Source organism: Salvelinus namaycush, unplaced genomic scaffold (genome assembly GCF_016432855.1).
Source record: "Salvelinus namaycush isolate Seneca unplaced genomic scaffold, SaNama_1.0 Scaffold169, whole genome shotgun sequence".
NCBI classification, from domain to species: Eukaryota; Metazoa; Chordata; class Actinopteri; order Salmoniformes; family Salmonidae; genus Salvelinus; species Salvelinus namaycush.
The window spans coordinates 77,012-149,100 of NW_024058441.1; positions in this window are offsets into that span (position 1 = coordinate 77,012).

The following is a 72,089-nucleotide window of genomic DNA, read 5'->3' on the forward strand; positions in this document are numbered from 1 at the left end:
GAGACCTGAATGAAACCTCCACAACTCTCTTGCTAGGAGGTTGAATCTAAATCAGATCCCTCAATAACCTGAGGCCAGTTTACAAAAAATGTCTAATTTAAAAGAATCTTGGTGAAATTTGAAAAACAAGAGATGTAGAGTTCCAACTACAATCTTGCTCTCATGGAATGTTATGTTGAGGCTGAGCAGAGCTCTATAATAATAGATAATGTCATGTTTTTAGGCTGAGCAGAGCTCTATAATAATAATGTCATGTTTTTAGGCTGAACAGAGCTCTATCATAATAGATAATGTCATGTTTATAGGCTGAGCAGAGCTCTATAATAATATATAATGTCATGTTTATAGGCTGAGCAGAGCTCTATAATAATAGATAATGTCATGTTTTTAGGCTGAGCAGAGCTCTATAATAATAATGTCATGTTTTTAGGCTGAACAGAGCTCTATCATAATAGATAATGTCATGTTTATAGGCTGAGCAGAGCTCTATAATAATATATAATGTCATGTTTATAGGCTGAGCAGAGCTCTATAATAATAGATAATGTCATGTTTTTAGGCTGAGCAGAGCTCTATAATAATAGATGATGTCATGTTTTTAGGCTGAGCAGAGCTCTATAATAATAGATGATGTCATGTTTTTAGGCTGAACAGAGCTCTATAATAATATATAATGTCAAGGTTATAGGCTGAACAGAACTCTATAATAATATACACTGCTCAAAAAAATAAAGGGAACACTTAAACAACACAATGTAACTCCAAGTCAATCACACTTCTGTGAAATCAAACTGTCCACTTAGGAAGTGACACTGATTGACAATAAATTTCACATGCTGTTGTGCAAATGGAATAGACAAAAGGTGGAAATTATAGGCAATTAGCAAGACACCCCCAATAAAGGAGTGATTCTGCAGGTGGTGACCACAGACCACTTCTCAGTTCCTATGCTTCCTGGCTGATGTTTTGGTCACTTTTGAATGCTGGCTGGCGGTGCTTTCACTCTAGTGGTAGCATGAGACGGAGTCTACAACCCACACAAGTGGCTCAGGTAGTGCAGCTCATCCAGGATGGCACATCAATGCGAGCTGTGGCAAGAAGGTTTGCTGTGTCTGTCAGCGTAGTGTCCAGAGCATGGAGGCGCTACCAGGAGACAGGCCAGTACATCAGGAGACGTGGAGGAGGCCGTAGGAGGGCAACAACCCAGCAGCAGGACCGCTACCACCGCCTTTGTGCAAGGAGGAGCAGGAGGAGCACTGCCAGAGCCCTGCAAAATGACCTCCAGCAGGCCACAAATGTGCATGTGTCTGCTCAAACGGTCAGAAACAGACTCCATGAGGGTGGTATGAGGGCCCGACGTCCACAGGTGGGGGTTGTGCTTACAGCCCAACACCGTGCAGGACGTTTGGGATTTGCCAGAGAACACCAAGATTGGCAAATTCGCCACTGGCGCCCTGTGCTCTTCACAGATGAAAGCAGGTTCACACTGAGCACATGTGACAGACGTGACAGAGTCTGGAGACGCCGTGGAGAACGTTCTGCTGCCTGCAACATCCTCCAGCATGACCGGTTTGGCGGTGGGTCAGTCATGGTGTGGGGTGGCATTTCTTTGGGGGGCCGCACAGCCCTCCATGTGCTCGCCAGAGGTAGCCTGACTGCCATTAGGTACCGAGATGAGATCTTCAGACCCCTTGTGAGACCATATGCTGGTGCGGTTGGCCCTGGGTTCCTCCTAATGCAAGACAATGCTAGACCTCATGTGGCTGGAGTGTGTCAGCAGTTCCTGCAAGAGGAAGGCATTGATGCTATGGACTGGCCCGCCCGTTCCCCAGACCTGAATCCAATTGAGCACATCTGGGACATCATGTCTCGCTCCATCCACCAACGCCACATTGCACCACAGACTGTCCAGGAGTTGGCGGATAGTCCAGGTCTGGGAGGAGATCCCTCAGGAGACCATCCGCCACCTCATCAGGAGCATGCCCAGGCGTTGTAGGGAGGTCATACAGGCACGTGGAGGCCACACACACTACTGAGCCTCATTTTGACTTGTTTTAAGGACATTGCATCAAAGTTGGATCAGCCTGTAGTGTGGTTTTCCACTTTAATTTTGAGTGTGACTCCAAATCCAGACCTCCATGGGTTGATAAATTTGATTTCCATTGATAATTTTTGTGTGATTTTGTTGTCAGCACATTCAACTATGTAAAGAAAAAAGTATTTAATAAGAATATTTCATTCATTCAGATCTAGGATGTGTTATTTTAGTGTTCCCTTTATTTTTTTGAGCAGTGTATAATGTCATGTTTTTAGGCTGAACAGAGCTCTATAATAATAGATCATGTGGACTACAGTATTTCAATCCATGTCATAGGCTGTATTTGATCCGTTGTTATTAATGTTTTGTTGGTGGCCCACTCTTTGATGGTAAACACCTTACAGATACGGTGACATTCTGGTACCTACTGTTAGCACAAAGACTAGAAGTCTATAAGTAACACTAGCATAGACTACCTGTAGACTTCCAGTCATTTCACCAATGCTAGTTAGCGCTGGCTCGCGAAACATCTAACTTTATTCATGCTACACACAGAGACATAAAAATGGTTTCCACGATGTTAATCGGACTCTGTACAAATTGCCAGAATCTCACAGTATCCCTTTAACAATTCCTACATTAAAAACAACATATTCAATGTAAAACTTGAGTAGAATGTCCGTAAAGGGTGATTTTAACTAAATGTAATCCATAGAAGAAGTGTCCTTTAGGGGAAGGACTGTTGACATGTAATTCAGGTCCATAATGATCCATGGGGCCTCCCGAGTGGCACAGCGGTCTAAGGCACTGCAGTGCTTGAGGCATCACTACAGAGCCAGGTTCGATCCTGGGCTGTGTATAAATGATCCATGGGGCCTCCCGAGTGGCACAGCGGTCTAAGGCACTGTAGTGCTTGAGGCATCACTACAGAGCCAGGTTCGATCTTGCGCTGTGTCCGGGTAGAAAAATTGGCTGACAATAAAGGAAACCAACAAAGTGTCGTAACTGCCAATATAAAGGAGCGTTGGTCCCCCACAACAGCTTCAGTGTGTCTTGAGCGTTGGGTCCCCACAACAGCTTCAGTGTGTCTTGGGCCCCCACAACAGCTTCAGTGTGTCTTGGGTCCCCACAAGAGCTTCAGTGTGTCTTGAGCGTTGGGTCCCCACAACAGCTTCAGTGTGTCTTGAGCGTTGGTCCCCCACAACAGCTTCAGTGTGTCTTGGGTCCCCACAACAGCTTCAGTGTGTCTTGGGTCCCCACAACAGCTTCAGTGTGTCTTGGGTCCCCACAACAGCTTCAGTGTGTCTTGGGTCCCCACAACAGCTTCAGTGTGTCTTGAACATTGGGCCCCCACAACAGCTTCAGTGTGTCTTGGGTCCCCACAAGAGCTTCAGTGTGTCTTGAGCGTTGGGCCCCCACAACAGCTTCAGTGTGTCTTGGGCCCCCACAAGAGCTTCAGTGTGTCTTGAACATTGGGCCCCCACAACAGCTTCAGTGTGTCTTGAGCGTTGGGCCCCCACAACAGTTTCAGTGTGCCTTGAGCGTTGGGTCCCCCACAACAGTTTCAGTGTGCCTTGAGCGTTGGGCCCCCACAACAGTTTCAGTGTGTCTTGAGCGTTGGGTCCCCACAACAGTTTCAGTGTGTCTTGAGCGTTGGGTCCCCACAACAGCTTCAGTGTGTCTTGAGCGTTGGGCCCCCACAACAGCTTCAGTGTGTCTTGAGCGTTGGGCCCCCACAACAGCTTCAGTGTGTCTTGAGCGTTGGGTCCCCACAACAGCTTCAGTGTGTCTTGAGCGTTGGGCCCCCACAACAGCTTCAGTGTGTCTTGGGTCCCCACAACAGCTTCAGTGTGTCTTGGGTCCCCACAACAGCTTCAGTGTGTCTTGGGTCCCCACAACAGCTTCAGTGTGTCTTGAGCGTTGGGCCCCCACAACAGCTTCAGTGTGTCTTGAACATTGGGCCCCCACAACAGCTTCAGTGTGTCTTGGGTCCCCACAAGAGCTTCAGTGTGTCTTGAGCGTTGGGTCTCACAACAGCTTCAGTGTGTCTTGAACATTGGGCCCCCACAACAGCTTCAGTGTGTCTTGAACATTGGGCCCCCACAACAGCTTCAGTGTGTCTTGGGTCCCCACAACAGCTTCAGTGTGTCTTGAGCGTTGGGCCCCACAACAGCTTCAGTGTGTCTTGAGCGTTGGGTCCCCACAACAGCTTCAGTGTGTCTTGAGCGTTGGGTCCCACAACAGTTTCAGTGTGTCTTGGGTCCCCACAACAGCTTCAGTGTGTCTTGAGCGTTGGGCCCCCACAACAGCTTCAGTGTGTCTTGGGTCCCCACAACAGCTTCAGTGTGTCTTGGGTCCCCACAACAGCTTCAGTGTGTCTTGGGTCCCCACAACAGCTTCAGTGTGTCTTGGGTCCCCACAACAGCTTCAGTGTGTCTTGGGTCCCCACAACAGCTTCAGTGTGTCTTGAACATTGGGCCCCCACAACAGCTTCAGTGTGTCTTGGGTCCCCACAACAGCTTCAGTGTGTCTTGAGCGTTGGGCCCCCACAACAGCTTCAGTGTGTCTTGGGTCCCCACAACAGCTTCAGTGTGTCTTGGGTCCCCACAACAGTTTCAGTGTGTCTTGGGTCCCCACAACAGCTTCAGTGTGTCTTGAGCATTGGGTCCCCACAACAGCTTCAGTGTGTCTTGAGCGTTGGGCCCCCACAACAGCTTCAGTGTGTCTTGGGTCCCCACAACAGCTTCAGTGTGTCTTGAGCGTTGGGTCCCACAACAGCCTCAGTGTGTCTTGAGCGTTGGGTCCCCCACAACAGCCTCAGTGTGTCTTGAGCGTTGGGTCCCCACAACAGCTTCAGTGTGTCTTGAGCGTTGGGTCCCCACAACAGTTTCAGTGTGTCTTGAGCGTTGGGTCCCACAACAGCTTCAGTGTGTCTTGAGCATTGGGTCCCCACAACAGCTTCAGTGTGTCTTGGGCCCCCACAACAGCTTCAGTGTGTCTTGAGCGTTGGGTCCCCACAACAGTTTCAGTGTGTCTTGAGCGTTGGGTCCCACAACAGCTTCAGTGTGTCTTGAGCGTTGGGCCCCCACAACAGCTTCAGTGTGTCTTGAGCGTTGGGCCCCCACAACAGCTTCAGTGTGTCTTGTGTCCCCACAACAGCTTCAGTGTGTCTTGGGTCCCCACAACAGCTTCAGTGTGTCTTGAGCGTTGGGTCCCACAACAGTTTCAGTGTGTCTTGAGCGTTGGGTCCCCACAACAGCTTCAGTGTGTCTTGAGCGTTGGGTCCCCACAACAGCTTCAGTGTGTCTTGAGCGTTGGGTCCCCACAACAGCTTCAGTGTGTCTTGGGTCCCCACAACAGCTTCAGTGTGTCTTGAGCGTTGGGCCCCCACAACAGCTTCAGTGTGTCTTGGGTCCCCACAACAGCTTCAGTGTGTCTTGAGCGTTGGGCCCCCACAACAGCTTCAGTGTGTCTTGGGTCCCCACAACAGCTTCAGTGTGTCTTGAGCGTTGGGTCCCCACAACAGCTTCAGTGTGTCTTGAGCGTTGGGTCCCCACAACAGCTTCAGTGTGTCTTGAGCGTTGGGCCCCCACAACAGCTTCAGTGTGTCTTGGGTCCCCACAACAGCTTCAGTGTGTCTTGAGCGTTGGGCCCCCACAACAGCTTCAGTGTGTCTTGGGTCCCCACAACAGCTTCAGTGTGTCTTGAGCGTTGGGTCCCCACAACAGCTTCAGTGTGTCTTGAGCGTTGGTCCCCACAACAGCTTCAGTGTGTCTTGAACATTGGGCCCCACAACAGCTTCAGTGTGTCTTGAGCGTTGGGCCCCCACAACAGCTTCAGTGTGTCTTGAGCGTTGGGCCCCCACAACAGCTTCAGTGTGTCTTGTCCTTTAGGACATTAAGACATTAACCACTTCATTAGAATTGTTTGGAAAATACTCTTCATGACTTGAATTTGTCTTAATGCTTTCATGATCTTTAAATTAGTAGGATTAGGCTTTTGGTTCCAAGGAGGCAAGGAGGGATTTTTCTGATGGGCCTTGTATGCATCATTTCTGTCTTTATTTTTTATTTATTTTACCTTTATTTAACTAGGCAAGTCAGTTAAGAACACATTCTTATTTTCAATGACGGCCTAGGAACAGTGCCTGTTCAGGGGCAGAACGACAGATTTGTACCTTGTCAGCTCGGGGATTTGAACTTGCAACCTTTCGGATACTAGTCCAACGCTCTAACCACTAGGCTACCTGCCGCCCCAATAATATAATGCTTTGCTCAACTGTAAGGTTTGTTCCAATTTCTCATGTGATTTTTATACATTGCTATTGTTCCTTCTCTCTCTCATTATTACTTGAGGGTTCCCATGTTTTAGGTTATTCAGAAACAACTTTTAACTTTCTGATAAAGCCTAGAACTCAGCAAAGTACAGAGTAAAGGGTCTGAATACTTTGCGAATGTACAGTAAACTAGTGTTTTTCCAATGTTGTAGCTGTCATATGGGCATGTTATACATTACAATGTTAATGACAATGGATTCGGTATGTACTGGTGGTAGACGTGACAAATTGTTTATCATCCAATTTTACTTCAAAGTTACCTGTAATATAGAATTAGCAATTATGTTAACCCATATTTTAAGATGGCAGAATATGGTCATCACACTGGATTAATGATATACTGAAAACAATATCAAGCTCATTGAGATCGTCCTGTGTGTCATGACATCATAAACACATCTTGCTTTGATAATTGAACATTTCCTAGACAGCGCCAACGTTCGGCTACTGCAGCCTCACTCTACCCGTGATGGCAAAGCAATTTATGATAAGGTACGAAAATGAACTAAACGATTTGGTATCACTTTGATTACGGAAGATTGAATAAGTATGCGTGAAACTGTTTGCTTGGAATAATTTGTAGCTGTCGTTTCTATCGGAGCATTAGAGAACATCCGACTCACAGAGTTTCCCCTCACAGAAAACACGAGCTAACGTAAAGTGTTGTCACTTCGCGTAAGAAAATTCACGCGGAATTTCTGCGAATGACGGCTCACTTGACCACAGTCTTTAACATGACACATTAGTTCAACAACTACAGAGTTTGTCCCACTGTTTTTTAAAATAGTACTTACTGGTGTTAATCATATCTACAGTCTCCTCCAATGTGCCAGTCATCTCTCCCTCCTCCTTCATTCCAAAAACTGCATCCTCCTCTTTCACTCTTAAAGATTCTTCCTCTTCTTTCACTGTAACTTCTTCCTCTTTCACTGTAACAGCCTCACCCTCTACCTCTTGTTTAACTGTGACAGCCTCCTCTTCCTTCTCCTCTTTCACGAGAACTTCTGTCTCTGTCCAGCAGACCTTCTCTTCTTTAGCACGGGGGAAGTAGCTTGAACTCATGGTCGAGGATGTTAGCAAGTAAGCTAGTTAGCATTGGCCTAGTGTTACTTAGCTAAACACGTAAATACTCAATTAAATAGAGTAACTAGTAAATACGCATTAAGTGTGTTTAAAAACCGAGGTTAATATTAATAAAAATGGCATAAAGAGCTTCAACGTTGTGGTTTCATTTTAGCTAGAACTCTACCGAGGTGGCTGAAGTGTTGTTGTAGAAAAAGCGTCCCGTCCACTACATTATACGTCACGCAAGAAGCATCACCTGAAAGACTCACATGGCCTCCTGCTGACTGGAGTGGGTAACACAGTTGAACCAAAACATTCAAAAACATAAAACAAACCAAAACATATTCTGGCAAATGTAACCAGTTCTCTTACTTCTTACAGATAATAATTTCCTCTACGCAGATGTAGAAGCTGAATAGAGATTTGTACATTATGATAAACCCTGCTACAAATAAACCCTGTTATGGTAAACCCTCTTATGGTAAACCCTCTTATGGTAAACCCTGTTATAATAAACCCTGTTATAATAAACCCTGTTATGGTAAACCCTCTTATAAGAAACCCTGTTATGGTAAATCCTGTTATAGTAAACCCTGTTATAATAAACCCTGTTATGGTAAACCCTCTTATAAGAAACCCTCTTATAAGAAATCCTGTTATAATAAACCCTGTTATAGTAAACCCTGTTATAGTAAACCCTGTTATGGTAAACCCTGTTATAGTAAACCCTGTTATAATAAACCCTGTTATAGTAAACCCTGTTATAATAAACCCTGTTATAGTAAACCCTGTTATGGTAAACCCTGTTATAGTAAACCCTGTTATAGTAAACCCTGTTATAATAAACCCTGTTATAGTAAACCCTGTTATAATAAACCCTGTTATAGTAAACCCTGTTATGGTAAACCCTGTTATGGTAAACCCTGTTATAGTAAACCCTGTTATGGTAAACCCTGTTATAGTAAACCCTGTTATAGTAAACCCTGTTATGATAAACCCTGTTATAATAAACCCTGTTATAGTAAACCCTGTTATAGTAAACCCTGTTATAATAAACCCTGTTATAGTAAACCCTGTTATGGTAAACCCTGTTATAATAAACCCTGTTATAGTAAACCCTGTTATAATAAACCCTGTTATAGTAAACCCTGGTAAACCCTGTTATAGTAAACCCTGTTATAGTAAACCCTGTTATAATAAACCCTGTTATAGTAAACCCTGTTATGGTAAACCCTGTTATAGTAAACCCTGTTATGGTAAACCCTGTTATGGTAAACCCTGTTATAGTAAACCCTGTTATAGTAAACCCTGGTAAACCCTGTTATAGTAAACCCTGTTATAGTAAACCCTGTTATAGTAAACCCTGTTATAGTAAACCCTGGTAAACCCTGTTATAGTAAACCCTGTTATAGTAAACCCTGTTATAGTAAACCCTGGTAAACCCTGTTATAATAAACCCTGTTATAATAAACCCTGTTATAATAAACCCTGTTATAGTAAACCATGTTATAGTAAACCCTGTTATAGTAAACCCTGTTATAGTAAACCCTGTTATAATAAATCCTGTTATAATAAACCCTGTTATAATAAACCCTGTTATAGTAAACCCTGTTATAGTAAACCCTGTTATAATAAACCCTGTTATAATAAACCCTGTTATAATAAACCCTGTTATAGTAAACCCTGTTATAGTAAACCCTGTTATAATAAACCCTGTTATAATAAACCCTGTTATAATAAACCCTGTTATAGTAAACCCTGTTATAGTAAACCCTGTTATAGTAAACCCTGTTATAGTAACCCCCCCACCCCAAGTTCCCAGTTTACCACAAGTTTACCTGCTTAACAGACACAATCACTGGCACCATGCACTCCTCAGGCTATATGCTATCAATTTCTGTGGAGGGCTTGATGTGTTATGGTTAAAAGCATAGGCCTATGAAAAACATTGCATTTAAAATATAAAATAAAATATCGTTATCCCATTATACCGTTATCCCATTGGAAATATGGTTGTTTGTAAACGCTCCGGAAGTGAGAATATTAATGGTAGGCTATGCCTGTAGCAAAAGACCACTGAAACGGTATGTGTCTATCCATACACCAAACAGGTTAACAGAGAAACACATGTTTGATGTTGAGCGGGGGGGAGGGGGGAGTTGTATTGAATCAGGCTCTTCATTTCAGTGCAGTTGCGTTCTTCCGTATAACCTATAGCCTAAACGGAACCCTGACAACAAAAGATTGCCGTTTTGAAACTGCAGCTAAAGTGCACTAACTGCAGTCGACTGCGGTATTTTTGGAACGCAGTAGTTACACTTAATGACATTTACTGTCTTCTGCTTTTTATGAATAAACATGAATCGGTAAAAAATAATAATTGGTTGAAATATTCGGGTCCTTTGAATGTTCCTTTGTTTTCCATAAATGACTTACTGCTTTATACCTGAACACGTTTTTAACGGTGACATCAGAAATGGCAAGAGAGAGAAAAAATAAGAAACTCCCACACTGCTCCTGAAAGTGTCACCGCTCTTAATGAAACGTATCGGCCTCAAGGCCTTGGTCAGAGCTTTTGTGAGTTTTTATAAATTAGCACCCGTATGTAGACATAGCTCCACCCACATCCGTTCCACGCATCAAATGGGGTCGAGGGAAAAGAAGCATCATTAAAGAAGTGCTACCAAATATAACAATGTGCATTTCATAAGTATTCTATTAAAGTGTGTACATAAAAACCTATTAAACACGTCTGTAAAACCACAACGAGGACATCGACCTATCAAGGATGTTTTCATAAATCATTGGGTACAGTGCAGGAAAATACGTCAGAGTTGAAGTGGCGGCGGCATTAGTTCATGTTCACATTTACAACATAACATGGGCATTTCATCATTAAGACCTTTAGGGAATAATGTCTGGAGGGTGAAAATACCAAAACATTCTCTTATACTCAGTGTTATTTATATCACCTCCCTTGTCTGAAATCTAGACTTTCTCTACGCCACAAAATCTAAAAAGGCAGAAATGTTTTTGGTCATTAAATTGTTCTGCGACTGGATACTCCCTGTATTTTCTTCTAGTTGAACTTTTAAGGTCACTAATTCTGTTTGAGAGACAGAGGTTTTGCCAACATAACACAGCCCACAACATAACACAACCCACAACATAACACAGCCCACAACATAACACAGCCCACAACATAACACAACCCACAACATAACACAGCCCACAACATGACACAGCCCACAACATAACACAGCCCACAACATAACACAACCCACAACATAACACAGCCCACAACATAACACAGCCCACAACATAACACAGCCCTCCACATAACACAGCCCTCAACATAACACAGCCCACCACATAACACAGCCCACAACACAACACAGCCCACAACATAACACAACCCACAACATAACACAGCCCACAACATAACACAGCCCACAACATAACACAGCCCACAACATAACACAGCCCACAGCATAACACAGCCCACAACATAACACAGCCCACAACATAACACAGCCCACAACATAACACAACTCCTCCACATAACACAGCCCACAACACGACACAGCCCACAACATAACACAGCCCACAACATAACACAGCCCACAACATAACACAACTCCTCCACATAACACAGCCCACAACATAACACAGCCCACAACATAACACAGCCCACAACATAACACAACTCCTCAACATAACACAGCCCACAACATAACACAGCCCACAACACAACACAGCCCACAACATAACACAGCCCACAACATAACACAGCCCACAACATAACACAGCCCACAACACAACTCCTCCACATGACACAGCCCACAACACGACACAGCCCACAACACGACACAGCCCACAACACGACACAGCCCACAACACAACACAGCCCACAACACGACACAGCCCACAACATAACACAGCCCACAACACAGCCCACAACATAACACAACCCACAACACAACACAGCCCACAACATAACACAACTCCTCCACATAACACAGCCCACAACATAACACAGCCCACAACATAACACAGCCCACAACACAACACAGCCCACAACACAACACAGCCCACAACATAACACAGCCCACAACATAACACAACTCCTCCACATAACACAGCCCACAACATAACACAACCCACAACACGACACAGCCCACAACATAACACAGCCCACAACACAGCCCACAACATAACACAGCCCACAACATAACACAGCCCACAACATAACACAGCCCACAACATAACACAGCCCACAACATAACACAGCCCACAACATAACACAGCCCACAACACAACACAGCCCACAACATAACACAACTCCTCCACATAACACAGCCCACAACACAACACAGCCCACAACACGACACAGCCCACAACATGACACAGCCCACAACATGACACAGCCCACAACATAACACAACTCCTCCACATAACACAACTCCTCCACATAACACAGCCCACCACATAACACAGCCCACAACATAACACAACTCCTCCACATAACACAGCCCACAACATAACACAGCCCACAACACAGCCCACAACATAACACAACCCACAACACAACTCCTCCACATAACACAACTCCTCCACATAACACAGCCCACAACACGACACAGCCCACAACATAACACAGCCCACAACACAACACAGCCCACAACATGACACAACCCACAACATAACACAGCCCACAACATAACACAGCCCACAACATAACACAGCCCACAACATAACACAGCCCACAACACAACACAGCCCACAACATAACACAGCCCACAACATGACACAGCCCACAACATAACACAACTCCTCCACATAACACAACTCCTCCACATAACACAACTCCTCCACATAACACAACTCCTCCACATAACACAACTCCTCCACATAACACAGCCCTCAACATAACACAGCCCACAACATAACACAGCCCTCAACATGACACAGCCCACAACATGACACAGCCCACAACATAACACAGCCCACAACACAACACAGCCCTCAACATGACACAGCCCACAACATAACACAGCCCTCAACATAACACAGCCCACAACATAACACAGCCCACAACACAACACAGCCCTCAACATGACACAGCCCACAACATAACACAGCCCACAACACAACACAGCCCACAACACAACACAGCCCACAACATAACACAGCCCACAACACGACACAGCCCACAACATAACACAGCCCACAACACAACACAGCCCACAACATGACACAGCCCACAACATAACACAGCCAACAACACGACACAGCCCACAACATAACACAGCCCACAACATAACACAGCCCACAACATAACACAGCCCACAACATAACACAGCCCACAACACAACTCCTCCACATGACACAGCCCACAACACGACACAGCCCACAACACGACACAGCCCACAACACGACACAGCCCACAACACAACACAGCCCACAACACGACACAGCCCACAACATAACACAGCCCACAACATAACACAGCCCACAACACAGCCCACAACATAACACAACCCACAACATAACACAGCCCACAACATAACACAACTCCTCCACATAACACAGCCCACAACATAACACAGCCCACAACATAACACAGCCCACAACACAACACAGCCCACAACACAACACAGCCCACAACATAACACAGCCCACAACATAACACAACCCACAACACGACACAGCCCACAACATAACACAGCCCACAACACAGCCCACAACATAACACAGCCCACAACATAACACAGCCCACAACATAACACAGCCCACAACATAACACAGCCCACAACATAACACAGCCCACAACATAACACAGCCCACAACATAACACAGCCCACAACATAACACAGCCCACAACACAACACAGCCCACAACATAACACAGCCCACAACATAACACAGCCCACAACATAACACAGCCCACAACATAACACAGCCCACAACATAACACAGCCCACAACATAACACAGCCCACAACATAACACAGCCCACAACATAACACAGCCCACAACATAACACAACTCCTCCACATAACACAGCCCACAACACAACACAGCCCACAACACGACACAGCCCACAACATGACACAGCCCACAACATGACACAGCCCACAACATAACACAACTCCTCCACATAACACAACTCCTCCACATAACACAGCCCACCACATAACACAGCCCACAACATAACACAACTCCTCCACATAACACAGCCCACAACATAACACAGCCCACAACACAGCCCACAACATAACACAACCCACAACACAACTCCTCCACATAACACAACTCCTCCACATAACACAGCCCACAACACGACACAGCCCACAACATAACACAGCCCACAACACAACACAGCCCACAACATAACACAGCCCACAACATAACACAGCCCACAACATAACACAGCCCACAACATAACACAGCCCACAACACAACACAGCCCACAACACAACACAGCCCACAACATAACACAGCCCACAACATGACACAGCCCACAACATGACACAGCCCACAACATAACACAACTCCTCCACATAACACAACTCCTCCACATAACACAACTCCTCCACATAACACAACTCCTCCACATAACACAACTCCTCCACATAACACAACTCCTCCACATAACACAACTCCTCCACATAACACAACTCCTCCACATAACACAGCCCACAACATAACACAGCCCACAACATAACACAGCCCACAACATAACACAGCCCACAACATAACACAGCCCACAACACAACACAGCCCTCAACATGACACAGCCCACAACATAACACAGCCCTCAACATAACACAGCCCACAACATAACACAGCCCACAACACAACACAGCCCTCAACATGACACAGCCCACAACATAACACAGCCCACAACACAACACAGCCCACAACACAACACAGCCCACAACATAACACAGCCCACAACACGACACAGCCCACAACATAACACAGCCCACAACACAACACAGCCCACAACATAACACAGCCCTCAACATAACACAGCCCACAACATGACACAGCCCACAACACAACACAGCCCACAACACGACACAGCCCACAACATAACACAGCCCACAACACAGCCCACAACATAACACAGCCCACAACATAACACAGCCCACAACATAACACAGCCCACAACAGAACACAGCCCACAACATAACACAGCCCACAACATGACACAGCCCACAACAGAACACAGCCCACAACATAACACAGCCCACAACATAACACAGCCCACAACATAACACAGCCCACAACATAACACAGCCCACAACACGACACAGCCCACAACATAACACAACTCCTCCACATAACACAACTCCTCCACATAACACAACTCCTCCACATAACACAGCCCACAACATAACACAGCCCACAACACAACACAGCCCACCACATAACACAGCCCACCACATAACACAGCCCACCACATAACACAGCCCACCACATAACACAGCCCACCACATAACACAGCCCACAACATAACACAGCCCACAACATGACACAGCCCACAACATAACACAGCCCTCCACATAACACAGCCCACCACATAACACAGCCCACAACATAACACAACTCCTCCACATAACACAGCCCACAACATAACACAGCCCACAACATAACACAGCCCTCCACATAACACAGCCCTCCACATAACACAGCCCACAACACAACACAGCCCACAACACGACACAGCCCACAACATAACACAACTCCTCCACATAACACAGCCCACAACATAACACAGCCCTCAACATAACACAGCCCACAACACAGCCCACAACACGACACAGCCCACAACATGACACAGCCCACAACATAACACAGCCCACAACATAACACAGCCCACAACACAACACAGCCCACAACATAACACAGCCCACAACATAACACAGCCCACAACATAACACAGCCCACAACATAACACAGCCCACAACATAACACAACTCCTCCACACAACACAGCCCACAACATAACACAGCCCACAACATAACACAGCCCACAACACAACACAGCCCACAACATAACACAGCCCACAACATAACACAGCCCACAACATAACACTACTCCTCCACATAACACTACTCCTCCACATAACACTACTCCTCCACATAACACAGCCCTCCACATAACACAGCCCACAACATAACACAGCCCACAACATGACACAGCCCACAACATAACACAACTCCTCCACATAACACAGCCCACAACATAACACAGCCCTCCACATAACACAGCCCTCCACATAACACAGCCCACAACACAACACAGCCCACAACACGACACAGCCCACAACATAACACAACTCCTCCACATAACACAGCCCACAACATAACACAGCCCACAACACAACACAGCCCTCAACATAACACAGCCCACAACACAACACAGCCCACAACATGACACAGCCCACAACATGACACAGCCCACAACACAACACAGCCCACAACACGACACAGCCCACAACATAACACAGCCCACAACATAACACAGCCCACAACACAACACAGCCCACAACATAACACAGCCCACAACATAACACAGCCCACAACATAACACAACTCCTCCACACAACACAGCCCACAACATAACACAGCCCACAACATAACACAGCCCACAACACAACACAGCCCACAACATAACACAGCCCACAACATAACACAGCCCACAACATAACACTACTCCTCCACATAACACTACTCCTCCACATAACACAACTCCTCCACATAACACAACTCCTCCACATAACACAACTCCTCCACATAACACAGCCCACAACATAACACAACTCCTCCACATGGAACACATAGTCATGCCATTTATTTGGAACCATTTTTCCTGTATGTGGGTGGCATATTGTTGCACTGTGTGCAGCCTCTGCATTTATAGCTGCCTATGACTTTTGGACACACCTACTAGTCAAAAGTTTGGACACACCTACTAGTCAAAAGTTTAGACACACCTACTAGTCAAAAGTTTGGACACTGACTGATTGAAACATTTTTCTTTATTTTTTACTATTTTCTACATTGTAGAATAATAGTGAAGACATCAAAACTATTAAATAACACATATGGAATCATGTAGTAACCAAAAAAGTGTTAAATAAATCAAAATATATTTTAGATTCTTCGAAGTAGCCACCCTTTTGCCTTGATGACTCAACCAGCTTCATGAGTTTGTCACCTGGAATGCATTTCAATTAACAGGTGTGCCTTGATAAAAGTTAATTTGTGGAATTTCTTTCCTTCTTAATGCGTTTGAGCCAATCAGCTGTGTTGTGACAAGGTAGGGGTGGTATACAGAAGATAGCCCTATTTGGTAAAATACCAAGTCCATATTATGGCAAGAACATCCCAAATAAGCAAAGATAAATGACAGTCCATCATTACTTTAAGACATGAAGGTCAGTGAATCTGGAACATTTCAACAACTTAAAGGAAAAGAGAAATCAGAACCATTCTCAGTCAAAGACAACAGTGAGAACAAAGCCTCTGTATTCTCTCATGTGATTCCAGGTCCTCTAACACCACACAGCCCATTCAGAAAAGAAGAGCTTGAGGATGAGTTGGTTATCTGAATCAGCTGTGGTAGGGCACAAACCAAAACCTGCACCCAGAAAACACATCCACAAACACAATCCACTATAATACATGCAGGAGGGAAAACACTTGAAAGTCAATACACAAGACACATTCAGAGTCTCTGGGGACTACTGCCCGACCATGTATTGGGCCTTCATCTGTCCTATGTCCCACTGTTCAGTCTACATCTGTCCTATGTCCCACTGTTCAGCCTATATCTGTCCTATGTCCTACTGTTCAGCCTATATCTGTCCTATGTCCCACTGTTCAGCCTATATCTGTCCTATGTCCCACTGTTCAACAGCTTTTATCTGTCCTATGTCCCACTGTTCAGCCTACATCTGTCCTATGTCCCACTGTTCAGCCTATATCTGTCCTATGTCCCACTGTTCAGCCTATATCTGTCCTATGTCCCACAGTTCAGTCTACATCTGTCCTATGTCCCACTGTTCAACAGCTTTTATCTGTCCTACGTCCCACTGTTCAGCCTATATCTGTCCTATGTCCCACTGTTCAGCCTATATCTGTCCTATGTCCCACTGTTCAACAGCTTTTATCTGTCCTATGTCCCACTGTTCAGTCTATATCTGTCTTATGTCCCACTGTTCAACAGCTTTTATCTGTCCTATGTCCCGCTGTTCAGCCTATATCTGTCCTATGTCCAACTGTTCAACAGCTTTTATCTGTCCTATGTTTTACTGTTCAGCAGCCTACATCCTTATCTCCTGTGTGTATTCTCTCATGTCTTCTCATGTGTCCTAACCAGGCAAAACTCTTTTTACATTGGGAGCAATGGTAGGGCTTCTCCCCTGTGTGTATTCTCTCATGCTCTTTCAGGTGTTCGTTTCGGTTAAAACTCTTTCCACACTGGGAGCAGTGATGAGGCTTTTCCCCTGTGTGTGTTCTCTCATGTCTTTTCAGGCACCCTGATGCGAAAAAACTCTTTCCACACTGGAAGCATTGGAAAGATTTATCGCCTGTGTGTATTCTCTCATGCACTTCCAGGTCCCCTAACTGGTTAAAACCCTTTACACAGTGGGGGCAGTGGTACAGCTTCTCTTTCTTCTCCACTGTGTGTATTCTTTCATGCTCTTTGAGGGATTCTTTCCGGTTAAAACTCTTTCCACACTGGGAGCAGTGATGAGGCTTCTCTCCTGTGTGTATTCTCTCATGCATTTTCAGGTGTCCTAACTGGGTAAAACTCTTTCCACACTGGGAGCAGTGATGAGGCTTCTCTCCTGTGTGTGTCTTCTCATGTCGTTTCAGGCTCGCTAACAAGGAAAAACTTTTTCTACACTGGGAGCATTGAAAAGGCTTCTCCCCTGTGTGTATTCTCTCATGTCGTTTCAGGTCCCTTAACTGGTTAAAACCCTTTCCACAGTGGGAGCAGTGGTGTCGTCTTGCTGGTTTGGATGTCTCTGGTTCCTCTGAGTCTGGTCTTTCTCCTGCCAAAGACAGAGTGTTTATTTAAATAAAGAGCTGAATGAAACCTCCACAACTCTCTTGCTAGGAGGTTGAATCCAAATAACATCCCTCAATAACCTGACGCCAGTTTAAAAAAAATGTCTCATTTAAAAGCATCTTGGTGTAATTTGAAAAACAAAAGATGTAGAGTTCCAACTATAATCTTGCTCTCATGGAATGTTATGTTTTTAGGCTGAACAGAACTCTATAATAATAGATAAGATAATATATAATGTCATGTTTTTAGGCTGAACAGAGCTCTATAATAATAGATAATGTCATGTTTTAGGCTGAGAAGAGCTCTATAGTAATAGATAATGTCATGTTTACAGGCTGAACAGAGCTCTATAATAATAGATAATGTCATGTTTTAAGCTGAACAGAGCTCTATAATAGTAGATAATGTCATGTTTTTAGGCTGAGCAGAGCTCTATAATAATAGATAATGTCATGTCTTTAGGCTGAACAGAGCTCTATAATAATAGATAATGTCATGTTTATAGGCTGAGCAGAGCTCTATAATAATAGATAATGTCATGTCTTTAGGCTGAACAGAGCTCTATAATAATATATATTGTGGACTACAGTATTTCAATCCATGTCATTAATGTTTTGTTGGTGGCCCACTCTGATGGTAAACATCTTACAGACACTGTGACATTCTGGTACCTACTGTTAGCACAAAGACTAGAAGTCTATAAGAGACATAAAAATGGTTTCCACGATGTTAATCGGACTCTGTACAAATTGCCAGAATCTCACAGTATCCCTTTAACAATTCCTACATTAAAAACAACATATTCAATGTAAAACTTGAGTAGAATGTCCGTAAAGGGTGATTTTAACTAAATGTAATCCATAGAAGAAGTGTCCTTTAGGGGAAGGATTGTTGACATGTAATTCAGGTCCATAATGATCCATGGGGCCTCCCGAGTGGCACAGCGGTCTAAGGCACTGCAGTGCTTGAGGCATCACTACAGAGCCAGGTTCGATCCCGGGCTTAGTCCGGGGAGAAAAAGGAGGTAAAAAATGTTTTATTTACAACAACAAAAAGTATAAATGATCCATTGGTAAAGAAATTAATAATAATAAATACAAATACTGAGCTACAGGTAACTGCCCAAATAAAGGAACCCCCAACATAAAGTGTCGTAAATGTCCAAGTAAAGGAACCCCCAACATAAAGTGTCGTAAATGTCCAAGTAAAGGAAAACCCAACATAAAGTGTCGTAAATGTCCAAGTAAAGGAAAACCCAACATAAAGTGTCTTGGACGTTGGGCCCCCACAACAGCTTCAGTGCGCCTTGGCACATTTTCTGGAACTCTATTGGAGGGATGCGACCTAATTCCTTCATAAGAAATTCAATAATTTGATATTTTTGTTGATGGTGATGGAAAACGCCACTCCAGAATCTCCCAGAAGTGTTCAATAGGGTTGAGATCCAGTGACTGAGACACAAACACACCCTTTAAAACCCCTGTGCTCCTTTGAGAGCCCTCTTTCAAAAGTCTCAGATCTCTTCTTCTAGCCATGGTAGCCAAGATAATGATCAACTGGGCACGTTTATACCTGACACTAAGCATGATGGGATGTTAATTGCTTAATTACCTTAATTACCCTTCCACACCTGTGTGGAAGCACCTGCTTTCAAGATACTTTGTATCCCTCGTTGACTCACGTGTTCGTCAGTTACAAGTATATTGGAATATAGGAATATCTTGGCAAAGGAGAAATGCACAGTAACACAGTAAACACATTTTGCACACAATTTGAGAGAAATAAGCTTTTTGTGCATATGGAAAATGTCTGTGTCTTTTTATTTCAGCTCATGAAACATGGGAACAACACTTTTCACATGTTGCGTTTATATTTTTTGTTCAGTCTACTTTGTATCCCTCATTGGCTCAAGTGTCTCCTTTATTTGTCAGTTACCTTTTTATCCTCAAAACACTTACATACAATGTATCAGAGACAGAGATGTTAACAACACTGGTGGTGGTGGTGGGTTTAGTTTGTCAGTTACCTGTATATTGTATCCTCAAAACACTTACATACAATGTATCAGAGACAGAGATGTTAACAACACTGGTGGTGGTGGGTTTAGTTTCAAGTTTCACAGCAGGATCTCTACTAGTTTTAAGGGACCATTTTATACAGAGAAATTGGCATAGTAGGAAATGTAACCAATCACAGCCCTTCTTTCACCTGCAAATCACCAGCAGAGGGCAAACTTTTTTAATACATTTTTACATTCATTATGTTGGTAAGGCTTAGCAAATGGATCATATCTCTAAAAGTAGAAAAGATTCAACTCTGAATCTTTGATATGTGAATAGAGTATATTATGCTCAACAATATATTGAACAATTTGGCAAAATAAATTTTTAGTATTTCAATATTTATATGTTTCAATATGAATAAATACATGTAAGAAATGTAAAGCAGGTGTCTAATGATGAAACATTATGGAGTCTTAAAGGAGGACTGTAGTGTCTAATGATGAAACATTATGGAGTCTTAAAGGAGGACTGTAGCATCTAATTATTAAACATTATGGAGTCTTAAAGGAGGACTGTAGTGTCTAATGATGAAACATTATGGAGTCTTAAAGGAGGACTGTAGTATCTAATGATGAAACATTATGGAGTCTTAAAGGAGGACTGTAGTATCTAATGATGAAACATCATGGAGACTTAAAGGAGGACTGTAGCATCTAATGATGAAACATTATGGAGTCTTAAAGGAGGACTGTAGCATCTAATGATGAAACATTATGGAGTCTTAAAGGAGGACTGTAGCATCTAATGATGAAACATTATGGAGTCTTAAAGGAGGACTGTAGCATCTAATGATGAAACATTATGGAGTCTTAAAGGAGGACTGTAGTATATAATGATGAAACATTATGGAGTCGTAAAGGAGGACTGTAGTATCTAATGATGAAACATTATGGAGTCTTAAAGGAGGACTGTAGCATCTAATGATGAAACATTATGGAGACTTAAAGGAGGACTGTAGCATCTAATGATGAAACATTATGGAGTCTTAAAGGAGGACTGTAGCATCTAATGATGAAACATTATGGAGTCTTAAAGGAGGCCTGTAGCATCTAATGATGAAACATTATGGAGTCTTAAAGGAGGACTGTAGCATCTAATGATGAAACATCATGGAGTCTTAAAGGAGGACTGTAGCATCTAATGATGAAACATTATGGAGTCTTAAAGGAGGACTGTAGCACCTAATGATGAAACATTATGGAGTCTTAAAGGAGGCCTGTAGTATATAATGATGAAACATTATGGAGTCTTAAAGGAGGACTGTAGCATCTAATGATGAAACATTATGGAGTCTTAAAGGAGGACTGTAGCATCTAATGATGAAACATTATGGAGTCTTAAAGGAGGACTGTAGCATCTAATGATGAAACATTATGGAGTCTTAAAGGAGGACTGTAGTGTCTAATGATGAAACATTATGGAGTCTTAAAGGAGGACTGTAGTATCTAATGATGAAACATTATGGAGTCTTAAAGGAGGACTGTAGTATCTAATGATGAAACATCATGGAGACTTAAAGGAGGACTGTAGCATCTAATGATGAAACATTATGGAGTCTTAAAGGAGGACTGTAGCATCTAATGATGAAACATTATGGAGTCTTAAAGGAGGACTGTAGCATCTAATGATGAAACATTATGGAGTCTTAAAGGAGGCCTGTAGCATCTAATGATGAAACATTATGGAGTCTTAAAGGAGGACTGTAGCATCTAATGATGAAACATCATGGAGTCTTAAAGGAGGACTGTAGCATCTAATGATGAAACATTATGGAGTCTTAAAGGAGGACTGTAGCATCTAATGATGAAACATTATGGAGTCTTAAAGGAGGACTGTAGCATCTAATGATGAAACATTATGGAGTCTTAAAGGAGGACTGTAGCATCTAATGATGAAACATGATGGAGTCTTAAAGGAGGCCTGTAGCATCTAATGATGAAACATTATGGAGTCTTAACCTGTTTGGGCTCAAGGGGCAGTATTGAGTAGCCAGATAAAAGGTGCCCATTTCAAAAAGGCCTCGTACTCAATTCTTGCTCGTACAATATGCATATTATTATTACTATTGGATAGAAAACACTCTCTAGTTTCTAAAACCGTTTGAATTATATCTGTGGGTGAAACAGAACTCGGCTTAGAGCAATTTTCCTATGTGTATGTCAGAATGCAGAATTTTGCTGGCTGTTCTGAGACCTGTGTATTAATTTGCCTGTCCTCTATTGGTTGAGATGCACTGCATACGCCTTCCCCTGGGTGTCAGCGAATAGGGAGACTTGAAATGGAGTTTCTACGTAGTTCCCAAAGGTTATAAATTGCTTGGAACCGAAATGTCCCATCTTTCCACTCTTCGCTCTGACGCAGGGAGGTTCTTGGCATGTCATGTTAGAAGCTCCTGTTTCAGCTCCAAGATATATCCGGCTCTGTTTTTATTCGATATAGGTGTTAAAGACATCGTAATGTTGTTATTTTAAACCGAATTATATCAGTTTATGTCAGTATATTGCGATTTTCGGGTATTTATTTTCGTGACGTTGTAGGAAGTTGGGTATCTCTGGCCCACATGGCTATTGTTTACTGCTAATTGCAACGTTGAAGACGACGTTCTCCAACCTAGCAACGATTCTTTTGGACAAAGGACACCTTTCCCAAGATTCTGATGGGAGTTCATCAAAAAGTAAGAACTATTTATGCTGATAATTCATTGTTCTGTTGGAAAAAGTAAAATGCATAAGACGCCATTACTTGCAGTGTAGCCTTGCTTTATCGCACCCTGTATTGCGCAGTAACGTTAATTTAAAAAATGTAATTCAGCGATTGCATTAAGAACTAATTTGTCTTTCAATTGCTGTCCAACCTGTATTTTTTTAGTCAAGTTTATGAATAGTTTTCGATAAGAATAGGGGCCTTTCCAAGATGGCGCCGGACAGATTGCTTGAGTATTTGGACACTATTTTCATTGTATAAGCACGATTTGTGCCGCTAAATATGCACATTTTCGAACAAACTCTATATGCATTGTGTAATATGATGTTACAGGACTGTCATCTGAAAAATTCTGAGAAGGTTAGTGAAAAAATTAATATATTTTGGTGGTTTCTACGTTATCGCTATTTTTGCCTTGAATCAATGCTGTTGTTATGTTTGCTATTGTGCTAAGCTAATATAACGCTATATTGTGTTTTCGCTGTAAAACACTTGATAAATCGGAAATATTGTCTGGAATCACAAGATGCCTGTCTTTCAATTGCTGTACACTATGTATTTTTCAGAAATGTTTTATGATGAGTATTTAGTTATTTGGCGTTGGTGTCTGTAATTTTTCTGTCTGCTTTCGGTGCAATTTCTGACTGTAGCTGCAATGTAAACTATGATTTATACCTGAAATATGCACATTTTTCTAACAAAACATATGCTATACAATAAATATGTTATCAGACTGTCATCTGATGAAGTTGTTTCTTGGTTAGTGGCTATTTATATCTTTATTTGGTCGAATTTGTGATAGCTACTGATGGAGTAAAAAAAGTGGTGTCTTTTGCTAACGTGGTTAGCTAATAGATTTACATATTGTGTCTTCCCTGTAAAACATTTTAAAAATCGGACATGTTGGCTTGATTCACAAGATGTGTACCTTTCATATGCTGTATTGGACTTGTTAATGTGTGAAAGTTAAATATTTTAAAAATATATATATTTTGAATTTCGCGCCCTGCACTTGAGCTGGCTGTTGTCATAAGTGTACCGACGTTGGGCTTGCAGCCTGAAGAAGTTAAAGGAGGACTGTAGCATCTAATGATGAAACATTATGGAGTCTTAAAGGAGGACTGTAGCATCTAATGATGAAACATGATGGAGTCTTAAAGGAGGATTGTAGTATCTAATGATGAAACATTATGGAGTCTTAAAGGAGGACTGTAGCATCTAATGATGAAACATTATGGAGTCTTAAAGGAGGACTGTAGCATCTACAGATGAAACATTATGGAGTCTAAAAGGAGGACTGTAACATCTAATGATGAAACATTATGGAGTCTTAAAGGAGGACTGTAGCACCTAATGATGAAACATTATGGAGTCGTCAAAGAGTGTCTTTTTCAAAAATATGAGTTTCTGAGCACCGGAACCCCGTGTTACCTGAACGGGCACCGGGACCCCGTGTTACCTGAACGGGCACCGGGACGCCGTGTTACCTGAACGGGCACCGGAACCCCGGGTTACCTGAACGGGCACCGGAACGCCGTGTTACCTGAACGGGCACCGGGATCTGGGTTACCTGAACGGGCACCGGGACCCCAGGTTACCTGAACGGGCACCGGGACCCCGTGTTACCTGAACGGGCACCGGGTTACCTGAACGGGCACCGGAACCCCGTGTTACCTGAACGGGCACCGGGACCCTGTGTTACCTGAACGGGCACCGGGACCCGGGTTACCTGAACGGGCACCGGGTTACCTGAACGGGCACCGGGACCCCGGGTTACCTGAATGGGCACCGGGACCCCGGGTTACCTGAACGGGCACCGGGACCCCGGGTTACCTGAACGGGCACCGGGACCCCGGGTTACCTGAACGGGCACCGGGTTACCTGAACGGGCACCGGGTTACCTGAACGGGCACCGGGTTACCTGAACGGGCACCGGGACCCCGGGTTACCTGAACGGGCACCGGGTTACCTGAACGGGCACCGGGACCCCGGGTTACCTGAACGGGCACCGGGTTACCTGAACGGGCACCGGGACCCCGGGTTACCTGAACGGGCACCGGGACCCCAGGTTACCTGAACGGGACCCCGGGTTACCTGAACGGGCACCGGGACCCCGTGTTACCTGAACGGGCACCGGGACCCCGGGTTACCTGAACGAGCACCGGGACCCCGGGTTACCTGAACGGGCACCGGGACACCTGAACGGGCACCGGGACCCGGGTTACCTGAAATGGGACCCCGGGTTACCTGAACGGGCACCGGGACCCCGTGTTACCTGAACGAGCAGCGTGACCCCGTGTTACCTGAACGGGCACCGGTACCCCGGGTTACCTGAACGAGAGCATCAGAAAGGTCCTTGAGTATCGTTTCCTGTCCAGCCCCGTTAACGTGATGCGGTGCTTCATAGAACCGTAAGCAGCAGTCATCGTTATCAGTACTGACCTCATCCAGTGTCCAGAAAAGTGGATTGGCAGTACAGGGTGATTCCACACCATCATGGTTCGAAAATGTGTGTGGTATCTCCGATTTTTCTGCCAATTCTCACATACTGAAATGGGGTGGAAATATGTTTTACATTTGTAACACAAAACCTTTCTGACAACATCATGATGAAAGTGGGTCATTTTAGGCCAAAACATGCCTCCTGTATCCATGAACGATACAGACAACATCTAGTCATTATGCTCCTTATAATGTGCTCTAACATGTGGAGTATGAATAGATATTGAAATGCACATTTTCACATAAATGTATTCAATCTTAAACTTTAATATTAATTAGGGATGCACGATATAATCGGTAAGCATATCAGAATCGGACAATATTAACTAAAAATGCCAACATCGGCATAGGCCCGATGTCTAGTTTAATGCCGATGTGCAAAATCGATGTCAAAGCTAACGTGCCATACCTATACAACGTATGTAGATGACGTAATGACGCCATGAACAATACAGAGCTACACAGAAAGCAGACAAATACTAAACGCACTTCCAACACCTAAACAAGTCCAGCAGTCATTTGAAAGAGTAAGAAAATTTCAGCGAGACAACTCAAAGGAAGAGAGGCCACGGACAGACTGAGCTGAAACTTCACTGCTTGACATGTATGATGAAATCCTGGTCGAGAATGAACAAATGAACAACGAAACAGCACAGCAAGAAAGTGAAATAAATAGGTTTTGATTGTTTTACTGGTAATGGGGCCATACGTAAATGCCAACAAAATAACTTTTTGGTCAGTGTGTGTGTAACTATTTAACTGTATTAGAATGCTCAAGGCCGCTAAAATTTTAAATATCGGTATTGTTTTTTTGGCAAAGAAAATATTGGATATCGGGACAAATGTAATATCGGTGCATAATATTAATATTGCAAAAGTAGCCTTTTGATTTCACTTATTTTTACACATATGGGTTGAAACAAGACATTTCCAGGGTGGGCTCCCTGGTACTTTAAAAGGGTATCACCCATTTTATAAATATACTTAAAACAAATATAAACGCACCATGTAAAGTGTTGGTCCCACCTTTCATGAGCTGAAATAAAAGATCCCTGAAATGTTCGATATGCACAAAAAAAGCTAATTTCTCTCAAATGCAACTTTTATTGCAGATGATGCTGACCGAGATGTTAGAGTGCATCCGACTCAGACTCCCGATCAGAAAACACGCAGTACCATAAAGTGTTGTGTATTCGCATTGGAAATGAATGTACTTTTGGTGTCCCAAAATGCAATAACAACTTTCGGTGTGATCTCGTTGTAAGAAAATGCAGGCGGAAACAGACGAGTGGGTGGCTTGACAGCGTTTTTGCGAATGTCGGCAGTCTTTAACACGACGCATTAGTTCAATAGTTCAACAACTACAGAGTGGCACTGTTTTTAAAATAGTACTTACTGGTGTTAATCAGATCTCCAGTCTTCCCTTCCTCCTCCAACGTGACAGTAATCTCTCCCTCCTCCTTCAGTCCAAAAACTGCATCCTCCTCTTTCACTCTTAAAGCTTCTTCCTCTTCTTTCACTGTAACTTCTTCCTCTTTCACCGTAACAGCCTCATCATCTACTTCTTGTTTAACTGTGACAGCCTCCTCTTCCTTCTCCTCTTTCACAAGAACTTCTGTCTCTGTCCAGCAGACCGCCTCTTCTTTAGCAGGAGGGGAGTAGCTTGAGCTCATGGTCGAGGATGTTAGCAAGCTAGTTAGCATTAGCCTAGTGTTACTTAGCCAGATAGCTAATAGCGTAAATATGAAATTAAATTGCCTATTTACTAGTTAACGTTACTCTGACAGTGTGTTTAAAACACTGAGGTTAATATACATTGCCTAAAGAGCTTTAATGTTGTGGTTTTATGTTGGCTAGCACGCTACCGAGGTGGATGAATTGTTGTTGTTGAAAAAGCGTCCCGTCCACAACATTATACATCATGCAAGAAGCATCACCTGAAATTACTCACATCGCCTCCTGCTGACTGGAGTGGGTAACACAGTTGAACAAAAACAACATTCTGGAAAACAATGTAAACAAATAATTGTTAAATAACCAGTTCTCTTACTTCTTACAGATAATAATTTCCCCTACGCAGATGTAGAAGCTGAATAGATATTTGTACATTATGATAAACCCTGTTACGATAAACCTTATTATAGTAAACCCTGTTATAATAAACCCTGTTATAGTAAACCCTATTATAGTAAACCCTGTTATAGTAAACCCTGTTATAGTAAACCCTGTTATAGTAAACCCTGTTATAATAAACCCTGTTATAATAAACCCTGTTATAGTAAACCCTGTTATGATAAACCCTGTTATAGTAAACCCTGTTATAGTAAACCCTGTTATAGTAAACCCTGTTATAATAAACCCTGTTATGGTAAACCCTGTTATAGTAAACCCTGTTATAATAAACCCTGTTATGATAAACCCTGTTATAGTAAACCCTGTTATAGTAAACCCTGTTATAGTAAACCCTGTTATGATAAACCCTGTTATGATAAACCCTGTTATAATAAACCCTGTTATAATAAACCCTGTTATAATAAACCCTGTTATGATAAACCCTGTTATAATAAACCCTGTTATAATAAACCCTGTTATAATAAACCCTGTTATGATAAACCCTGTTATAGTAAACCCTGTTATAGTAAACCCTGTTATAGTAAACCCTGTTATAGTAAACCCTGTTATAGTAACCCTGTTATGATAACCCTGTTATGATAAACCCTGTTATGATAAACCCTGTCATAATAAACCCTGTTATAATAAACCCTGTTATAATAAACCCTGTTATGATAAACCCTGTTATAGTAAACCCTGTTATAGTAAACCCTGTTATGATAAACCCTGTTATAGTAAACCCTGTCATAATAAACCCTGTTATAATAAACCCTGTTATAATAAACCCTGTTATGATCAACCCTGTTATGGTAAACCCTGTTATAATAAACCCTGTTATAGTAAACCCTGTTATAGTAAACCCTGTTATAGTAAACCCTGTTATGATAAACCCTGTTATGATAAACCCTGTTATGATAAACCCTGTCATAATAAACCCTGTTATAATAAACCCTGTTATAATAAACCCTGTTATGATAAACCCTGTTATAGTAAACCCTGTTATAGTAAACCCTGTTATAGTAAACCCTGTTATAGTAAACCCTGTTATAGTAAACCCTGTTATAGTAAACCCTGTTATGGTAAACCCTGTTATAGTAAACCCTGTTATAGTAAACCCTGTTATAGTAAACCCTGTTATAGTAAACCCTGTTATAGTAAACCCTGTTATAGTAAACCCTGTTATAGTAAACCCTGTTATAGTAAACCCTGTTATGGTAAACCCTGTTATAGTAAACCCTGTTATAGTAAACCCTGTTATAATAAACCCTGTTATGGTAAACCCTGTTATAGTAAACCCTGTTATGATAAACCCTGTTATGATAAACCATGTTATAGTAAACCCTGTTATAGTAAACCCTGTTATGGTAAACCCTGTTATGGTAAACCCTGTTATAGTAAACCCTGTTATGATAAACCCTGTTATAATAAACCCTGTTATAGTAAACCCTGTTATAATAAACCCTGTTATGATAAACCCTGTTATAGTAAACCCTGTTATAGTAAACCCTGTTATGGTAAACCCTGTTATGATAAACCCTGTTATAATAAACCCTGTTATAATAAACCCTGTTATAGTAAACCCTGTTATAATAAACCCTGTTATGATAAACCCTGTTATAGTAAACCCTGTTATAGTAAACCCTGTTATGGTAAACCCTGTTATGATAAACCCTGTTATAATAAACCCTGTTATAGTAAACCCTGTTATAGTAAACCCTGTTATGGTAAACCCTGTTATGATAAACCCTGTTATAATAAACCCTGTTATAGTAAACCCTGTTATAGTAAACCCTGTTATAGTAAACCCTGTTATAATAAACCCTGTTATAATAAACCCTGTTATAATAAACCCTGTTATGATAAACCCTGTTATGGTAAACCCTGTTATGGTAAACCCTGTTATAGTAAACCCTGTTATAGTAAACCCTGTCATAATAAACCCTGTTATAATAAACCCTGTTATAATAAACCCTGTTATGATAAACCCTGTTATGGTAAACCCTGTTATAATAAACCCTGTCATGATCAACCGTCATAATAAACCCTGTCATGATCAACCATCATGATCAACCCTGTCATGATCAACCCTGTCATGATCAACCCTGTCATGATCAACTCTGTTATAATAAACCCTGTTAGTCTGGGTAGCCAATGTGCGGGGGGGGGGGCAGGGTTGGGGGGGAACACAATGCAAATAGTCCGGGTAGCCATGTGATTACCTGTTCAGGAGTGGGGTGGCTAGGGTCTTTGACCATTTTTAGGGCCTTCTTCTGACACTGCCTGGTGTAGAAGTCCTGGATGGCAGGCAGCGTAGCCCCAGTGATGTACTGGGCCGTACGCACTACCCTCTGTAGTGCCTTGTAGTCGGAGGCCGAGCAGTTACCGTACCAGGCAGTGATGCAGCCAGTCAGGATGCTCTCAATGTTGCAGCTGTAGAACCTTTTGAGGATCTGAGGACCCATGCCAAATCTTTTTAATTTCCTGAGGGGGAATCGGCTTTGTCGTGCCCTCTTCACGACTGTTTTGGTGTGTTTGGACCATTCTAGTTTGTTGGTGATGTGGACACCAAGGAACTTGCTCTTGGGCACAGGGACTATGGTGGTCTGCTTGAACCATGTTGGTATTACAGACTCAATCAGGGACATGAACATGTCAGTGAAGACACCTGCCAGTTGGTCAGCATATGCCTGGAGCACACGTCCTGGTAATCAGTCTGGCCCCGCGGCCTTGTGAATGTTGACCTGTTTAAGGTATTACTCACGTCGGCTACGGAGAGCCGGCTACGTGCATGCCTCAGTGTTGCTTGCCTCGAAGCGAGCATAGAAGTGATTTAGCTCGTCTGGTACGCTCGTGTAACTGGGAAGCTCACGGCTTTGCTTCACTTTGTAGTCTGTAATAGTTTGCAAGCCCTGCCACATAAGACGAGCGTCGGAGCTGGTGTAGTACAATTTAATCTTAGCCCTGTATTGGCAACTCCAACCCAGGAGGAGCCAATGCCCAAGTCTCATCACCCAGTGCTACAGGCGTCACCGCCGAGAGGGGGAGGACTACTGAGGCACTGGTCACCACATTCCAATAGGGTCTGTCTAACTCCATCAAGGATGAACCGGCCTCTCGGGAACTGGGAGAGGACCTCGAGTCCCTGATAACGATGGAAATCTGGATTGACAACAGTCTTCAAGAATGTGTGAGACAGCGTCTTTTTGACACCACCCCAGTATCCCGGTTTCCTGAGCACCCCAAGCCTGCCGACCCCAGCATTGAGGATGCAGCTGGGACGCACACGTCTGAGCCCACAGGAACATGACAGGCGCATGCGCAAAGGCTGCTGCCTCTATTTCGGAGGTATCGGCCATCTTCGTGCTACATGCCCAGAGCTGACGGGAAATGTGCCAGGGCTCGCCAGGACAAGGAGAGACCCTGACATGATGTTTCACCCCGGCTACCCAGTCACCGTCTAGGACATCCGTCAGTTCCAGAGTCAAGCCTTCGTGGCCACGGATAATGTGTTCATTGATCAAGACTTCAAACTATCAAAATAAAGAAAGTCGCACACTCCATATTTATAAACTCCCAGCAATTTAATGGGTATTTACCAACGTTTTCAGCATCACTGTGCCTTCTGTCATGAATACTTGAACCAGGTTATGTAGACAAACAGTGCAAGTAGTGACAATAGTAAGGGGTGTGTCATAATGATTTAAGTTAATTAAAATGAATTGGTGAAACTGTAAAATAAAAATAAAAAAATGTTTATGGCATATTAAATATATTACGCTATTTCTTTCATATAGAAACATAATTGAATATTGTACATCATATTAGCATCAACATGCATTATAGTTGAACATAATTGTTTCGTATTTCATTTCATATTTGTTACATGTAATCTTTTGGTTCAACCATAATGTACAATGAGCATCATCAACAGGGGTTACATATTAGGTGTACGCTAATAAGCTGTAAAGATTACAGCAATTTATAAGACTTGTTCATAAAAGAGAGATTTGTTCATAAGAAGGGGCCTGAGATCAAAGTCAATATTCAGACCACTAAGGGGTCAATGTTTTCAGACAGGATATCCAGTAACCCTCCCTTTGTAGTTGTAGGATCTCCATGTTACCTCCTCTCCTTGGTAGAGCAACACGCTCAATGCCTGTGTATTTGAGGGAGGAGATTGGATGGTTAGCTTCAACAAAGTGAGCTGCTACTGGATAGTCAGTGTTCTGACACCTGATTGAGCTGCTACTGGACAGTCAGTGTTCTGTCACCTGATTGAGCTCCTACTGGATAGTCAGTGTTCTGTCACCTGATTGAGCTGCTACTGGATAGTCAATGTTCTGTCACCTGATTGAGCTGCTACTGGATAGTCAGTGTTCTGACACCTGATTGAGCTGCTAGTGGATAGTCAGTGTTCTGTCACCTGATTGAGCTGCTACTGGATAGTCAGTGTTCTGACACCTGATTGAGCTGCTACTGGATAGTCAGTGTTCTGTCACCTGATTGAGCTGCTACTGGATAGTCAGTGTTCTTACACCTGATTGAGCTGCTACTGGATAGTCAGTGTTCTGTCACCTGATTGAGCTGCTACTGGATAGTCAGTGTTCTTATACCTGATTGAGCTGCTACTGGATAGTCAGTGTTCTGACACCTGATTGAGCTGCTACTGGATAGTCAGTGTTCTTACACCTGATTGAGCTGCTACTGGATAGTCAGTGTTCTGTCACCTGATTGAGCTGCTACTGGATAGTCAGTGTTCTGTCACCTGATTGAGCTGCTACTGGATAGTCAGTGTTCTGACACCTGATTGAGCTGCTACTGGATAGTCAGTGTTCTGTCACCTGATTGAGCTGCTACTGGATAGTCAGTGTTCTGTCACCTGATTGAGCTGCTACTGGATAGTCAGTGTTCTTACACCTGATTGAGCTGCTACTGGATAGTCAGTGTTCTGTCACCTGATTGAGCTGCTACTGGATAGTCAGTGTTCTTACACCTGATTGAGCTGCTACTGGATAGTCAGTGTTCTGACACCTGATTGAGCTGCTACTGGATAGTCAGTGTTCTTACACCTGATTGAGCTGCTACTGGATAGTCAGTGTTCTGTCACCTGATTGAGCTGCTACTGGATAGTCAGTGTTCTTACACCTGATTGAGCTGCTACTGGATAATCAGTGTTCTTACACCTGATTGAGCTGCTACTGGATAGTCAGTGTTCTGTCACCTGATTGAGCTGCGGTGTTCAGCTATGCGTTGTTTTAATTGTCTTTTCGTTGGTCCTACTTAAGGCTTTCCCACTTGAACAGGTGATGAGATATATTACTTCCTTGGTCTTGCATGAGATGACAGGGATCTCTTTAGACCTGTATGTGGTCTACAATTGATCAAGACTTTCGCCATAGAATTACAAATCCCCTGCGTGAAATGTCCCTCTGCAGATTCAAGCCCTCGATGGGACGCCTCATTGGTTCATCGGCCAGGTGGAATATCAGACCCGTTCTACTGCAGGTTGGGATGAACCACTGAGTTTTCGTTTTGATCACTGCTCCCCCCCTGAGAACCCCCTTATCCCAGGGTACCCCTGGCTAGCTTCACATAACCCACTACTCTCATGGTCCAACGGGACACCTACTAGACTGGGGTAACAACTGCCAGACGAAAATGTCTAAGACCTCCAACCAAGAGCCTCGCCTCGTCCTCCTGCATCCATTGAAGAACAAGACTTCTCCGGCTCTGCCTCCAAAATACTTCGACCTCCGGGAGGCCTTTAGTAAGAGGCAAGCCACCCCTCTCCCTTCTCATCGTCCATGCGACTGCGCCACAGAACTCCTGCGCCACAGAACTCCTGCGCCACATAACTCTTACCCGGCTCCACCCCACCTGGGGCCATCTTTACTCCCTCCGGCCCATGAAGCAGCAGTCATGGACAATTACATCCGGGAGTCGCTGGAGGTTTAATTCGCTCCTCAACATCCCCAGCTGGTGCAGGTCTTCCTTGTGGGAAAGGATGGAGGTCTGCGCCCCTGCATCGATTACCGAGGGCTGAATAGGATTACGATTAAGAATCGTTACCACCTACACCTGATGTCCGGGCTTGCCCAAGGGGGCCCAATTCTTCACCAAACCCTAACCCTAACGTAACTCCAAAATTAACCCCAAAAGCCTTTAAAGGGTTCTCCGAAAAACATAGAAGTTCCCCCACAGTTTCAATTTGAAGAACCCCTAAAGGATACTCCAGGAACCTTTTCTTTCTAGAGTGTACGTATCGGTGTACGTATCGGCCTCAAGGCCTTCGTCAGAGCTTTTGTGAGTGTTTTTCATTTGCACCCTTATGTAGATATAGCTCCACCCACATCCGTTCAATGCATCGAATGGGGTTGGAGTCCAGAGAAAATAAATATGTTAACAAATATAACAATGTGCATTTCATAAGTATTCTACTAAAGTGTGTACATAAAAAACGTATTAAACACGTCTGTAAAACCACAACGAGGACATCGACCTATTAAGGATGTTTTCATAAATCATTGGGTACAGTGCAGGAAAATACGTCAGAGTGGGCTGAAGTGGCGGCGGCATTAGTTCATGTTCACATTTACAACATAACAAGCATGGGCATTTCATCATTAAGACCTTCAGGGAATAATGTCTGGAGGGTGAAAATACCAAAACATTTGTGTTGAGTAGTAAAAATAAAGAAAAACACTTGAATGAGTAGGTGTGCCCAAACTGGAACTGTATATACATATAGAGTTGAAGTCGGAAGTTGACATACACCTTAGCCAAATACGTTTAAACTCAGTTTTTCACAATTCCTGACATTTAATCCAGGTAAAAATTCCCTGTTTTAGGTCAGTTAGGATCACCACATAATTTTAAGAATGTTAAATGTCAGAATAATAGTAGAGAGAATTATTTATTTCAGCTTTTATTTATTTCTTTCATCACATTCCCAGTGGGTCAGAAGTTTACATACACTCAATTAGTATTTGGTAGTGTTGCCTTTAAAATTGTTTAACTTGGGTCAAACGTTTCGGGGAGCCTTCCACAAGCATCCCACAATAAGTTGGGTGAATTTTGGCCCATTCCTCCTGACAGAGCTGGTGTAACTTTCATTTTTACCTTTATTTAACAAGGCAAGTCAGTTAAGAACAAATTCTTATTCTCAATGACGGCCTAGGAACAGTAACTGAGTCAGGTTTGTAGGCCTCCTTGCTCGCACACGCTTTTTCAGTTCTGCCCACAAATTTTCTATAGGATTGAGGTCAGGGCTTTGTGATGGCCACTCCAATACCTTGACTTTTTTGTCCTTAAGCCATTTTGCCACAACTTTGGAAGTATGCTTGGGGCCATTGTCCATTTGGAAGACCCATTTGCGACCAAGCTTTAACTTCCTGACTGATGTCTTGAGATGTTGCTTCAGTATATCCGCATAATTTTCCTCCCTCATGATGCCATCTATTTTGTGAAGTGCACCAGTCCCTCCTGCAGCAAAGCACCCCCACAACATGATGCTGCCACCCCCATGCTTCATGGTTGGGATAGTGTTCTTCGGCTTGCAAGCCTCCCCCTTTTTCCTCCAAACATAACGATGGTCAATATGGCCAAACAGTTCTATTTGTGTGTCATCAGACCAGAAGACATTTCTCCAAAAAGTACGATCTTTGTCCCCATGTGGAGTTGCAAACCGTAGTCTGTCTTTTTTAAGGCGGTTTTGGAGCAGTGGCTTCTTCCTTGCTGAGCGGTCTTTCAGGTTATGTCGATATAGGACTCCTTTTACTGTGGATATAGATACTTTTGTACCTGTTTCCTCCAGCATCTTCACAAGGTCCTTCGCTGTTGTTCTGGGATTGATTTGTACTTTTCGCACCAAAGTATGTTCATCTCAAGGAGACAGAACGCGTCTCCTTCCTGAGGGGTATGATGGCTGCGTGATCCCATGGTGTTTATACTTGCGTACTATTCTTTGTCGTGATAAACCTGGTACCTTCAGGCGTTTGGAAATTGCTCCCAAGGATGAACCAGACTTGTGGAGGTCTACCATTTTTTCTGAGGTCTTGGCTGATTTCTTTTGATTTTCCCATGATTTCAAGCTAAGAGACACTGAGTTTGAAGGTATGCCTTGAAATACATCCACAGGTACACCTCCAATTGACTCAAATTATGTCAATTAGCCTATCAGAAGCTTCTAAAGCCATGACATCATTTTCTGGAATTTTCCAAGCTGTTTAAAGGCACAGTCAACTTAGTGTATGTAAACTTCTGACCCACTGAAATTGTGATACAGTGAATTACAAGTGAAATAATCTGTCTGTAAACAATTGTTGAAAAAATTACTTGTGTCATGCACAAAGTAGATGTCCTAACCGACTCGCCAAAACTATAGTTTGTTAACAAGAAATTTGTGGAGTGGTTGAAAAACTAGTTTTAATGACTCCAACCTAAGTGTATGTAAACTTCCGACTTCAACTGTACATACACACATAAATACTCATACATACACATATATACATATATAGTACCAGTCAAAGTTTGGACACACCTACTCATTCAAGGGTTTTTCTTTATTTTTACTATTTTATACAATGTAGAATAATAGTGAAGACATCAAAACTATGAAATAACACATGGAATCATTTAGTAACCAAAAAAAGTGTTAAACAAATCAAAATATATTTTACACTCTTCAAAGTATCCACCCTTTGCCTTGACAGCTTCGCATACTCTTGGCATTCTCTCAACCAGCTTCATGAGGTAGTCACCTGGAATGCATTTCAATAAACAGGTGTGCCTTGTTAAAAGTTAATTTGTGGAATTTCTTTCCTTCTTGCGTTTGAGCCAATGCGTTTGAGCCAATCAGCTGTGTTGTGACAAGGTAGGGGTGATATACAGAAGATAGCCCTATTTGCTAAAAGACCAAGTCCATATTATGGCAAGAACATCTCAAATAAGCAAAGGGAAACGACAGTCCATCATTACTTTAAGACATGAAGGTCAGTGAATCCGGAACAATTCAACAACTTAAAGAAAAATAGAAAAATCTGAATAATTCTCAGTCAAAGACAACAGTGAGAACAAAGCCTCTGTATTCTCTCATGTGATTCCAGGTCCTCTAACACCACACAGCCCATTCAGAAAAGCTTGATGATGAGTTGGTTATCTGAATCAGCTGTGGTAGGGCACAAACCAAAACCTGCACCCAGAAAACACATCCACAAACACAATCCACTATAATACATGCAGGGGGGAAAATACTGGAAAGTCAAGACACATTCAGAGTCTCTGGGGACTACTGACCCACCATGTATTGGGCCTTCATCTGTCCTATGTTCCACTGTTCAGTTTATACCTGTCCTATGTCCCACAGTTCCACCTACATTCTTATCTCCTGTGTGTATTATCTCATGTCTTTTCATGTGTCTTAACTGGGTAAAACTCTTTCCACACTGGGAGCAGTGATGAGGCTTCTCTCCAGTATGTATCCTCTCGTGTCTTCTCAGGTCCCCTAACCAGGCAAAACTCTTTTCACATTGGGAGCAGTGGTAGGGCTTCTCCCCTGTGTGTATTCTCTCATGCTGTTTCAGTTGTCCTTTCAGCTTAAAACTCGTTCCACACTGGGAGCAGTGATGAGGCTTCTCTCCTGTGTGAGTCCTCTCATGTCTTTTCAGGCTCGCTAACAAGGAAAAACTCTTTCCACACTGGGAGCAATGGAATTGCTTCTCTCGCTTCTCCCCTGTGTGTATTCTCTCATGCACTTTCAGGTATTCTTTAAGGTTAAAACTCTTTCCACACTGGGAGCAGTGATGAGTCTTATTTCCTGTGTGTGTCCTCTCATGTCTTTTTAGGCTTGCTAACAAGGAAAACCTCTTTCCACACTGGGAGCATTGGAAAGGTTTATCGCCTGTGTGTGTCCTCTCATGTCTTTTCAGGCACCTTGGTGAGGAAAATCTATTTACACAAAGGGAGCAGGGGTAAGGCTTCTCCCTTGTGTGCAGTATCTTATGCTCTTTCAGGCTTCCTAACTGGGTAAATCTCTTTCCACACTGGGAGCAGTAGTAAGGCTTCTCTCCTGTGTGTATTCTCTCATGTATTTTCATGCTCCCTAACTCGGTAAAACTGTTTTCACAGTGGGAGCAGTGGTAAGGCTTCTCCCTTCTGTGATTTATCTCGTGTATTTTCAAGCTCCCTAACACGGTAAAACTCTTCCCGCAAAGGGAGCAGCGATAAGGCTTCTCCGCTGTGTGCAAAGTCATGTGGCCTTTCAGGTCCCATAACTGGTTAAAACGCTTTCCACAGTGGGAGCAGTGGTACGGCTTTTCTCCTGTATGTATTCTCTCATGCCGCTTCAAGTTTCCTAACTGGTTAAAACCTTTTTCACACTTGGAGCAGTGGTACGGCTTTTCTCCTGTATGTATTCTCTCATGTGTTTTCAGGTCCCCTAACTGGTTAAAACTCTTTCCACAGTGGGAGCAGTGGTGTCGTCTTGCTGGTTTGGACGTCTCTGGTTCCTCCGAGTCTGGTCTTTCTCCTGCAAAAGACATAGTGTTTATTTAAATCGTGACCCGAATGAAACCTCCACAACTCTCTTGCGAGGAGGTTGAATTCAAATCAGATCCCTCAATATTATTACTTGACCCTACTGGTCATCTATGATCATTTGAACATCTTGGCCATGTAGTGTTATAATCTCCACCCGGCACAGCCAGAAGAGGACTGTCCACCCCTCAGAGCCTGGTTCCTCTCTAGGTTTCTTCCTAGATTCCTGCCTTTTTAGAGAGTTTTTCCTAGCCACCATGTTTCTACATCTGCATTACTTGCTGTTATGGGTTTAAGGCTGGATTTCTGTATAGCACTTTGTGACATCGGCTGATGTAAGAAGGGCTTTATAAATAAATGTGATTGAATAACCCGAGGCCAGATTACAAAAAAAATGGAATTTAAAATAATCTTTGTGTAATTTGAATAAGTAGGAGTCATTTTTTACTTTTCCAAAAGCTGAAGGTTGACTGAAAATGACTTGCATTGCTACAGGAAGGAAGAGAGGAATCATGACATTGACAAACTATATTTAGTGGAGCCAAATCTTTTAGCCCATTCCAACTCTAGTGGAGCTGTGGCACGAAAGAGCTGTGTAGTAGGCTAGGCCTATCTGGTTATCTGTGGTAGTAATGAGCTGTGTAGTAGCCCTGTCTGGTTATCTGTGGTAGTAATGAGCTGTGTAGTAGCCCTATCTGGTAATCTGTGGTAGTAATGAGCTGTGTAGTAGCCCTATGTGGTTATCTGTGGTAGTAATGAGCTGTGTAGTAGCCCTATGTGGTTACCTGTGGTAGTAATGAGCTGTGTAGTAGCCTAGGCATATCTGGTTATCTGTGGTATTAATGAGCTGTGTAGTAGCCTATGTGGTTATCTGTGGTAGTAATGAGCTGTGTAGTAGCCCTATCTGGTTATCTGTGGTAGTAATGAGCTGTGTAGTAGCCCTATGTGGTTATCTGTGGTAGTAATGAGCTGTGTAGTAGCCCTATGTGGTTATCTGTGGTAGCAATGAGCTGTGTAGTAGCCCTATGTGGTAATCTGTGGTAGTAATGAGCTGTGTAGTAGCCCTATGTGGTTACCTGTGGTAGTAATGAGCTGTGTAGTAGCCCTATGTGGTTATCTGTGGTAGTAATGAGCTGTGTTGTAGCCCTATGTGGTTATCTGTGGTAGTAATGAGCTGTGTTGTAGCCCTATGTGGTTATCTGTGGTAGTAATGAGCTGTGTTGTAGCCCTATGTGGTTATCTGTGGTAGTAATGAGCTGTGTAGTAGCCCTATCTGGTAATCTGTGGTAGTAATGAGCTGTGTAGTAGCCCTATCTGGTAATCTGTGGTAGTAATGAGCTGTGTAGTAGCCCTATCTGGTAATCTGTGGTAGTAATGAGCTGTGTAGTAGCCCTATCTGGTTATCTGTGGTAGTAATGAGCTGTGTAGTAGCCCTATCTGGTTATCTGTGGTAGTAATGAGCTGTGTAGTAGCCCTATGTGGTTATCTGTGGTAGTAATGAGCTGTGTAGTAGGCCTATCTGGTAATCTGTGGTAGTAATGAGCTGTGTAGTAGCCCTATCTGGTTATCTGTGGTATTAATGAGCTGTGTAGTAGCCTATGTGGTTATCTGTGGTAGTAATGAGCTGTGTAGTAGCCCTATCTGGTTATCTGTGGTAGTAATGAGCTGTGTAGTAGCCCTATGTGGTTATCTGTGGTAGTAATGAGCTGTGTAGTAGCCCTATGTGGTTATCTGTGGTAGCAATGAGCTGTGTAGTAGCCCTATGTGGTAATCTGTGGTAGTAATGAGCTGTGTAGTAGCCCTATGTGGTTACCTGTGGTAGTAATGAGCTGTGTAGTAGCCCTATGTGGTTATCTGTGGTAGTAATGAGCTGTGTAGTAGGCCTATCTGGTAATCTGTGGTAGTAATGAGCTGTGTAGTAGCCCTATCTGGTTATCTGTGGTAGTAATGAGCTGTGTAGTAGCCCTATGTGGTTATCTGTGGTAGTAATGAGCTGTGTAGTAGGCCTATCTGGTAATCTGTGGTAGTAATGAGCTGTGTAGTAGCCCTATCTGGTTATCTGTGGTAGTAATGAGCTGTGTAGTAGCCCTATGTGGTTATCTGTGGTAGTAATGAGCTGTGTAGTAGCCCTATGTGGTTATCTGTGGTAGTAATGAGCTGTGTAGTAGCCCTATCTGGTTATCTGTGGTAGTAATGAGCTGTGTAGTAGCCCTATGTGGTTATCTGTGGTAGTAATGAGCTGTGTAGTAGGCCTATCTGGTAATCTGTGGTAGTAATGAGCTGTGTAGTAGCCCTATCTGGTTATCTGTGGTAGTAATGAGCTGTGTAGTAGGCCTATCTGGTAATCTGTGGTAGTAATGAGCTGTGTAGTAGCCCTATCTGGTTATCTAATAGGCCAACGACGCATCATATATTTCCTCAGCTTTCCTCCGCTGTAGCCTCAGTTTGCTTTTCACTCCTCATTGCATTTTTCCATCTCGGTATTGTTTTCTCACTCTCACTTCTTGTGGTCTAACATACTCGTCATTCCAAATATATATGTGATTGACAATAGCATAGAATCAGACGTTCCAAAATGATTCCCATTTAAAAGCTGCAACATTAGAACTTTAAACACTTCATTAGAATAGTCATAACTTTAATTCGTCTTAATGCTGTTATGATATTTAAATGAGTATTGTTTGTTTTTTTGGTCGTTTGGTTCCAATTGGGGGGGGGGGGGGGGGCTTGCATGCATAATTTCTGTCTTTATAATGCTTTGTAATAAAGGTTTGTTCAAATTTCTCATGTGATTTTTATACATTGCTATTGTTCCTTCTCTCTCTCATTATTACTTTAGGCATCCCGAGTTCTAGGTTATTCAGAAACAACTAATAACTTTCTGATAAAAGCCTAGAACTCAGTTAAATTCATTCATTGTTTGATCATGAAATAGCGCATCACGAGAAATCTAACCGGCATTAAACTGAGTGTCTTAATAGGCCAAGTCGTATCACCGCCCTCTGGTGGTGAAGGTAGAAAACAACATATCCAACATAACCTCAACACTGGATCAAATGGAGAGAAAATAGAACATGTGGGCAATAAGACACCTGAGTGTCCACTATAAAAATAGACTTTGGCTATTGGCCCAGATCATCCAATGTTCAAGAGAGAAAATAATAATTTCTGACCGGATATTTTGCACTGTTCTGGTGAGACTCTTAGCTCTGTCTACAGTGCATTAGGAAGTATTCAGACCCCTTGACCTTTTCCACATTTTGTTACATGACAGCCTTGTTCTAAAATGGATTTTATTCCTCATTAATCTACACACAATACCCCATAATGACAACGCGAAAACAGGTTTGAATACATTTTTGCAAATGTATAAAAAAAATCAGGAACTGAAATATCACATTTACATAAATATTCAGACCCTTTACTCGGTACTTGATGAAGCAGACTCACTCTACCCGTGATATCAAAGTAATTTTTTAAGGTTAAGGTCGGCAGGTAGCCCAGTGGGGCGGCAGGTAGCTTGATTATACATACTGCTGCTATTAACCAGATACACTACCTAACCCTCACCTTATAGACAGGTCGGCAGGTAGCTTGGTTATACATACTGCTGCTATTAACCAGATACACTACCTAACCCTAACCTTATAGACAGGTCGGCAGGTAGCTTGGTTATACATACTGCTGCTATTAACCAGATACACTACCTAACCCTAACCTTATAGACATACTGCTGCTATGAACCAGATACACTACCTAACCCTAACCTTAGACAGGTAGCTTGGTTATACATACTGCTGCTATGAACCAGATACACTACCTAACCCTAACCTTATAGACAGGTAGCTTGGTTATACATACTGCTGCTATGAACCAGATACACTACCTAACCCTAACCTTATAGACAGGTGGGCAGGTAGCCTAGTGGTTGGAGCGTTGGACTAGTAACCGAAAGGTTGCAAGATCAAATCCCCGGTAAAAATCTGTCGTTCTGCCCCTGAACAAGGCAGTTTACCCACTGTTCCTAGGCTGTCTTTGAAAATAAGATTTTGTTATTAACTGACTTGCCTAATTAAATAAAAGGTTAAAAAAAATAAAAGGTACGAAAATGAGCTAAACGATTTGGTATCATTTTGATTATGGAAGATTGAATACGTGTGAGAGTAAAACTGTTTACTTGGAATAATTTGTAGCTGTCGTTTCTATCTGAGCATTAGAGAACACCCGACTCAGTTTACCTCCCAGAAAACACGCGCTACCGTAAAGTGTTGTCTATCCACTTAAGAAAATTCAGGCAGAAACAGAAGCGTGGGTGGCTTGACCGCGTTTTGCGAATGACGGCTCACTTGACCGCAGTCTTTAACACGACACATTAGTTCAATAGTTCAACAACTACAGAGTTTGTTCCACTGTTTTTAAAATAGTACTTACTGGTGTTAATCAGATCTCCAGTCTTCCCTTCCTCCTCCAACGTGACAGTAATCTCTCCCTCCTCCTTCATTCCAAAAACTGCATCCTCCTCTTTCACTCTTAAAGCTTCTTCCTCTTCTTTCACTGTAAATTCTTCTTCTTTCACTGTAACAGCCTCACCCTCTACCTCTTGTTTAACTGTGACAGCCTCCTCTTCCTTCTCCTCTTTCACGAGAACTTCTGTCTCTGTCCAGCAGACCTCCTCTTCTTTAGCAGGAGGGGAGTAGCTTGAGCTCATGGTCGAGGATGTTAGCAAGTAAGCTAGTTAGCATTGGCCTAGTGTTACTTAGCTAAACACGTAAATACTCAATTAAATAGAGTAACTAGTAAATACGCATTAAGTGTGTTTAAAAACCGAGGTTAATATTAATAAAAATGGCATAAAGAGCTTCAACGTTGTGGTTTTATGTTGGCTAGAACTCTACCGAGGTGGCTGAAGTGTTGTTGTAGAAAAAGCGTCCCGTCCACTACATTATACGTCACGCAAGAAGCATCACCTGAAAGACTCACATGGCCTCCTGCTGACTGGAGTGGGTAACACAGTTGAACCAAAACATATTCAAAAACATAAAACAAACCAAAACATATTCTGGCAAATGTAACCAGTTCTCTTACTTCTTACAGATAATAATTTCCTCTACGCAGATGTAGAAGCTGAATAGAGATTTGTACATTATGATAAACCCTGCTACAAATAAACCCTGTTATGGTAAACCCTCTTATGGTAAACCCTGTTATAATAAACCCTGTTATAGTAAACCCTGTTATAGTAAACCCTGTTATAATAAACCCTCTTATGGTAAACCCTCTTATGGTAAACCCTGTTATAATAAACCCTGTTATGGTAAACCCTGTTATGGTAAACCCTCTTATAAGAAACCCTGTTATGGTAAACCCTGTTATAGTAAACCCTGTTATAATAAACCCTGTTATGGTAAACCCTCTTATAAGAAACCCTCTTATAAGAAACCCTGTTATAATAAACCCTGTTATAGTAAACCCTGTTATAGTAAACCCTGTTATAGTAAACCCTCTTATAATAAACCCTGTTATGGTAAACCCTGTTATGGTAAACCCTGTTATAGTAAACCCTGTTATAATAAACCCTGTTATAGTAAACCCTGTTATAATAAACCCTGTTATAGTAAACCCTGTTATGGTAAACCCTGTTATAGTAAACCCTGTTATAGTAAACCCTGTTATAGTAAACCCTGTTATAGTAAACCCTGTTATGGTAAACCCTGTTATGGTAAACCCTGTTATAGTAAACCCTGTTATGGTAAACCCTGTTATGGTAAACCCTGTTATAGTAAACCCTGTTATAATAAACCCTGTTATAGTAAACCCTGTTATGGTAAACCCTGTTATAATAAACCCTGTTATAGTAAACCCTGTTATGGTAAACCCTGTTATAATAAACCCTGTTATAGTAAACCCTGTTATAATAAACCCTGTTATAGTAAACCCTGGTAAACCCTGTTATAGTAAACCCTGTTATAGTAAACCCTGTTATAATAAACCCTGTTATAGTAAACCCTGTTATGGTAAACCCTGTTATGGTAAACCCTGTTATGGTAAACCCTGTTATAGTAAACCCTGGTAAACCCTGTTATAGTAAACCCTGTTATAGTAAACCCTGTTATAGTAAACCCTGTTATAGTAAACCCTGTTATAGTAAACCCTGGTAAACCCTGTTATAGTAAACCCTGTTATAGTAAACCCTGTTATAGTAAACCCTGGTAAACCCTGTTATAATAAACCCTGTTATAATAAACCCTGTTATAGTAAACCATGTTATAGTAAACCCTGTTATAGTAAACCCTGTTATAATAAATCCTGTTATAATAAACCCTGTTATAATAAACCCTGTTATAATAAACCCTGTTATAATAAACCCTGTTATAGTAAACCCTGTTATAGTAAACCCTGTTATAATAAACCCTGTTATAATAAACCCTGTTATAATAAACCCTGTTATAGTAAACCCTGTTATAGTAAACCCTGTTATAATAAACCCTGTTATAATAAACCCTGTTATAATAAACCCTGTTATAATAAACCCTGTTATAGTAAACCCTGTTATAGTAAACCCTGTTATAGTAAACCCTGTTATAGTAACCCCCCCACCCCAAGTTCCCAGTTTACCACAAGTTTACCTGCTTAACAGACACAATCACTGGCACCATGCACTCCTCAGGCTATATGCTATCAATTTCTGTGGAGGGCTTGATGTGTTATGGTTAAAAGCATAGGCCTATGAAAAACATTGCATTTAAAATATAAAATAAAATATCGTTATCCCATTATACCGTTATCCCATTGGAAATATGGTTGTTTGTAAACGCTCCGGAAGTGAGAATATTAATGGTAGGCTATGCCTGTAGCAAAAGACCACTGAAACGGTATGTGTCTATCCATACACCAAACAGGTTAACAGAGAAACACATGTTTGATGTTGAGCGGGGGGGAGGGGGGAGTTGTATTGAATCAGGCTCTTCATTTCAGTGCAGTTGCGTTCTTCCGTATAACCTATAGCCTAAACGGAACCCTGACAACAAAAGATTGCCGTTTTGAAACTGCAGCTAAAGTGCACTAACTGCAGTCGACTGCGGTATTTTTGGAACGCAGTAGTTACACTTAATGACATTTACTGTCTTCTGCTTTTTATGAATAAACATGAATCGGTAAAAAATAATAATTGGTTGAAATATTCGGGTCCTTTGAATGTTCCTTTGTTTTCCATAAATGACTTACTGCTTTATACCTGAACACGTTTTTAACGGTGACATCAGAAATGGCAAGAGAGAGAAAAAATAAGAAACTCCCACACTGCTCCTGAAAGTGTCACCGCTCTTAATTAAACGTATCGGCCTCAAGGCCTTGGTCAGAGCTTTTGTGAGTTTTTATAAATTAGCACCCGTATGTAGACATAGCCCCACCCACATCCGTTCCACGCATCAAATGGGGTCGAGGGAAAAGAAGCATCATTAAAGAAGTGCTACCAAATATAACAATGTGCATTTCATAAGTATTCTACTAAAATGTGTACATAAAACTTATTAAACACGTCTGTAAAACCACAACGAGGACATCGACCTATCAAGGATGTTTTCATAAATCATTGGGTACAGTGCAGGAAAGAAACGTCAGAGTGGGCTGAAGTGGCGGCGGCATTAGTTCATGTTCACATTTACAACATAACATGGGCATTTCATCATTAAGACCTTTAGGGAATAATGTCTGGAGGGTGAAAATACCAAAACATTCTCTTATACTCAGTGTTATTTATATCACCTCCCTTGTCTGAAATCTAGACTTTCTCTACGCCACAAAATCTAAAAAGGCAGAAATGTTTTTGGTCATTAAATTGTTCTGCGACTGGATACTCCCTGTATTTTCTTCTAGTTGAACTTTTAAGGTCACTAATTCTGTTTGAGAGACAGAGGTTTTGCCAACATAACACAGCCCACAACATAACACAGCCCACAACATAACACAACCCACAACATAACACAGCCCACAACACAACACAGCCCACAACATAACACAGCCCACAACATAACACAGCCCACAACATAACACAGCCCTCAACATAACACAGCCCACCACATAACACAGCCCACAACACAACACAGCCCACAACATAACACAACCCACAACATAACACAGCCCACAACATAACACAGCCCACAACATAACACAGCCCACAACATAACACAGCCCACAACATAACACAACCCACAACATAACACAGCCCACAACATAACACAGCCCACAACATAACACAGCCCACAACATAACACAGCCCACAACATAACACAACTCCTCCACATAACACAGCCCACAACACGACACAGCCCACAACATAACACAGCCCACAACACAGCCCACAACATAACACAGCCCACAACATAACACAGCCCACAACATAACACAGCCCACAACATAACACAGCCCACAACATAACACAACTCCTCCACATAACACAGCCCACAACATAACACAACCCACAACACAACACAGCCCACAACATAACACAGCCCACAACACAACACAGCCCACAACATAACACAACCCACAACATAACACAGCCCACAACATAACACAGCCCACAACATAACACAGCCCACAACATAACACAGCCCACAGCATAACACAGCCCACAACATAACACAGCCCACAACATAACACAGCCCACAACATAACACAACTCCTCCACATAACACAGCCCACAACACGACACAGCCCACAACATAACACAGCCCACAACATAACACAGCCCACAACATAACACAACTCCTCCACATAACACAGCCCACAACATAACACAGCCCACAACATAACACAGCCCACAACATAACACAACTCCTCAACATAACACAGCCCACAACATAACACAGCCCACAACACAACACAGCCCACAACATAACACAGCCCACAACATAACACAGCCCACAACATAACACAGCCCACAACATAACACAGCCCACAACACAACTCCTCCACATGACACAGCCCACAACACGACACAGCCCACAACACGACACAGCCCACAACACGACACAGCCCACAACACAACACAGCCCACAACACGACACAGCCCACAACATAACACAGCCCACAACATAACACAGCCCACAACACAGCCCACAACATAACACAACCCACAACACAACACAGCCCACAACATAACACAACTCCTCCACATAACACAGCCCACAACATAACACAGCCCACAACATAACACAGCCCACAACACAACACAGCCCACAACACAACACAGCCCACAACATAACACAACTCCTCCACATAACACAGCCCACAACATAACACAACCCACAACACGACACAGCCCACAACATAACACAGCCCACAACACAGCCCACAACATAACACAGCCCACAACATAACACAGCCCACAACATAACACAGCCCACAACATAACACAGCCCACAACATAACACAGCCCACAACATAACACAGCCCACAACATAACACAGCCCACAACACAACACAGCCCACAACATAACACAACTCCTCCACATAACACAGCCCACAACACAACACAGCCCACAACACGACACAGCCCACAACATGACACAGCCCACAACATGACACAGCCCACAACATAACACAACTCCTCCACATAACACAACTCCTCCACATAACACAGCCCACCACATAACACAGCCCACAACATAACACAACTCCTCCACATAACACAGCCCACAACATAACACAGCCCACAACACAGCCCACAACATAACACAACCCACAACACAACTCCTCCACATAACACAACTCCTCCACATAACACAGCCCACAACACGACACAGCCCACAACATAACACAGCCCACAACACAACACAGCCCACAACATGACACAACCCACAACATAACACAGCCCACAACATAACACAGCCCACAACATAACACAGCCCACAACATAACACAGCCCACAACACAACACAGCCCACAACATAACACAGCCCACAACATGACACAGCCCACAACATGACACAGCCCACAACATAACACAGTCCACAACATAACACAACTCCTCCACATAACACAACTCCTCCACATAACACAACTCCTCCACATAACACAACTCCTCCACATAACACAACTCCTCCACATAACACAGCCCTCAACATAACACAGCCCACAACATAACACAGCCCTCAACATGACACAGCCCACAACATGACACAGCCCACAACATAACACAGCCCACAACACAACACAGCCCTCAACATGACACAGCCCACAACATAACACAGCCCTCAACATAACACAGCCCACAACATAACACAGCCCACAACACAACACAGCCCTCAACATGACACAGCCCACAACATAACACAGCCCACAACACAACACAGCCCACAACACAACACAGCCCACAACATAACACAGCCCACAACACGACACAGCCCACAACATAACACAGCCCACAACACAACACAGCCCACAACATGACACAGCCCACAACATAACACAGCCCACAACACGACACAGCCCACAACATAACACAGCCCACAACATAACACAGCCCACAACATAACACAGCCCACAACACAACTCCTCCACATGACACAGCCCACAACACGACACAGCCCACAACACGACACAGCCCACAACACGACACAGCCCACAACACAACACAGCCCACAACACGACACAGCCCACAACATAACACAGCCCACAACATAACACAGCCCACAACACAGCCCACAACATAACACAACCCACAACACAACACAGCCCACAACATAACACAACTCCTCCACATAACACAGCCCACAACATAACACAGCCCACAACATAACACAGCCCACAACACAACACAGCCCACAACACAACACAGCCCACAACATAACACAACTCCTCCACATAACACAGCCCACAACATAACACAACCCACAACACGACACAGCCCACAACATAACACAGCCCACAACATGACACAGCCCACAACATAACACAGCCCACAACACAACACAGCCCTCAACATGACACAGCCCACAACATAACACAGCCCTCAACATAACACAGCCCACAACATAACACAGCCCACAACACAACACAGCCCTCAACATGACACAGCCCACAACATAACACAGCCCACAACACAACACAGCCCACAACACAACACAGCCCACAACATAACACAGCCCACAACACGACACAGCCCACAACATAACACAGCCCACAACACAACACAGCCCACAACATAACACAGCCCTCAACATAACACAGCCCACAACATGACACAGCCCACAACACAACACAGCCCACAACACGACACAGCCCACAACATAACACAGCCCACAACACAGCCCACAACATAACACAGCCCACAACATAACACAGCCCACAACAGAACACAGCCCACAACATAACACAGCCCACAACATGACACAGCCCACAACAGAACACAGCCCACAACATAACACAGCCCACAACATGACACAGCCCACAACAGAACACAGCCCACAACATAACACAGCCCACAACATAACACAGCCCACAACATAACACAGCCCACAACATAACACAGCCCACAACACGACACAGCCCACAACATAACACAACTCCTCCACATAACACAACTCCTCCACATAACACAACTCCTCCACATAACACAGCCCACAACACAACACAACTCCTCCACATAACACAGCCCTCCACATAACACAGCCCACAACACAACACAGCCCTCCACATAACACAGCCCTCCACATAACACAGCCCACCACATAACACAGCCCACAACATAACACAGCCCTCCACATAACACAGCCCACAACATGACACAGCCCACAACATGACACAGCCCACAACATAACACAGCCCTCCACATAACACAGCCCACCACATAACACAGCCCACAACATAACACAACTCCTCCACATAACACAGCCCACAACATAACACAGCCCACAACATAACACAGCCCTCCACATAACACAGCCCTCCACATAACACAGCCCACAACACAACACAGCCCACAACACGACACAGCCCACAACATAACACAACTCCTCCACATAACACAGCCCACAACATAACACAGCCCTCAACATAACACAGCCCACAACACAACACAGCCCACAACATGACACAGCCCACAACATGACACAGCCCACAACATGACACAGCCCACAACATAACACAGCCCACAACATAACACAGCCCACAACACAACACAGCCCACAACATAACACAGCCCACAACATAACACAGCCCACAACATAACACAGCCCACAACATAACACAACTCCTCCACACAACACAGCCCACAACATAACACAGCCCACAACATAACACAGCCCACAACACAACACAGCCCACAACATAACACAGCCCACAACATAACACAGCCCACAACATAACACTACTCCTCCACATAACACTACTCCTCCACATAACACTACTCCTCCACATAACACAGCCCTCCACATAACACAGCCCACAACATAACACAGCCCACAACATGACACAGCCCACAACATAACACAACTCCTCCACATAACACAGCCCACAACATAACACAGCCCTCCACATAACACAGCCCTCCACATAACACAGCCCACAACACAACACAGCCCACAACACGACACAGCCCACAACATAACACAACTCCTCCACATAACACAGCCCACAACATAACACAACTCCTCCACATAACACAGCCCACAACACAACACAGCCCACAACATAACACAGCCCACAACATAACACAGCCCACAACATAACACAGCCCACAACATAACACAACTCCTCCACACAACACAGCCCACAACATAACACAGCCCACAACATAACACAGCCCACAACACAACACAGCCCACAACATAACACAGCCCACAACATAACACAGCCCACAACATAACACTACTCCTCCACATAACACTACTCCTCCACATAACACTACTCCTCCACATAACACAGCCCTCCACATAACACAGCCCACAACATAACACAGCCCACAACATGACACAGCCCACAACATAACACAACTCCTCCACATAACACAGCCCACAACATAACACAGCCCTCCACATAACACAGCCCTCCACATAACACAGCCCACAACACAACACAGCCCACAACACGACACAGCCCACAACATAACACAACTCCTCCACATAACACAGCCCACAACACAACACAGCCCTCAACATAACACAGCCCACAACACAACACAGCCCACAACATGACACAGCCCACAACATGACACAGCCCACAACACAACACAGCCCACAACACGACACAGCCCACAACACAACACAGCCCACAACACGACACAGCCCACAACATAACACAGCCCACAACATAACACAGCCCACAACACAACACAGCCCACAACATAACACAGCCCACAACATAACACAGCCCACAACATAACACAACTCCTCCACACAACACAGCCCACAACATAACACAGCCCACAACATAACACAGCCCACAACACAACACAGCCCACAACATAACACAGCCCACAACATAACACAGCCCACAACATAACACTACTCCTCCACATAACACTACTCCTCCACATAACACAACTCCTCCACATAACACAACTCCTCCACATAACACAACTCCTCCACATAACACAGCCCACAACATAACACAACTCCTCCACATGGAACACATAGTCATGCCATTTATTTGGAACCATTTTTCCTGTATGTGGGTGGCATATTGTTGCACTGTGTGCAGCCTCTGCATTTATAGCTGCCTATGACTTTTGGACACACCTACTAGTCAAAAGTTTGGACACACCTACTAGTCAAAAGTTTAGACACACCTACTAGTCAAAAGTTTGGACACTGACTGATTGAAACGTTTTTCTTTATTTTTTACTATTTTCTACATTGTAGAATAATAGTGAAGACATCAAAACTATTAAATAACACATATGGAATCATGTAGTAACCAAAAAAGTGTTAAATAAATCAAAATATATTTTAGATTCTTCGAAGTAGCCACCCTTTTGCCTTGATGACTCAACCAGCTTCATGAGTTTGTCACCTGGAATGCATTTCAATTAACAGGTGTGCCTTGATAAAAGTTAATTTGTGGAATTTCTTTCCTTCTTAATGCGTTTGAGCCAATCAGCTGTGTTGTGACAAGGTAGGGGTGGTATACAGAAGATAGCCCTATTTGGTAAAATACCAAGTCCATATTATGGCAAGAACATCCCAAATAAGCAAAGATAAATGACAGTCCATCATTACTTTAAGACATGAAGGTCAGTGAATCTGGAACATTTCAACAACTTAAAGGAAAAGAGAAATCAGAACCATTCTCAGTCAAAGACAACAGTGAGAACAAAGCCTCTGTATTCTCTCATGTGATTCCAGGTCCTCTAACACCACACAGCCCATTCAGAAAAGAAGAGCTTGAGGATGAGTTGGTTATCTGAATCAGCTGTGGTAGGGCACAAACCAAAACCTGCACCCAGAAAACACATCCACAAACACAATCCACTATAATACATGCAGGAGGGAAAACACTTGAAAGTCAATACACAAGACACATTCAGAGTCTCTGGGGACTACTGCCCGACCATGTATTGGGCCTTCATCTGTCCTATGTCCCACTGTTCAGTCTACATCTGTCCTATGTCCCACTGTTCAGCCTATATCTGTCCTATGTCCTACTGTTCAGCCTATATCTGTCCTATGTCCCACTGTTCAGCCTATATCTGTCCTATGTCCCACTGTTCAACAGCTTTTATCTGTCCTATGTCCCACTGTTCAGCCTACATCTGTCCTATGTCCCACTGTTCAGCCTATATCTGTCCTATGTCCCACTGTTCAGCCTATATCTGTCCTATGTCCCACAGTTCAGTCTACATCTGTCCTATGTCCCACTGTTCAACAGCTTTTATCTGTCCTACGTCCCACTGTTCAGCCTATATCTGTCCTATGTCCCACTGTTCAGCCTATATCTGTCCTATGTCCCACTGTTCAACAGCTTTTATCTGTCCTATGTCCCACTGTTCAGTCTATATCTGTCTTATGTCCCACTGTTCAACAGCTTTTATCTGTCCTATGTCCCGCTGTTCAGCCTATATCTGTCCTATGTCCAACTGTTCAACAGCTTTTATCTGTCCTATGTTTTACTGTTCAGCAGCCTACATCCTTATCTCCTGTGTGTATTCTCTCATGTCTTCTCATGTGTCCTAACCAGGCAAAACTCTTTTTACATTGGGAGCAATGGTAGGGCTTCTCCCCTGTGTGTATTCTCTCATGCTCTTTCAGGTGTTCGTTTCGGTTAAAACTCTTTCCACACTGGGAGCAGTGATGAGGCTTTTCCCCTGTGTGTGTTCTCTCATGTCTTTTCAGGCACCCTGATGCGAAAAAACTCTTTCCACACTGGAAGCATTGGAAAGATTTATCGCCTGTGTGTATTCTCTCATGCACTTCCAGGTCCCCTAACTGGTTAAAACCCTTTACACAGTGGGGGCAGTGGTACAGCTTCTCTTTCTTCTCCACTGTGTGTATTCTTTCATGCTCTTTGAGGGATTCTTTCCGGTTAAAACTCTTTCCACACTGGGAGCAGTGATGAGGCTTCTCTCCTGTGTGTATTCTCTCATGCATTTTCAGGTGTCCTAACTGGGTAAAACTCTTTCCACACTGGGAGCAGTGATGAGGCTTCTCTCCTGTGTGTGTCTTCTCATGTCGTTTCAGGCTCGCTAACAAGGAAAAACTTTTTCTACACTGGGAGCATTGAAAAGGCTTCTCCCCTGTGTGTATTCTCTCATGTCGTTTCAGGTCCCTTAACTGGTTAAAACCCTTTCCACAGTGGGAGCAGTGGTGTCGTCTTGCTGGTTTGGATGTCTCTGGTTCCTCTGAGTCTGGTCTTTCTCCTGCCAAAGACAGAGTGTTTATTTAAATAAAGAGCTGAATGAAACCTCCACAACTCTCTTGCTAGGAGGTTGAATCCAAATAACATCCCTCAATAACCTGACGCCAGTTTAAAAAAAATGTCTCATTTAAAAGCATCTTGGTGTAATTTGAAAAACAAAAGATGTAGAGTTCCAACTATAATCTTGCTCTCATGGAATGTTATGTTTTTAGGCTGAACAGAACTCTATAATAATAGATAAGATAATATATAATGTCATGTTTTTAGGCTGAACAGAGCTCTATAATAATAGATAATGTCATGTTTTAGGCTGAGAAGAGCTCTATAGTAATAGATAATGTCATGTTTACAGGCTGAACAGAGCTCTATAATAATAGATAATGTCATGTTTTAAGCTGAACAGAGCTCTATAATAGTAGATAATGTCATGTTTTTAGGCTGAGCAGAGCTCTATAATAATAGATAATGTCATGTCTTTAGGCTGAACAGAGCTCTATAATAATAGATAATGTCATGTTTATAGGCTGAGCAGAGCTCTATAATAATAGATAATGTCATGTCTTTAGGCTGAACAGAGCTCTATAATAATATATATTGTGGACTACAGTATTTCAATCCATGTCATTAATGTTTTGTTGGTGGCCCACTCTGATGGTAAACATCTTACAGACACTGTGACATTCTGGTACCTACTGTTAGCACAAAGACTAGAAGTCTATAAGAGACATAAAAATGGTTTCCACGATGTTAATCGGACTCTGTACAAATTGCCAGAATCTCACAGTATCCCTTTAACAATTCCTACATTAAAAACAACATATTCAATGTAAAACTTGAGTAGAATGTCCGTAAAGGGTGATTTTAACTAAATGTAATCCATAGAAGAAGTGTCCTTTAGGGGAAGGATTGTTGACATGTAATTCAGGTCCATAATGATCCATGGGGCCTCCCGAGTGGCACAGCGGTCTAAGGCACTGCAGTGCTTGAGGCATCACTACAGAGCCAGGTTCGATCCCGGGCTTAGTCCGGGGAGAAAAAGGAGGTAAAAAATGTTTTATTTACAACAACAAAAAGTATAAATGATCCATTGGTAAAGAAATTAATAATAATAAATACAAATACTGAGCTACAGGTAACTGCCCAAATAAAGGAACCCCCAACATAAAGTGTCGTAAATGTCCAAGTAAAGGAACCCCCAACATAAAGTGTCGTAAATGTCCAAGTAAAGGAAAACCCAACATAAAGTGTCGTAAATGTCCAAGTAAAGGAAAACCCAACATAAAGTGTCTTGGACGTTGGGCCCCCACAACAGCTTCAGTGCGCCTTGGCACATTTTCTGGAACTCTATTGGAGGGATGCGACCTAATTCCTTCATGAGAAATTCAATAATTTGATATTTTTGTTGATGGTGATGGAAAACGCCACTCCAGAATCTCCCAGAAGTGTTCAATAGGGTTGAGATCCAGTGACTGAGACACAAACACACCCTTTAAAACCCCTGTGCTCCTTTGAGAGCCCTCTTTCAAAAGTCTCAGATCTCTTCTTCTAGCCATGGTAGCCAAGATAATGATCAACTGGGCACGTTTATACCTGACACTAAGCATGATGGGATGTTAATTGCTTAATTACCTTAATTACCCTTCCACACCTGTGTGGAAGCACCTGCTTTCAAGATACTTTGTATCCCTCGTTGACTCACGTGTTCGTCAGTTACAAGTATATTGGAATATAGGAATATCTTGGCAAAGGAGAAATGCACAGTAACACAGTAAACACATTTTGCACACAATTTGAGAGAAATAAGCTTTTTGTGCATATGGAAAATGTCTGTGTCTTTTTATTTCAGCTCATGAAACATGGGAACAACACTTTTCACATGTTGCGTTTATATTTTTTGTTCAGTCTACTTTGTATCCCTCATTGGCTCAAGTGTCTCCTTTATTTGTCAGTTACCTTTTTATCCTCAAAACACTTACATACAATGTATCAGAGACAGAGATGTTAACAACACTGGTGGTGGTGGTGGGTTTAGTTTGTCAGTTACCTGTATATTGTATCCTCAAAACACTTACATACAATGTATCAGAGACAGAGATGTTAACAACACTGGTGGTGGTGGGTTTAGTTTCAAGTTTCACAGCAGGATCTCTACTAGTTTTAAGGGACCATTTTATACAGAGAAATTGGCATAGTAGGAAATGTAACCAATCACAGCCCTTCTTTCACCTGCAAATCACCAGCAGAGGGCAAACTTTTTTAATACATTTTTACATTCATTATGTTGGTAAGGCTTAGCAAATGGATCATATCTCTAAAAGTAGAAAAGATTCAACTCTGAATCTTTGATATGTGAATAGAGTATATTATGCTCAACAATATATTGAACAATTTGGCAAAATAAATTTTTAGTATTTCAATATTTATATGTTTCAATATGAATAAATACATGTAAGAAATGTAAAGCAGGTGTCTAATGATGAAACATTATGGAGTCTTAAAGGAGGACTGTAGTGTCTAATGATGAAACATTATGGAGTCTTAAAGGAGGACTGTAGCATCTAATTATTAAACATTATGGAGTCTTAAAGGAGGACTGTAGTGTCTAATGATGAAACATTATGGAGTCTTAAAGGAGGACTGTAGTATCTAATGATGAAACATTATGGAGTCTTAAAGGAGGACTGTAGTATCTAATGATGAAACATCATGGAGACTTAAAGGAGGACTGTAGCATCTAATGATGAAACATTATGGAGTCTTAAAGGAGGACTGTAGCATCTAATGATGAAACATTATGGAGTCTTAAAGGAGGACTGTAGCATCTAATGATGAAACATTATGGAGTCTTAAAGGAGGACTGTAGCATCTAATGATGAAACATTATGGAGTCTTAAAGGAGGACTGTAGTATATAATGATGAAACATTATGGAGTCGTAAAGGAGGACTGTAGTATCTAATGATGAAACATTATGGAGTCTTAAAGGAGGACTGTAGCATCTAATGATGAAACATTATGGAGACTTAAAGGAGGACTGTAGCATCTAATGATGAAACATTATGGAGTCTTAAAGGAGGACTGTAGCATCTAATGATGAAACATTATGGAGTCTTAAAGGAGGCCTGTAGCATCTAATGATGAAACATTATGGAGTCTTAAAGGAGGACTGTAGCATCTAATGATGAAACATCATGGAGTCTTAAAGGAGGACTGTAGCATCTAATGATGAAACATTATGGAGTCTTAAAGGAGGACTGTAGCACCTAATGATGAAACATTATGGAGTCTTAAAGGAGGCCTGTAGTATATAATGATGAAACATTATGGAGTCTTAAAGGAGGACTGTAGCATCTAATGATGAAACATTATGGAGTCTTAAAGGAGGACTGTAGCATCTAATGATGAAACATTATGGAGTCTTAAAGGAGGACTGTAGCATCTAATGATGAAACATTATGGAGTCTTAAAGGAGGACTGTAGTGTCTAATGATGAAACATTATGGAGTCTTAAAGGAGGACTGTAGTATCTAATGATGAAACATTATGGAGTCTTAAAGGAGGACTGTAGTATCTAATGATGAAACATCATGGAGACTTAAAGGAGGACTGTAGCATCTAATGATGAAACATTATGGAGTCTTAAAGGAGGACTGTAGCATCTAATGATGAAACATTATGGAGTCTTAAAGGAGGACTGTAGCATCTAATGATGAAACATTATGGAGTCTTAAAGGAGGCCTGTAGCATCTAATGATGAAACATTATGGAGTCTTAAAGGAGGACTGTAGCATCTAATGATGAAACATCATGGAGTCTTAAAGGAGGACTGTAGCATCTAATGATGAAACATTATGGAGTCTTAAAGGAGGACTGTAGCATCTAATGATGAAACATTATGGAGTCTTAAAGGAGGACTGTAGCATCTAATGATGAAACATTATGGAGTCTTAAAGGAGGACTGTAGCATCTAATGATGAAACATGATGGAGTCTTAAAGGAGGCCTGTAGCATCTAATGATGAAACATTATGGAGTCTTAACCTGTTTGGGCTCAAGGGGCAGTATTGAGTAGCCAGATAAAAGGTGCCCATTTCAAAAAGGCCTCGTACTCAATTCTTGCTCGTACAATATGCATATTATTATTACTATTGGATAGAAAACACTCTCTAGTTTCTAAAACCGTTTGAATTATATCTGTGGGTGAAACAGAACTCGGCTTAGAGCAATTTTCCTATGTGTATGTCAGAATGCAGAATTTTGCTGGCTGTTCTGAGACCTGTGTATTAATTTGCCTGTCCTCTATTGGTTGAGATGCACTGCATACGCCTTCCCCTGGGTGTCAGCGAATAGGGAGACTTGAAATGGAGTTTCTACGTAGTTCCCAAAGGTTATAAATTGCTTGGAACCGAAATGTCCCATCTTTCCACTCTTCGCTCTGACGCAGGGAGGTTCTTGGCATGTCATGTTAGAAGCTCCTGTTTCAGCTCCAAGATATATCCGGCTCTGTTTTTATTCGATATAGGTGTTAAAGACATCGTAATGTTGTTATTTTAAACCGAATTATATCAGTTTATGTCAGTATATTGCGATTTTCGGGTATTTATTTTCGTGACGTTGTAGGAAGTTGGGTATCTCTGGCCCACATGGCTATTGTTTACTGCTAATTGCAACGTTGAAGACGACGTTCTCCAACCTAGCAACGATTCTTTTGGACAAAGGACACCTTTCCCAAGATTCTGATGGGAGTTCATCAAAAAGTAAGAACTATTTATGCTGATAATTCATTGTTCTGTTGGAAAAAGTAAAATGCATAAGACGCCATTACTTGCAGTGTAGCCTTGCTTTATCGCACCCTGTATTGCGCAGTAACGTTAATTTAAAAAATGTAATTCAGCGATTGCATTAAGAACTAATTTGTCTTTCAATTGCTGTCCAACCTGTATTTTTTTAGTCAAGTTTATGAATAGTTTTCGATAAGAATAGGGGCCTTTCCAAGATGGCGCCGGACAGATTGCTTGAGTATTTGGACACTATTTTCATTGTATAAGCACGATTTGTGCCGCTAAATATGCACATTTTCGAACAAACTCTATATGCATTGTGTAATATGATGTTACAGGACTGTCATCTGAAAAATTCTGAGAAGGTTAGTGAAAAAATTAATATATTTTGGTGGTTTCTACGTTATCGCTATTTTTGCCTTGAATCAATGCTGTTGTTATGTTTGCTATTGTGCTAAGCTAATATAACGCTATATTGTGTTTTCGCTGTAAAACACTTGATAAATCGGAAATATTGTCTGGAATCACAAGATGCCTGTCTTTCAATTGCTGTACACTATGTATTTTTCAGAAATGTTTTATGATGAGTATTTAGTTATTTGGCGTTGGTGTCTGTAATTTTTCTGTCTGCTTTCGGTGCAATTTCTGACTGTAGCTGCAATGTAAACTATGATTTATACCTGAAATATGCACATTTTTCTAACAAAACATATGCTATACAATAAATATGTTATCAGACTGTCATCTGATGAAGTTGTTTCTTGGTTAGTGGCTATTTATATCTTTATTTGGTCGAATTTGTGATAGCTACTGATGGAGTAAAAAAAGTGGTGTCTTTTGCTAACGTGGTTAGCTAATAGATTTACATATTGTGTCTTCCCTGTAAAACATTTTAAAAATCGGACATGTTGGCTTGATTCACAAGATGTGTACCTTTCATATGCTGTATTGGACTTGTTAATGTGTGAAAGTTAAATATTTAAAAAATATATATATTTTGAATTTCGCGCCCTGCACTTGAGCTGGCTGTTGTCATAAGTGTACCGACGTTGGGCTTGCAGCCTGAAGAAGTTAAAGGAGGACTGTAGCATCTAATGATGAAACATTATGGAGTCTTAAAGGAGGACTGTAGCATCTAATGATGAAACATGATGGAGTCTTAAAGGAGGATTGTAGTATCTAATGATGAAACATTATGGAGTCTTAAAGGAGGACTGTAGCATCTAATGATGAAACATTATGGAGTCTTAAAGGAGGACTGTAGCATCTACAGATGAAACATTATGGAGTCTAAAAGGAGGATTGTAGCATCTAATGATGAAACATTATGGAGTCTTAAAGGAGGACTGTAACATCTAATGATGAAACATTATGGAGTCTTAAAGGAGGACTGTAGCACCTAATGATGAAACATTATGGAGTCGTCAAAGAGTGTCTTTTTCAAAAATATGAGTTTCTGAGCACCGGAACCCCGTGTTACCTGAACGGGCACCGGGACCCCGTGTTACCTGAACGGGCACCGGGACGCCGTGTTACCTGAACGGGCACCGGAACCCCGGGTTACCTGAACGGGCACCGGAACGCCGTGTTACCTGAACGGGCACCGGGATCTGGGTTACCTGAACGGGCACCGGGACCCCAGGTTACCTGAACGGGCACCGGGACCCCGTGTTACCTGAACGGGCACCGGGTTACCTGAACGGGCACCGGAACCCCGTGTTACCTGAACGGGCACCGGGACCCTGTGTTACCTGAACGGGCACCGGGACCCGGGTTACCTGAACGGGCACCGGGTTACCTGAACGGGCACCGGGACCCCGGGTTACCTGAATGGGCACCGGGACCCCGGGTTACCTGAACGGGCACCGGGACCCCGGGTTACCTGAACGGGCACCGGGACCCCGGGTTACCTGAACGGGCACCGGGTTACCTGAACGGGCACCGGGTTACCTGAACGGGCACCGGGTTACCTGAACGGGCACCGGGACCCCGGGTTACCTGAACGGGCACCGGGTTACCTGAACGGGCACCGGGACCCCGGGTTACCTGAACGGGCACCGGGTTACCTGAACGGGCACCGGGACCCCGGGTTACCTGAACGGGCACCGGGACCCCAGGTTACCTGAACGGGACCCCGGGTTACCTGAACGGGCACCGGGACCCCGTGTTACCTGAACGGGCACCGGGACCCCGGGTTACCTGAACGAGCACCGGGACCCCGGGTTACCTGAACGGGCACCGGGACACCTGAACGGGCACCGGGACCCGGGTTACCTGAAATGGGACCCCGGGTTACCTGAACGGGCACCGGGACCCCGTGTTACCTGAACGAGCAGCGTGACCCCGTGTTACCTGAACGGGCACCGGTACCCCGGGTTACCTGAACGAGAGCATCAGAAAGGTCCTTGAGTATCGTTTCCTGTCCAGCCCCGTTAACGTGATGCGGTGCTTCATAGAACCGTAAGCAGCAGTCATCGTTATCAGTACTGACCTCATCCAGTGTCCAGAAAAGTGGATTGGCAGTACAGGGTGATTCCACACCATCATGGTTCGAAAATGTGTGTGGTATCTCCGATTTTTCTGCCAATTCTCACATACTGAAATGGGGTGGAAATATGTTTTACATTTGTAACACAAAACCTTTCTGACAACATCATGATGAAAGTGGGTCATTTTAGGCCAAAACATGCCTCCTGTATCCATGAACGATACAGACAACATCTAGTCATTATGCTCCTTATAATGTGCTCTAACATGTGGAGTATGAATAGATATTGAAATGCACATTTTCACATAAATGTATTCAATCTTAAACTTTAATATTAATTAGGGATGCACGATATAATCGGTAAGCATATCAGAATCGGACAATATTAACTAAAAATGCCAACATCGGCATAGGCCCGATGTCTAGTTTAATGCCGATGTGCAAAATCGATGTCAAAGCTAACGTGCCATACCTATACAACGTATGTAGATGACGTAATGACGCCATGAACAATACAGAGCTACACAGAAAGCAGACAAATACTAAACGCACTTCCAACACCTAAACAAGTCCAGCAGTCATTTGAAAGAGTAAGAAAATTTCAGCGAGACAACTCAAAGGAAGAGAGGCCACGGACAGACTGAGCTGAAACTTCACTGCTTGACATGTATGATGAAATCCTGGTCGAGAATGAACAAATGAACAACGAAACAGCACAGCAAGAAAGTGAAATAAATAGGTTTTGATTGTTTTACTGGTAATGGGGCCATACGTAAATGCCAACAAAATAACTTTTTGGTCAGTGTGTGTGTAACTATTTAACTGTATTAGAATGCTCAAGGCCGCTAAAATTTTAAATATCGGTATTGTTTTTTTGGCAAAGAAAATATTGGATATCGGGACAAATGTAATATCGGTGCATAATATTAATATTGCAAAAGTAGCCTTTTGATTTCACTTATTTTTACACATATGGGTTGAAACAAGACATTTCCAGGGTGGGCTCCCTGGTACTTTAAAAGGGTATCACCCATTTTATAAATATACTTAAAACAAATATAAACGCACCATGTAAAGTGTTGGTCCCACCTTTCATGAGCTGAAATAAAAGATCCCTGAAATGTTCGATATGCACAAAAAAAGCTAATTTCTCTCAAATGCAACTTTTATTGCAGATGATGCTGACCGAGATGTTAGAGTGCATCCGACTCAGACTCCCGATCAGAAAACACGCAGTACCATAAAGTGTTGTGTATTCGCATTGGAAATGAATGTACTTTTGGTGTCCCAAAATGCAATAACAACTTTCGGTGTGATCTCGTTGTAAGAAAATGCAGGCGGAAACAGACGAGTGGGTGGCTTGACAGCGTTTTTGCGAATGTCGGCAGTCTTTAACACGACGCATTAGTTCAATAGTTCAACAACTACAGAGTGGCACTGTTTTTAAAATAGTACTTACTGGTGTTAATCAGATCTCCAGTCTTCCCTTCCTCCTCCAACGTGACAGTAATCTCTCCCTCCTCCTTCAGTCCAAAAACTGCATCCTCCTCTTTCACTCTTAAAGCTTCTTCCTCTTCTTTCACTGTAACTTCTTCCTCTTTCACCGTAACAGCCTCATCATCTACTTCTTGTTTAACTGTGACAGCCTCCTCTTCCTTCTCCTCTTTCACAAGAACTTCTGTCTCTGTCCAGCAGACCGCCTCTTCTTTAGCAGGAGGGGAGTAGCTTGAGCTCATGGTCGAGGATGTTAGCAAGCTAGTTAGCATTAGCCTAGTGTTACTTAGCCAGATAGCTAATAGCGTAAATATGAAATTAAATTGCCTATTTACTAGTTAACGTTACTCTGACAGTGTGTTTAAAACACTGAGGTTAATATACATTGCCTAAAGAGCTTTAATGTTGTGGTTTTATGTTGGCTAGCACGCTACCGAGGTGGATGAATTGTTGTTGTTGAAAAAGCGTCCCGTCCACAACATTATACGTCACGCAAGAAGCATCACCTGAAATTACTCACATCGCCTCCTGCTGACTGGAGTGGGTAACACAGTTGAACAAAAACAACATTCTGGAAAACAATGTAAACAAATAATTGTTAAATAACCAGTTCTCTTACTTCTTACAGATAATAATTTCCCCTACGCAGATGTAGAAGCTGAATAGATATTTGTACATTATGATAAACCCTGTTACGATAAACCTTATTATAGTAAACCCTGTTATAATAAACCCTGTTATAGTAAACCCTATTATAGTAAACCCTGTTATAGTAAACCCTGTTATAGTAAACCCTGTTATAGTAAACCCTGTTATAATAAACCCTGTTATAATAAACCCTGTTATAGTAAACCCTGTTATGATAAACCCTGTTATAGTAAACCCTGTTATAGTAAACCCTGTTATAGTAAACCCTGTTATAATAAACCCTGTTATGGTAAACCCTGTTATAGTAAACCCTGTTATAATAAACCCTGTTATGATAAACCCTGTTATAGTAAACCCTGTTATAGTAAACCCTGTTATAGTAAACCCTGTTATAGTAAACCCTGTTATGATAAACCCTGTTATGATAAACCCTGTCATAATAAACCCTGTTATAATAAACCCTGTTATAATAAACCCTGTTATGATAAACCCTGTTATGATAAACCCTGTTATAATAAACCCTGTTATAATAAACCCTGTTATGATAAACCCTGTTATAGTAAACCCTGTTATAGTAAACCCTGTTATAGTAAACCCTGTTATAGTAAACCCTGTTATGATAAACCCTGTTATGATAAACCCTGTTATGATAAACCCTGTCATAATAAACCCTGTTATAATAAACCCTGTTATAATAAACCCTGTTATGATAAACCCTGTTATAGTAAACCCTGTTATAGTAAACCCTGTTATGATAAACCCTGTTATAGTAAACCCTGTCATAATAAACCCTGTTATAATAAACCCTGTTATAATAAACCCTGTTATGATCAACCCTGTTATGGTAAACCCTGTTATAATAAACCCTGTTATAGTAAACCCTGTTATAGTAAACCCTGTTATAGTAAACCCTGTTATAGTAAACCCTGTTATGATAAACCCTGTTATGATAAACCCTGTCATAATAAACCCTGTTATAATAAACCCTGTTATAATAAACCCTGTTATGATAAACCCTGTTATAGTAAACCCTGTTATAGTAAACCCTGTTATAGTAAACCCTGTTATAGTAAACCCTATTATAGTAAACCCTGTTATAGTAAACCCTGTTATGGTAAACCCTGTTATGGTAAACCCTGTTATAGTAAACCCTGTTATAGTAAACCCTGTTATAGTAAACCCTGTTATAGTAAACCCTGTTATAGTAAACCCTATTATAGTAAACCCTGTTATAGTAAACCCTGTTATGGTAAACCCTGTTATAGTAAACCCTGTTATAGTAAACCCTGTTATAATAAACCCTGTTATGGTAAACCCTGTTATAGTAAACCCTGTTATGATAAACCCTGTTATGATAAACCATGTTATAGTAAACCCTGTTATAGTAAACCCTGTTATGGTAAACCCTGTTATGGTAAACCCTGTTATAGTAAACCCTGTTATGATAAACCCTGTTATAATAAACCCTGTTATAGTAAACCCTGTTATAATAAACCCTGTTATGATAAACCCTGTTATAGTAAACCCTGTTATAGTAAACCCTGTTATGGTAAACCCTGTTATGATAAACCCTGTTATAATAAACCCTGTTATAATAAACCCTGTTATAGTAAACCCTGTTATAATAAACCCTGTTATGATAAACCCTGTTATAGTAAACCCTGTTATAGTAAACCCTGTTATGGTAAACCCTGTTATGATAAACCCTGTTATAATAAACCCTGTTATAGTAAACCCTGTTATAGTAAACCCTGTTATGGTAAACCCTGTTATGATAAACCCTGTTATAATAAACCCTGTTATAGTAAACCCTGTTATAGTAAACCCTGTTATAGTAAACCCTGTTATAATAAACCCTGTTATAATAAACCCTGTTATAATAAACCCTGTTATGATAAACCCTGTTATGGTAAACCCTGTTATGGTAAACCCTGTTATAGTAAACCCTGTTATAGTAAACCCTGTCATAATAAACCCTGTTATAATAAACCCTGTTATAATAAACCCTGTTATGATAAACCCTGTTATGGTAAACCCTGTTATAATAAACCCTGTCATGATCAACCGTCATAATAAACCCTGTCATGATCAACCATCATGATCAACCCTGTCATGATCAACCCTGTCATGATCAACCCTGTCATGATCAACTCTGTTATAATAAACCCTGTTAGTCTGGGTAGCCAATGTGCGGGGGGGGGGGCAGGGTTGGGGGGGAACACAATGCAAATAGTCCGGGTAGCCATGTGATTACCTGTTCAGGAGTGGGGTGGCTAGGGTCTTTGACCATTTTTAGGGCCTTCTTCTGACACTGCCTGGTGTAGAAGTCCTGGATGGCAGGCAGCGTAGCCCCAGTGATGTACTGGGCCGTACGCACTACCCTCTGTAGTGCCTTGTAGTCGGAGGCCGAGCAGTTACCGTACCAGGCAGTGATGCAGCCAGTCAGGATGCTCTCAATGTTGCAGCTGTAGAACCTTTTGAGGATCTGAGGACCCATGCCAAATCTTTTTAATTTCCTGAGGGGGAATCGGCTTTGTCGTGCCCTCTTCACGACTGTTTTGGTGTGTTTGGACCATTCTAGTTTGTTGGTGATGTGGACACCAAGGAACTTGCTCTTGGGCACAGGGACTATGGTGGTCTGCTTGAACCATGTTGGTATTACAGACTCAATCAGGGACATGAACATGTCAGTGAAGACACCTGCCAGTTGGTCAGCATATGCCTGGAGCACACGTCCTGGTAATCAGTCTGGCCCCGCGGCCTTGTGAATGTTGACCTGTTTAAGGTATTACTCACGTCGGCTACGGAGAGCCGGCTACGTGCATGCCTCAGTGTTGCTTGCCTCGAAGCGAGCATAGAAGTGATTTAGCTCGTCTGGTACGCTCGTGTAACTGGGAAGCTCACGGCTTTGCTTCACTTTGTAGTCTGTAATAGTTTGCAAGCCCTGCCACATAAGACGAGCGTCGGAGCTGGTGTAGTACAATTTAATCTTAGCCCTGTATTGGCAACTCCAACCCAGGAGGAGCCAATGCCCAAGTCTCATCACCCAGTGCTACAGGCGTCACCGCCGAGAGGGGGAGGACTACTGAGGCACTGGTCACCACATTCCAATAGGGTCTGTCTAACTCCATCAAGGATGAACCGGCCTCTCGGGAACTGGGAGAGGACCTCGAGTCCCTGATAACGATGGAAATCTGGATTGACAACAGTCTTCAAGAATGTGTGAGACAGCGTCTTTTTGACACCACCCCAGTATCCCGGTTTCCTGAGCACCCCAAGCCTGCCGACCCCAGCATTGAGGATGCAGCTGGGACGCACACGTCTGAGCCCACAGGAACATGACAGGCGCATGCGCAAAGGCTGCTGCCTCTATTTCGGAGGTATCGGCCATCTTCGTGCTACATGCCCAGAGCTGACGGGAAATGTGCCAGGGCTCGCCAGGACAAGGAGAGACCCTGACATGATGTTTCACCCCGGCTACCCAGTCACCGTCTAGGACATCCGTCAGTTCCAGATTCAAGCCTTCGTGGCCACGGATAATGTGTTCATTGATCAAGACTTCAAACTATCAAAATAAAGAAAGTCGCACACTCCATATTTATAAACTCCCAGCAATTTAATGGGTATTTACCAACGTTTTCAGCATCACTGTGCCTTCTGTCATGAATACTTGAACCAGGTTATGTAGACAAACAGTGCAAGTAGTGACAATAGTAAGGGGTGTGTCATAATGATTTAAGTTAATTAAAATGAATTGGTGAAACTGTAAAATAAAAATAAAAAAATGTTTATGGCATATTAAATATATTACGCTATTTCTTTCATATAGAAACATAATTGAATATTGTACATCATATTAGCATCAACATGCATTATAGTTGAACATAATTGTTTCGTATTTCATTTCATATTTGTTACATGTAATCTTTTGGTTCAACCATAATGTACAATGAGCATCATCAACAGGGGTTACATATTAGGTGTACGCTAATAAGCTGTAAAGATTACAGCAATTTATAAGACTTGTTCATAAAAGAGAGATTTGTTCATAAGAAGGGGCCTGAGATCAAAGTCAATATTCAGACCACTAAGGGGTCAATGTTTTCAGACAGGATATCCAGTAACCCTCCCTTTGTAGTTGTAGGATCTCCATGTTACCTCCTCTCCTTGGTAGAGCAACACGCTCAATGCCTGTGTATTTGAGGGAGGAGATTGGATGGTTAGCTTCAACAAAGTGAGCTGCTACTGGATAGTCAGTGTTCTGACACCTGATTGAGCTGCTACTGGACAGTCAGTGTTCTGTCACCTGATTGAGCTCCTACTGGATAGTCAGTGTTCTGTCACCTGATTGAGCTGCTACTGGATAGTCAATGTTCTGTCACCTGATTGAGCTGCTACTGGATAGTCAGTGTTCTGACACCTGATTGAGCTGCTAGTGGATAGTCAGTGTTCTGTCACCTGATTGAGCTGCTACTGGATAGTCAGTGTTCTGACACCTGATTGAGCTGCTACTGGATAGTCAGTGTTCTGTCACCTGATTGAGCTGCTACTGGATAGTCAGTGTTCTTACACCTGATTGAGCTGCTACTGGATAGTCAGTGTTCTGTCACCTGATTGAGCTGCTACTGGATAGTCAGTGTTCTTATACCTGATTGAGCTGCTACTGGATAGTCAGTGTTCTGACACCTGATTGAGCTGCTACTGGATAGTCAGTGTTCTTACACCTGATTGAGCTGCTACTGGATAGTCAGTGTTCTGTCACCTGATTGAGCTGCTACTGGATAGTCAGTGTTCTGTCACCTGATTGAGCTGCTACTGGATAGTCAGTGTTCTGACACCTGATTGAGCTGCTACTGGATAGTCAGTGTTCTGTCACCTGATTGAGCTGCTACTGGATAGTCAGTGTTCTGTCACCTGATTGAGCTGCTACTGGATAGTCAGTGTTCTTACACCTGATTGAGCTGCTACTGGATAGTCAGTGTTCTGTCACCTGATTGAGCTGCTACTGGATAGTCAGTGTTCTTACACCTGATTGAGCTGCTACTGGATAGTCAGTGTTCTGACACCTGATTGAGCTGCTACTGGATAGTCAGTGTTCTTACACCTGATTGAGCTGCTACTGGATAGTCAGTGTTCTGTCACCTGATTGAGCTGCTACTGGATAGTCAGTGTTCTTACACCTGATTGAGCTGCTACTGGATAATCAGTGTTCTTACACCTGATTGAGCTGCTACTGGATAGTCAGTGTTCTGTCACCTGATTGAGCTGCGGTGTTCAGCTATGCGTTGTTTTAATTGTCTTTTCGTTGGTCCTACTTAAGGCTTTCCCACATGAACAGGTGATGAGATATATTACTTCCTTGGTCTTGCATGAGATGACAGGGATCTCTTTAGACCTGTATGTGGTCTACAATTGTTCAAGACTTTCGCCATAGAATTACAAATCCCCTGCGTGAAATGTCCCTCTGCAGATTCAAGCCCTCGATGGGACGCCTCATTGGTTCATCGGCCAGGTGGAATATCAGACCCGTTCTACTGCAGGTTGGGATGAACCACTGAGTTTTCGTTTTGATCACTGCTCCCCCCCTGAGAACCCCCTTATCCCAGGGTACCCCTGGCTAGCTTCACATAACCCACTACTCTCATGGTCCAACGGGACACCTACTAGACTGGGGTAACAACTGCCAGACGAAAATGTCTAAGACCTCCAACCAAGAGCCTCGCCTCGTCCTCCTGCATCCATTGAAGAACAAGACTTCTCCGGCTCTGCCTCCAAAATACTTCGACCTCCGGGAGGCCTTTAGTAAGAGGCAAGCCACCCCTCTCCCTTCTCATCGTCCATGCGACTGCGCCACAGAACTCCTGCGCCACAGAACTCCTGCGCCACATAACTCTTACCCGGCTCCACCCCACCTGGGGCCATCTTTACTCCCTCCGGCCCATGAAGCAGCAGTCATGGACAATTACATCCGGGAGTCGCTGGAGGTTTAATTCGCTCCTCAACATCCCCAGCTGGTGCAGGTCTTCCTTGTGGGAAAGGATGGAGGTCTGCGCCCCTGCATCGATTACCGAGGGCTGAATAGGATTACGATTAAGAATCGTTACCACCTACACCTGATGTCCGGGCTTGCCCAAGGGGGCCCAATTCTTCACCAAACCCTAACCCTAACGTAACTCCAAAATTAACCCCAAAAGCCTTTAAAGGGTTCTCCGAAAAACATAGAAGTTCCCCCACAGTTTCAATTTGAAGAACCCCTAAAGGATACTCCAGGAACCTTTTCTTTCTAGAGTGTACGTATCGGTGTACGTATCGGCCTCAAGGCCTTCGTCAGAGCTTTTGTGAGTGTTTTTCATTTGCACCCTTATGTAGATATAGCTCCACCCACATCCGTTCAATGCATCGAATGGGGTTGGAGTCCAGAGAAAATAAATATGTTAACAAATATAACAATGTGCATTTCATAAGTATTCTACTAAAGTGTGTACATAAAAAACGTATTAAACACGTCTGTAAAACCACAACGAGGACATCGACCTATTAAGGATGTTTTCATAAATCATTGGGTACAGTGCAGGAAAATACGTCAGAGTGGGCTGAAGTGGCGGCATTAGTTCATGTTCACATTTACAACATAACAAGCATGGGCATTTCATCATTAAGACCTTCAGGGAATAATGTCTGGAGGGTGAAAATACCAAAACATTTGTGTTGAGTAGTAAAAATAAAGAAAAACACTTGAATGAGTAGGTGTGCCCAAACTGGAACTGTATATACATATAGAGTTGAAGTCGGAAGTTGACATACACCTTAGCCAAATACGTTTAAACTCAGTTTTTCACAATTCCTGACATTTAATCCAGGTAAAAATTCCCTGTTTTAGGTCAGTTAGGATCACCACATAATTTTAAGAATGTTAAATGTCAGAATAATAGTAGAGAGAATTATTTATTTCAGCTTTTATTTATTTCTTTCATCACATTCCCAGTGGGTCAGAAGTTTACATACACTCAATTAGTATTTGGTAGTGTTGCCTTTAAAATTGTTTAACTTGGGTCAAACGTTTCGGGGAGCCTTCCACAAGCATCCCACAATAAGTTGGGTGAATTTTGGCCCATTCCTCCTGACAGAGCTGGTGTAACTTTCATTTTTACCTTTATTTAACAAGGCAAGTCAGTTAAGAACAAATTCTTATTCTCAATGACGGCCTAGGAACAGTAACTGAGTCAGGTTTGTAGGCCTCCTTGCTCGCACACGCTTTTTCAGTTCTGCCCACAAATTTTCTATAGGATTGAGGTCAGGGCTTTGTGATGGCCACTCCAATACCTTGACTTTTTTGTCCTTAAGCCATTTTGCCACAACTTTGGAAGTATGCTTGGGGCCATTGTCCATTTGGAAGACCCATTTGCGACCAAGCTTTAACTTCCTGACTGATGTCTTGAGATGTTGCTTCAGTATATCCGCATAATTTTCCTCCCTCATGATGCCATCTATTTTGTGAAGTGCACCAGTCCCTCCTGCAGCAAAGCACCCCCACAACATGATGCTGCCACCCCCATGCTTCATGGTTGGGATAGTGTTCTTCGGCTTGCAAGCCTCCCCCTTTTTCCTCCAAACATAACGATGGTCAATATGGCCAAACAGTTCTATTTGTGTGTCATCAGACCAGAAGACATTTCTCCAAAAAGTACGATCTTTGTCCCCATGTGGAGTTGCAAACCGTAGTCTGTCTTTTTTAAGGCGGTTTTGGAGCAGTGGCTTCTTCCTTGCTGAGCGGTCTTTCAGGTTATGTCGATATAGGACTCCTTTTACTGTGGATATAGATACTTTTGTACCTGTTTCCTCCAGCATCTTCACAAGGTCCTTCGCTGTTGTTCTGGGATTGATTTGTACTTTTCGCACCAAAGTATGTTCATCTCAAGGAGACAGAACGCGTCTCCTTCCTGAGGGGTATGATGGCTGCGTGATCCCATGGTGTTTATACTTGCGTACTATTCTTTGTCGTGATAAACCTGGTACCTTCAGGCGTTTGGAAATTGCTCCCAAGGATGAACCAGACTTGTGGAGGTCTACCATTTTTTCTGAGGTCTTGGCTGATTTCTTTTGATTTTCCCATGATTTCAAGCTAAGAGACACTGAGTTTGAAGGTATGCCTTGAAATACATCCACAGGTACACCTCCAATTGACTCAAATTATGTCAATTAGCCTATCAGAAGCTTCTAAAGCCATGACATCATTTTCTGGAATTTTCCAAGCTGTTTAAAGGCACAGTCAACTTAGTGTATGTAAACTTCTGACCCACTGAAATTGTGATACAGTGAATTACAAGTGAAATAATCTGTCTGTAAACAATTGTTGAAAAAATTACTTGTGTCATGCACAAAGTAGA